Genomic DNA, 70,181 nt, shown 5'->3' on the forward strand with positions numbered 1-70,181 from the left:
AATTATGTGAGTATTATTCATTTATTTTTCAAATAAACAAATAACATTATATAAAAAAGGAAATAAAATAAATCCAAATGACAAAATTAATTTGTTAGTAAAAATGAACCCTTTATTACTAATTGAATTATGTTAGTTTTTTTCCCTACGGGATTAATAATGCCTTATTCAAAAAATCAATAAGTTGATTTATAAATCGTGCATCGCACGGGCACTATGCTAGTATTATACTAAAAGACAAGCAAATCAATGTGAGGCTGACACATGTCACTCTATGATTTGCTTGTCGTATAATGGTTAAAAAAAATTAAAGAAACCTTAGAACAATAATTTTGGTTCAAATTTATTATATAAATCATTTTGATTCAGAATTTTTGTTAATAAAATTTGATAGAATCTAAATTATTTGGAAATAAGTTCATTTATGAAAACTTATATTTAATGAATTTTGCTAATATGTTAACAATTTTTTTAAAATGATTGATTCAAATATAACCTATATTTATAATTTTATTATAACTATAATACAGAGTATCTTGCCTCAAAAAAAAAAAATATACGGAGTATCTTTTTTCATAGTATATATAATTAATTTTGAAATAATAATATTTGTCATCAACTTTGCCACTATATGTAATATTTTTCTTAATTTAACCACACTTATTCACGTTCAACAATATTTTACCTTTTTCACTTTTACCTTTTAATTGATAATTACTCTATTTCATTATATTCCTATTTTTACTTTATTTTAGGGTTACTTCTGGGCTAATGCATAATAAGTATTATCCGGAGTCAAAAAATGATTCTTTTTTTTTTTTAATAAATAGACATGATGAGTACAATGTACTAGGGTTGTACTTGACTGAATCTACTCTAAAATTTATATGAACATACTAATTAATGTTCAACATTTTTTTAAAAAAAAAATACTATCCCTGCTTCTTATTACTTGCAACAAAGAGGTATAATATATGGGATATAAAAATATTTTTTAGTTGCAACTAATAAAAAAGGGAGTTAGTATTAGTTTTTAAAAGTCAAACTTAAATTTTTGTGTACAGTAAAACCTATATAAAACCTTTATAGTAGGAAAAAATATTTTATTATGGTGTTTATAATTAATTTATTTGACTCTTTTACTAGACTAAAACCTACAATTAGGAAAAATTAAAAGTAAATTAGAAATGAGAATATTGTAAAATTTTATTTTATAATTGACGGGAATGTAAAATATTATTTGCATTGTCATTTCTTAATCCCTTGGTCATTATGTGAGTCTATATTTGTGTGTATGTTCATTGTCATTTTCGAGGTAACGCAAAACGGGTATTATGCCGGGTTTAAAAATAGAAATTTAATTGAAAAAAAACATGATGAATAGTATGTACTAGGGTTGGCTAGGTATTTGAGTGAACATATTCTAAAATTTATATAAATCATACTAATGTTCAACATATTTGGTTTTTAATATTACCCCTGTTTCTTTTGCTTGCAAGTTGTAACAAGGGTGCATTATTTATGGGATATAAAAAATTTCTTATTAGTTGCAACTAATAAAAAAAATAGAGTTAGTTTCAAACTTAAATTTTTTGTTGTAAGTAAAACCTACATAAAACCTTTATTCATAGGAAAAAATTATTTTATCATGATATTTTTTATTAGTTTGCCTTTGTCACTGGATTGAAACCCACAATTTGGAAAAATTAAAAATAAATTAGAAATGAGAATAACTTAAAATTTTATTTTACTTGTTTAAGGGATCGTAAAATATTACTACAATGATGAATGTTTGTTTGTATATACAGTATTTACATTGTCATTTTCTAATTTATCCATTGATCATTATTGTGAGTCTTTATAATGTTTAATTTGTTAATTTTAGTGATTCTGTCATTAATCATTAAATTAAATTATAAATTAATATGTTGATTTGTAAAACGTGCATCGCACGGGAACTATGCTAGTTGATTGCTAGACATTAGCAAGATCCTAGATAAACATTAGCAAGATCGAGAAACACATAAAATACTAAAACAATATATTAGAAATATAGAACTTACCTCAGTATGCTCAACACGCGGTAAGCCAGGCCATGCTCTGCTGGTGTCGAGCCGGGCGGTACTGGAGTCGTGCCAAGCTGAGTCTGGCTTGTCTCGGGCTGAGTCTGGCTCGCCTCGGGCTGAGTCTGGCTCGTGTCAGAAACCCGGAGTGGAGGTGTGCCTCGTAGCAGCGACAGACGGGGATGAGTCGACCGGAGACTCAAAGTGGGGAGGGACGGTAGTCCTAAAGCAGTAAAACCGCGAGACCGCTGTACATGGACAAGAGGTGCCCGCGGCTGCTCAGGTGGTGGTGACTCCGACCGCTGGTCTGGGAGTAGAGGAGTCTCTACATCTAAGTTAATTAAAATAATAATATTAGAAAATTATTTTTTTATTTAAATAAATTGATTGTGGCTTGGTTGGTATAGAGAAATGTTATGAATTGCAAGTTGCATATGGAAATCATTTTGCAATGGCTATCATTTGGGTAATTTTATGTGTACTTTAACATGTGAACTAGTAATTTTATTTTGTACTTTAGCATTGTTAAACGGATTGGTTATCATTTGGGTCATTATTTGTTTAGCAAAGATCAATCAAATAAAATTGGGCCATCAATAATATAATTGAAAAGCTAGTAAATTACTAAATTCACTTCAGAAATGAAATGCATGTCAGCTATCATCATTATTCACTAGCACATATTACGTAGTTACATACTTCCATACTACATAGAAACATTCAAAAAACTACACTCAACGCATAATATATTCAATACCACATAGACGCCGCAAATAGAAAAAATAGGATGAAATTACGAATTGACGTACCATCGGTGCGATCCATCGAAAGAAGGCGAAACGAACACCGGTACTCAAGAATAACTGTAAAACATATGTAGAAAATCAAGCCCGGAAATTCAAGAATCGAGATGAATCGACAAAGAAAAAATTACGAAGTTTACCGGACGAAGTGGAAAGTCGTAAATTCGATCGAGAGCAAATAATGCTCTGAAATTGTCAATGTAGCAGGTAGAAACGAGTTGCAGGAAAGCACCGAAGTGAATGACAAAGATTATCGCGAAAGCTTGATCGAAAGAGGCGAGAGAAATCTGAAAATAAGCAAAAAAAAAAAAAACGGCATAAACAATGCAATATTACTAGAAATATGATGAACAAAGATAAAAATTGAAGCTCAAATTCTGGAAAATATACCTGAAGAAACGAAATTGGATTATGAACAAACAAACGAAATTCTACCAAAGAATGGTTGAATTAAGCGACGTGATGCGAAATCAAAGAACGCAGATGTAGAAAGGAGTTGCAAGAGAGTATTGAAGAGAACGACGAAGAAAAGCGCAGAAGCTTGATCGATGTAACAATGGCGGAGGTTGAAGTCGGTGAGAATGAGGAGAGAGAAAAAATGCGAAATCAAAGAACGTAGCAGTAGAACTGAAGTTGCAACAAAGTAGTGAGGTGGACGATGAAGATTAGGGCAAAAGCTTGATCGAATGTAACAATGGCGGTAAGCTTTGAATTTGGTGAGATTGAGGAGAGAGAAAATGGGAGTGTTAGTTTGTTATTACAGAGGAGAGAGAAAGCGGGAAATTCAGTTTTCTGTAACCGTTTATACAGGTGGGCCCGGAGAAATGCCAAGTCAGCTTATTATTTTGAGTGATTCTAAAAACCCATTATTACGGTATTACCCTTAGAAAAATCTCCAATCAACAATTCCCCGATCAAATATAATATTAGGTTTCTTGAAAAAATCAAATATATTGGGTTTATTTAGAGTGATTATTTAGAGTTGCAAGAAAGTTAATAAAGTGTGGAAGACGAAAACGGAGGAGGTTATGTTGGAGGATTTCGGGTTTCGACAAAAATTGCAATGGAAAAGTAACAGGGTTGTGATTAACCATTATAAGGCGAAGTCGGGGGTTGATCAGTTGGAGAATCGGTTGAGCCGGAGTAAGAGGAAGTGATTACTGAAGAGGTATATTTTATTGGAAATATATTTGTTGTTTGAATTTTATTAGCGTTGTCATATGTTTGTGTTTAATGGTTATTTTCTTGGGATTTAAAATGGTTGAATTGTGTTCATTTTAAGTTCAATGTATTCATGATTTATATTTACTGGAGTAATTTGTCATCTTATATTGTTTGGTATTGCCCAACATTTTGCCTTCTTATTAAAATTTGAATTTGGTGCAAATGGGTGAAGACTTTTGAGGTTGAATATTTTTAAGTGTTCTTCTATCATACTTGTATCCTTGTTCTATTAAGCTAGGAACATTATATGTGCAAAGACAATCCACTTTATGTGTACAGAAATCTTTAGTTCTGGTGAAAGCCGATTAGCCATATTGATTACCATCTTCCAGTGAATTTGTTATTTCACTTTCATAAGACTATAAGCGATTTGGTTTATGTAGCTATTCTTGTATTGTATTGCTGATATCCTTACTCGAATCTCACTTGGAATTTTTCCTTAGTTTCTACATATGGATTTATGTGAATTGTGACCGCGTTCTATCTATGACTGTTGGATCCCAAAGGATACTTTGTGAGTATATTATAATCATGTGTTGTTGGGTTATTGACATATTCTGTGTTTAGTTCTGTGTTAGGTGTCGAAAGAAAATGGAATAACTGAATCATTTGATTTTTCTTTATTAAGAATGACAGATCCATCTTTTTTACATAATGAATAACTGGTTCACTTGAAAAGAGTTTGGTTTGTGGCTTCGTTTTACATGGTTTGTAGTTGTGGACTCGTGGTCCGGAGGATTAAAATGTATGGTTATATGATGATGGGGGATTTTGATCTGTGTGGTACTCTGGTAGTCTGGTGTCATTCAGTTGAAATGCATGTTATGTCTTCTCAACTCTTCTAAATTTCCCATCAATGTGAGGGTGTAAACTGTAAAGTTGCGGGAACCTCATGCAGGGAAAGGATTTCATAGACATCTGAGTATCTAGTTCATCACTGTGAAAAATTCTCATGTCTAATGTAGTCTCATGTAGTCCGATTTTTCATGTAGTGTTCTGAGCTTAGACTATACACTGTACAGATCAGAGTATCAGAACAGTGGGATTTCATACTCCTACTGTTCTGAGCTTAGACAAATGACAGGCCTCGAAAAGATGTGATTATTACACTTTTTTGAGGTTTATGCATGGACCTTGATCATCACGAGTAATTAGATATTCAGCTTTAGCCTGTCTTGGTTTTGACTAAACAAAGTGCCGTTGTAGTGAGCTACATAGATTTTTAACCTGTTCAAGTGTTTTCAAGCAGCAGATGAAGCACTTGCACTAGATTTGTGAGTCTACTTTGTTTTCACCTTGTTATTGGAAGTTAATTTGTGCCATGCTAAAATAAATGCATCGTTGTAGATTAATGATCCTTTGACAATTGGGTGAGTTTTATTAAAATAATCTCCTGCAAAAGTCATAAAAGGTTGTTAGATTGAAGCCATTAAAGGAGAGTGACATGATATAGGCAGGGAAAGACGATAATAATTTGGACAACCCTAGTATAGAATTAATGAATTGTATTATGAATTGTATTATAGGTGTAATGGAAAGTTAGTCCATGACTATAAAGGTGCTAGAAAAATATTTTCTAGTTTGGATAAGTTTTGGCTAAATAAGTTTTTAAGTACAAGAGTTGAATCATAAGCAAATACAATTGTATTATGACTTGGATGGAGCTTACATTTTGCTTTAGATGTATTCCTGCATCTTCCTTTTCAACTTACTCTTTGTTCTCGACTTCCATATCTTTTACTGCTGCCACAAGCCATGGTGTAGCTAGTTATGGAAAGAAAAGTCATGCTCGTGCCTGAAATTTGAGTATTTTATTGCGTTAAGTTGATTTGAGTTTCAATTTATGCCTGACGCTTGCATTTGTGACTCTTTTGGCTCTGCATACCAATGTCAGTGGTCTGCTAAGTATCATTGATGTAGTGTCTATTATCTTTTTTTTTTTTTTGACAAAGTCTATTATCATTAATGAATCGTAATGTTTGCAATTGATAAAATTTGTTTTCACACGTAGCTGAGGCTATGCCTGAGTGTGCTACTTCCAGGGTCGCTATGATTCTTATTGTCTGCAATTGATTAAATTATATGGCTGATTTTTTTCCCCTCTTGCCTCATGTATGTCTGAAATGAAAAGGCTCTATTCATAGTTATTTCGATGGTGTGTTACAGTTATTTCTTTTATACTATATGAATTCGCTAAATGACAGTTCTGGTGTATCTGATACAGGATTTGCTAGAGTTGTTGGAGAAGCTTAGAGAAGAACATCACTATTGCCTCTTTTGTGGATGTCAGGTGTGTGTCTAAATCACTGTGAGTCTGTGAGGCCTTTTCAATATTAATATTGTTACTCATATAGTTAAATAGCATAACTGTAAGTTGCATCATTTGATAGCTAACCCCTGAAATTTACCTTCCTTGATTTCAGTATGAATCCATGGACTGCCCTGGACTAAACGAAGATGACCATTGAAGTGATTTCTTGACAGCGTTGAGGGGCTAATCCATGGACTGGGCAATTATGGTTGTGACTGCAAATTCTTGTCTCGCGTCTCTTTATGCTGGTCAGCTCATTTTAATCCATGCAATGCTGCTTTCTTGCAGAAATTTCTGAAGACTCAATTCATTAGATTGGGTTTGCTTAAAATATGGGATTTCATAATGTCCTTGACTCTTGCTGTGGTTTAGGTGGTGAAACAGAAAGCATGGATGACGCGTGATGGTGTCTATGGTGATATGGTTGACATTATTGTGGCTAGACTGGATTGGGTGCCGGAATGCAGTCCATGTAGGCATATAAGTATAAAACCCCTCGTCGGATGTTGCCATTGTTGATAATTTAGTAGTGAGTTGGCTATTGATGCATACTCATTGTGTTGCTTGTAAAATAGGAATTGCTGAATTGTGCCTATTAATGTTGTAAACTGATACCACTTTTAACTTGTGATACAGAATTACAAACCAGAGTTACTAATATATTGAAAAAAACTGTGTTGAGAAAATTTCAATATATGAGTTGTTCTACTACTGTGGTGTGTATCTTCTATAATTAAGTGTATCATTCTGTTATACTACTTAAAAAAAAAACAAAAAAAAAAATTGTTTTTATAAAAATCGGTCATTGCAATTTTTTTTTAATCTTCTATGGTGACCTTTTAATCTTCACATGAATACCTATGCATAACACTAACAAACAACGCACTTTAAGAAAATTAACCTATAAGTAATGGCCTATGCATCAAAAGGGCTAGAAGCCTAACTAGTATATTTATATTAATAAATAACCATGATTAACTAATTTTAGTTTCATAAAGGCTACACATACAATTATTGTATGTGGTCCTACATACAACTCTAATTTGGCATGTTTCTATTAGCTAAAATAATAGGCACAACTTTCATTAAATTCAATTTATATTTGATTCCTAAATTGATATGTCAAATTTCTAATGGTGTTGTATGTAGGGACAACATACAATAGCTGTATGTGTATCAGCTCTCTTATGTCATAGTCCATTTTTTACAATTTTTATTAAGGGTTGCATTTACTTTTACTAAGTGTTCATTGACTCCGTAATTTTACTATCCAAGATTTGCAACAAATACTCTTTCAAAATAAAAATATATACAACTAAATTCTATTTTTAAAGTTACGTGCAATTTGGGAAGAAAACAAAAAAAAGTTTATAAAATTCAATCCAAATAAAAATTTTAACTAGTGCATTACACATTTACACGGATAAAATCTAGCTCATTACCAAATATGGAAATAAAAATAACATAAAACAAAATTTCTACCTAAAAATATCACATCGAAACAACGTAAAACCGTAAAACTATCTCACACAAAACTTTTACGCTTTTTTAAATTTTATTTGGGGTATGTTGCTGGTGTTATGTTGAGGTGGTTGCCAAATGCCAATAATTGTAACAATACATGACATCCACATCATGCTAATAAAATGGATTAGTGGTTGGTTAATAAAATTATGTAATTAAAATTAAATGGTGGTAAAAATAATAAAATGGTGTAGTAGCCAAACGGTTACCATTATTCTCAGAATCTACCCCTTTATAAATTTGCGGAGTACGAGAATTCCAGAAATTAAAGTAGCTTCATTATTCTTTCTCTCTCTTGAAGACCTTCGCACCTTTTCATCTTCGATCATCAATCGTAATCATTTCTAGGGTTTCTTTGTTTTTCTCTTCGATCGATCAATCAATCAATTAATCGAATTATTGTGAGTACTTTTCTCTTTTCTTTGATGTATATCTTTTATCGTTGATCATTATTCTTTTGATCATCTTTCTTTTGAACTATCTTTGTTTTGATTAACGATTGACTTTGAAATGATGAGTTCTTTTTTATTGTAATTTTTTTCTATTTTTATTGATTATTTTTGTTATTTTGATGTTTGTTTGATTGTATGAATGATTTTTTGTTGTTTGATCATTATTTCTGCCTTTTGTTGCTATTGATTGTCGATAAATCGTTGATTTTATCTTTATTTTGCGATTAACTGTGTTGATTTTGACTGGAAATGAGCTATTCTGCTGAGTTATTGGATTAATTTTATGCTGCCCTAATTTATTTTGGTGAGAAACAGATTAATTTTGGGAATTTAAAGCTAGGTTAAATTTGGTATGAGTATGTTAATATTTTTGTGGAGTAGCTAGTATATGCTTAATACTTGCTACCTAATGAATACAGAATACCTACTTTTTAGCTGGAATGGCACCATCATTCTGTTTTTGACAGTCTGGGGAATATTACTTGCTTAAAGAAAATATGGCCTGTGTGCTGACTTGTTTTGGTATTTGGTATCCACTGGAATGTTGTCGTGGCGGTTTAATGACTCGTAGCCTTTGTGCGTGATTATGTTTTGTTACGGGGCTCGTTTCAGAAGTTTACTGCTCTTTCTAATCCAAGAAACAAGCTGCTTAAGTTGATTTTTGTTGCTTTGGACATGATTAGAAATTGGAACTCTGTGAAAGTTGAAAGTACATTCTTATTGTATAGTGGCATTTAGTATTGCATTTTTAAGATATGATAAACGTTACTACATTGATGTTTAAGGGTGATATTTCATGTTGCGTTGATAATCTTGATATTGTGGAACGACTTGTATTTTGGATCAAAAGAAATGTGTCATAGGGATTTTATCTTGTCATGTTGACTATTCTGCTCTGTATTGTTGAATGGGTATAACAGATTTTAAAAGTCATAAAAAATTGCATATTTCTTTTCTGCAGAAATGGAAGTTTGAAATTTGTATTGTTAGTTAGTTATCAGCCAATAATTTCACATAATCAACCTTTTTTTTATGTGACGTGGGGGGGAGGGACCTATTATTTCCAGTGAACAGATTTGGCTCATCGTTGAGCATTAAGTGTAAGTGGTCTTGGTTGATGTGTTTTATTTGCTTTTATTGCAGCATTTTCCTGCAAGTCGCCATAATGAAATCAAGCACATCGTCTTTGAATCCAAACGCTGCTTCATATGTACCAATCTCCAAGAGAGAGCTAAATGAGCATAAAGACCCTAAGACCCTTCCGAATGCTGTTAGTGTAGTTGGTCTCCCTACTAAGGATGACAACAAGTTGAAGAATGCTGCTGATGGTGTATCTTGCGAATATTCTCAGGAAACAGACATCAAATTCATGGATGAAGAGTCTGAAATGGATCTAGCTTATCTACAAATGATGTTTCCTGGTGTTTCTGATCAGTCTGTTGCCGATGTCTATTATGTTAATAGCGGTGACCTAGATTCTGCAGTTGACATGCTGACCCATTTAGAGGTATTTCTCTTGTTTTTACTTGTATTATTATTACAGTTCTCTGTTACTTCATTATATAAATTTGAAAAAATTTGATTGCATTACAACAGATCAATACAAGCATTTCTCAGCCTATTAATAACTTTGGTCCCTGCCCTATCTATATACAGGCTGTTGATAATATTCCTGATTCTTTGAATATCAAACACCCCGAGGCACCTGCTTCTTCGAGTGAGTACTCATCTGCAAAGGGTGTAATTGCGACAGGTGAATCTAGCAGCTCTGCCCGTCCATCTGATTTAGCTGTTGCTACCTGATCGTTCTCTCTGCAAATCGATTTACAACAGCAAAACTTAGTTACATTGATATCTGTGAATAGAGTGGGTATATGTGTGATAATTTGTTTACTGGGAGAACACTGGTGCCCTTTATGTTTTTAGTTGTATAGCTTTTCTTCAAACAAGAACATATTTGTTCTTTAGGAGAGTCATTGCTAGTTGGTTTTACTGGTTTATTGGCTGTTTGTCTGAAAAAAATTGCAGCAAACTTTTCAACTTAGGTTAAATCTCAGCTTGTCCTTCAATGATAGTGATCTTTTCCGATTGTGTGGGCTTAGGAGCTCCACAGCAATTGGCAGAGATTGCTTTTTATCAAGAGTTTGAAATGTAGGAATGTCTGTGATGCTCATATCGAGTTACAAGATGTAGCAAGTGTTTCTTGGTCTCATAATTTGGAAGATCGATTTTGCAAGAACTGTATGATGTTTGCTTTCAGCTTTGGTACTGATTAGCAATTTGGCTCCTTGGCCGTCTTTGTAATTTGGTCAAATCCCAAGTGAAATTGGGGCATGTTCAAATATGCATTTCTTGCTTAACAGTGAAAAATCTTTTTCTATGAGTTTGAGTGTGGTAAACTTTCCTCTACATACATCATCCTTTTTTACTCACCTTTTTTTTTTTTTTTTTGGGTAGATTTTCTATCTATAAATACAAAACAAAAAAAATAAATAAATAAAAAAAGGGGTAAGCTTGATTCTAAAAATGGTGAATTTTCGGGTTTTCTATGGTGTATACAAATCAAAATGAACTATGACAATTTGACATTGTTGGGTCATTTTGTATAGTATCAGTCTGAAACCTAAGGAATTTTTTGTACTTAATCCAATTTGGTAAATATAAGTCGGTACAAAATGTACGACTGTATCATATATATAGCCGACGACTGTGTCATAAATTCATAAGTGGGTCTTAATATTATCGGACTATATATAACAGTATAGCACAATGGCCCATCATTTCTATGTATAAAATCTATAAATACATTTATGGACTAATCAAATCTATAAATACATTTATGGACTAATCAATTAATTACGCGAGTACGGAGTACAAAGCATAAAGCTTAAATATCTTTTGTTTGAAGTATAAAAACACAAGATTTGTATAAGATTGACGATTAAGATCTTACTTTTCATATCAAAGGTCACGTGTTTAATTCTTGTAACGAGATAATTGGATAACGTATAACATAACAATATATCATAACAACGTCCATTAGTATTATACAATGCTTGTATAGATAATTTAATTTATCCCCTATTGTTACTGACAAAAATAAATTATTGTCCTAACTTTCATCACATTTAAATAACCAACTGTATTATTCAGACATCCCATTCCTTGCTCATATGACTCCCGATTTCCTGTCTTTCCCACCCCATGCATATTTGCCTATAAAAGGAACCAAAAGTAGCTTCATATATTTGCATCCACAACAATCTCTTCTTCATATACACCCTTCATTGTTTTAGAGATAGAGATCGAGATCGAGCTAAGAGTTAAGTATGGCTTCGAAAACTTTACTTGTGCTATGCATTGTGGCTGTTGTTTTCGCGATTGCTTATGCTGGGGAAGCAGCCCGAGAGATGGCTGTGGACTCTAACAAAGCTGGTGAGTTTTTATGTATTTTGTTTACATGCTCGTCTATTCAATCTGTCAGTTTTTAATAATATAGTCACGTTGATAGTGTAATTTGAACTAGTAACGTGACAACTAAATCTTGACATATTGTGATATTTTTCACACAAATATCTTAAATTAAGCGGTTATTATATTCAAAATATATTCCTTTTTCTTATGCATTGGGCTTTGTTTATTTGTGAATTAGTAACGTGACAATTAAATCTTTTTTGTAACTTTATGTTGATGCTTTAAAAATGGTCCTGTAGCTCACAACAAGGCCAACGGCATAGAAGATGCCAAATACGGTTACCCTGGCCGAGGTGGATACCCTGGCCAGGGCGGTGGAGGATACCCTGGCCACGGCGGTGGAGGATACCCTGGCCATGGTGGTGGAGGAGGATATCCTGGTCGCCGTGACAGCTGCCGATATGGTTGCTGCGGTCGTCGTGCCTACAACGGTGTCTGCCAAAGGTGCTGCCCTCATCCTGTCTAAGCTAGGATGCTGTTGATCCTCAAGATGAAGCCAAGCCACAGGACTAAAAACTTTAACTAGCTTTCAAGTGTACGTTCGTTACAAATAAAAAGCTTGATATGTAATGTAGTAATGTTATTACGTTGCCTAGCCAACTATCGTGTTAAATGTTCATGTAATCGGGCCGTTTTTAATTTTTATGTAATTGTTTTTAAAATTTTGCGATTTTTCCCTATATAAAAAAAAATTAGTGTATGTACCAAGGATCAAACTACAACAGTTAAACGGAAAGTCTTGGTGAAGACCTTCTCAGGCTAATTTATGAGCGGACCTAGATGAGACTGTTTCACACTAACGTATTGCATGACATCAATAATTGAAACTCGAAGCTTTAAAGAAATTAATGTGTAAGAAATCATCCCAATCTTACAAAATAGCAAATGCAGATGCAAAAACATACAAGTATCCAACCATCTTTGTATCAAGATAAGAAAAGTACAGAATGTATATAATCATACAGATGTATTAAGAAAAACATACAAGTATATAATATGCTTCTATTGTATCAGGAAAAAAGATCTTGTATTGATACAGAAGGCATAAGTAGTTGTGCAGTGACCCCCTTACATACAACTATACATTATACAACAATCTTGTTGAATCTCAGAAACAGTGGATAAATTGTCTTGAGAATAGGAAGTGTTCAAGTGTAGGCCTCCCCTGACGAAAAACTTCAACTTACTGTAAGAAGTGAATGTGATGTTCATTTCTGTTATATACTTCATATATATACAGTCAATAAGATCTACAATAGACTACAAATCGTATGCCATACTAGTGTTTCACCAACAAGGCATCCATCCTTCTCTTTCTTGCAGCAAGTTTTAGTTTCTCCAACGCGACTAATCCAACCTGCCGGACTCTTTCTCTTGACAAACCAATCCTGAAACAGAACATATGCCAAGTAAATTAGCAATTGAAATCAAGTTACGTATGGAATTGAGAAAATAGATGAGATATAGAAGTTGGGATTGAGCCTAAATAACATACTCCCTCCGACCCAGTTGATAGTTAACATAAGAGAGACACAAAGATTGAAGAATACAAAGCCTAAAACTCTGAATCGAGGAGGGAGAGTTAACATATTCCACCTCACCTTTTGCTAATTTCTTCCCAAGTCAGAGATTTTTCATCCAGGCCATAATAAAGACGTATTATAGCTTTCTCTCGTTGCCTGAGTGTGGTGTCTATAAGATTGCTTACGTCTTGCTGAAAAGAAGAGAAGTCATTTTGTTAATAACTATGAAAAATGGAAGTATACATCTCAATGATCTTATGAATAGATTTTAGAAGTCATTTTGTTAACTACAGATTGTTTTAGATAGCTTTCTGAACTCCTGATTAGTGATTACCATCATTCCATCAAATAAACTGTTCAAAATGTAAATAAACTGGAAGAATTCTCATTGATGAACAGGTCAAATAAACTGTTCAAAATGTAAATAAGTGTTAAGCATTTGCTCTTCATTCTCAAATTTAGTTAACCAAGCCACAGTTATCCTTTGCCTTTATCATTTCTTTTTTAAGTAGATGAAATGATGAGTTAGAACAAAGGAAATTAGGAAAGCTAGTAAGTCAAACCCAAAGTTTAGGATTGATCAATTAGAGGTGATGCCATTAAGACTATTGTAAACATAAGAAGGACAAATAGGTCTTTCAGAAACAACACACATTGTCAGATTTGATGTCAATACCTTGAGTGTCCATTCATCTACACCGTGCCACGGGTTATTCTCGAGACGATTATCCGCAATATACTGACAGCCAAGGAAAACAATTTGTTAAGATGACTGCAATATATCAATCAAGAAAAAGTAAAAACTGACTTCTCTAAGGATCAAACTCTTCAACTAAATTTTAATATTCAATAAAAAAAATAAAAGCAGTCTTAATTGGTAAAAATCAATTTTCATGTGTGACAATGAGTAATTATATGTAACAAGACTAACAGCTAACAAAAACACTAGTGAATAAGTGAAAATTCAGATTTAAATAAAATTCGGTTTATTGGGGGAAAAAATCAATTGAATATATTGTGGTCTAAACAAAGAGAATGACTGCATCGTTTATCTGAATATACTTACACTATGATAAGTCTCTCCTGGGAGTCCATTCAAAGAAGGGAAGGCTTCCCTGTCCAGTGACAAGACAGATCTGACAGCCTGCGCCAATTATAAATTTATAAGTAACAATAAGAACAAGGACAAGAAAAATACCACATTACATTCTGAACTTTTTAATCACAGCAAACCGATTTTTACTAACCTCTGTAGCATTCTGAACTTTTTTATGAGTTAAGTTTAAAGATTCGGCAATTCTCTGCAAAAAGTTCAGAAAGTTAGCACAATGTATAACAGAAAATAAAAACTCAATGAGTAACAAGTGTTCTTTGCAAAAAAATGAGTTTAAAATGGTTACTAGTTAAAATTAGTAAACATAAGGGATTCTTTTCAAGTTGTATTCTTCTAATTATAAACAGAAGTATCCTGGGAACAAGTGCTGATATATACCGAAACTACAAAAAATATTCCAAACATTCTTCATCACATAAAAGGAGAAGAACTTACATCAATTGATGGTTCTATCCCTTTCTCTTCAAGTTTATTTTTTGCACTGCGAATTAAGCTTAGTCTTTCATGGAGATGAGTAGGTAACCTCAAAGTTCTTGAATTTTCCACCAGTGCTCTGGAAACACCCTGAAAAAGAAGTCAAACCTTAGAGTTAAACCAAGAGGCGAATATAAACATAGCCAGTAAATCCTGCAGAAGAAATGAAAGATAGATAGTACAGCTTCTTTGATTAACTATATCTTGAAGTCGGTATTAAAGTGATTATAGAGGTATTCAAGTGTATAATATACAATTGAATTCATCAGAATTCTGTATTACTTCTGTACAAGTAGTTAAATAGATATATGTATTCCAGGATAAACAGGAAAAATCAACACGTGTACTAAATTATCCTCCATCAACTTCCATCACAAAAAACAGATTATCTTATTCTCCGAAGAACAGCATAATAAGGGTTGGAGAACTACATAGCAACTAACATGAGTAATCCACTTACTTGACGTATCCACCAGTAAACATATGTTGAAATTTTGAACCCTTTGGAGGGATCAAACTTCTCAATTCCACGGAGTAGTCCAATCAATCCACCCTAAATTGAATTTTTGATCAATATCAAATGACTGCCGATGATGTACTAAATGAAGCATTAGATAAGACAAAATCCTGATCTAAGTTCATGAGAGAAACTCACCTGTACAAGGTCAGCCATGTCAGCACCCATGTTCTCATACTTTTGAGCAATTGACATGACCAAGCGTACATTGCTCATAGCCAATTTTTCTCTGGCCAGCGAACACTCAATTAGTTTGGATCTTACTTCAGCACGGTTCATCCTTAAGGAATTCGCAAGTTGCTCATCAGAAGGTTCACACCCTAGTTTCTCTTTCAATCTGAAAGACAGTTGAAAGATTACCATATAAATTTCAAAATTCAGTGGAAAAGTTGCAGCATAGATGACATGAAAAAACTACTGTTGCAAGCAGCAACAATGACCCCCTAGCTAATTGCTAATATAGACTGTTCTGAAAATAACTAAGGATACAATTTTTTATCATAACATTCATTGACATTTATATTTATCTCAAACTGAGACATGAACAACATTCAAGAAATAATAGTTACAAACAGTACACTTCAAAAGGAAATGCCAAGCTTTTTCCAGCCTAGCTAAATGTGAGTTGGAACAATGAGCAATGTATTTAGCCATCTCAAGAAATATATTGTGAATAGTTTGTAAAACTATAGTCCATAAAAAATCGTACAACTAGTGGTAGAAACATTAGCTACCTTGCTTTATGCTCCTCCAAGGATCGACCAGCTTCAATCTTTCGAGATAAATTCACAACTTGGGAATGAGTCAGCAATACATCATTTGTCATACCTCTCACATACCCTATCGAACGATTTTGGAGAAGCTCAGGGCTTACAGTAGTCACTAGAGGCTTCTCTTTCTTGCTTTCTTTTGTGGATATCTTCTTTCCCTGACTTCTCTTCCTAGCATTTATCCTTCGTACTCGAGCTGGGGTTCCTGATGATGTGACACGTGATTCCTTAGAATTATTCTCCCTAAGCACATCATTCATACCAGTGCGTTCAAAGGATAACTCCAACTGCTTTTCAAGCATAGACTTTTGAAGCAAAAGGAGAGCTTCCAGTGGAGTTTCAGGATCCAAAGTCTCCTCTTCTACAGGAGAAGATCTTGAAATCCATGGTTCGGTAATTGGAGGAATTGTAGCACCATCTACACATTCTTTAAGAGCCTTGACTGATGATCCTCGGTGATTAAAATTAGCTTTTGCAACAATCACATTCTTTGAGGAAGAAATCTGATGCGGTTCCCCAGTAGTATAAGAGAGCCTTTCGGTGAGATCAGAATAATAGAAAGAGGAGCTCAAAAGCCCTTTGCCAGCACTAAGCCCAACGACAGCAGCCGTGGCCATCTTAAGCCTGAACATGCAACACCATCAGAACATGGACTGCACAACTCAAAAGCTCAAGTGAATCACTTTGTTCCAAGGGATTTCCCCTACAATGTGCCCCAGGTCTCTTCGTTAGCCTTCTCTTCATATTTATTATTCCTCCACTTTTTACTTTCTAATGTGGGGAGGGGTAGAGAGTGATACAGAATAGAATAGTACAACATGCAGCAACAACACCACAATCACAACCGCAATGCATAGACAAAATCACAGCCAATATAACCAATTCAGGTAGAGTGCAAATCTGAAAGAACACAGTTTAACTATCCTTTTAAAAAAAAACATGAAAACTTAGCACTAATCCCATCAACAATACTGCTTCCTCAATCATACAAATTGTTTTCTCCCAAATTATGACTCCTACACTTGAAAGTTAATTAACTAGTAGATTTTTCTGCCTGTAATAGTGTAGTACCTTGTATTCTTGTAATGCCTATAAGGTTAATTACACTTTCTTGAATTGGAACAGAATCAGCAGCAAATTTCATAATTTTATTTTCCCACAATCAATTTCTAATGATCAATCCATATGTTTACAACAGATTTGGCCAATTCAACCTTGATCCTAACTCGAAAATTTTCGGGGTTTTTGGGTTTAGTAACTTTTTTTTTCATTTCGAGTTAATAGTCTTCTACTTTCAGGTGAATTTTACTCATCCTAGAGTGGATTTTTGACATCAAATTGGATTAATAAACAAAGAAACAACTTTAGGCTCTATTCAAATAAAATTATGCAAGAATATAACTTAAACAAATACTTCTGAAAACTACCAAAACTATTAAACACCCATCAAGAATTTAAACAACACATTTCAGAATCAACCCAGAATTTCCAATAAACCAAATTCGAATTAATGCAGCAAATTTTCAATTTTTCTTTAATGGGTACTTCAAAATCAACCAACAAATCAAATATACATATTGCAATTGAAAAACCAATAAACATTAAATTGTAACCAGCAAAAAAATAACAAAAAAACAACAAATTTAAAAGGGTAAATAAATTATCATATGATCACTTAAACTTTTACCTTGTATTTGAGAGTGTATCAAGATTCAGTTAATTGGAAGCTTAACAAAATTCAATCACAGTGTGTCCACAGTTTAGAGATAGAAGAGAGAGAGTGTATGTAAGAGTAATGGTTTGATAACGGTTTATTGAGCATAAGAAGAAGATTGAGATTATTTTATGTGTGTTTTTTGTTGTATTTTCTCTTTATTTTCTGTGGTTGAGGTTGTCCACGTTTATGGGGTATCAAAGGTTTGTGTGGGGGATAAAATGAGTTTATCAACTTAATACACAAATGTACCTTCTAGTGTGCGACTGGAATGGAAAATGTTGTTTTATTTTTAATTTTAAAGTAATTTTAAAGTGTCTGAGAAAATTATAGTAATTACTTCATGGATGCGGTTAAGATAGTTTGAAACTTATCTCTTTTATAATTTACCTTGGGTTAAGGATTTTGATATCGATAGGGCAAAAAAGAGAAATTAATGTCCCAACTGTAACATGAATTAGATTGATGGTTTTTGGCACACTACTTCTCTAATTTGCCCTATGCAATAGTGTTATTCGCGATTTAAATGAAAATTTTAAACTCTGTGTACTATATAGCAAAGAACTATAGTTAAAACAAGTATGTGTTAATGCCACGGCATTAAAGATGCCCTAGCAACTTAGCTATAGTATATCCACTAATTACGACAATTGCAATATTGTGAAATCATGAAAGAGCGTAGCAAGAAAACATGTATATGTTATATCAAGCAATTAATGCCCCATTGATATCGTCTACGAAGTATATATTACGTATTGTTTTGATTATTAACTATAAAATTTTATAATGTTTGAATCGATTTATTACACTAGTAGAAAGATAAAGCTTTAAAAATATATATATATATATATATATATATATATACACGTACGAAAAGTAAAATAATTGAAAGAACAAAGAGAGTAACTAATTCCTTATATAAACAATTACTCCATATTATTTTAGATTTTAGTAACATGATCAAGAAACAATAGAATTGACAAATATAATTAGAGGATTTAGAGCTAAGTGGTAAAAAAGTAAATAAAATAAAATAAATAAAAAGGTTACTTAGAAATTAATTAAGATGTTTTCTTCAAAAAAAAAAAAAAAAAAGAGAAACTAATTAAGATGTTAATATGAAATGAGGAAAATCTAGATAAATGTAAGTGGCACAAGCTTATTGGCTAAACAAGATATCGGCTCCTGTGTTTGAGTGGTGCATAGCCCGCCAATTTGCACCCATCAACTTCTCTTCTGCCTAGTCACTAATTACAAAAAAAAAAAATATGAAAAAAAATGATATAAAGCCCAAAATCCAAATGGATTAATGAATTCATGATCCGGCAAAATATATCAAAGCCCATTACATATCGTTGCCAATTAGCCATTTTAAACAATAAAAATCTATAATTTATTAATAAACAATAAATTTATGCCCATTTATACTCTCGCTAATTCGATAAGTACATGTTTTGATTTTTGACACGCTACACTTTAACTATCTATTTATCATAGGTTATGACAATTTTTTTCTCAATATCAAAGTACCTTATCATAAAAGAAGAATTAAGAAATTAAATAATGCATTTCCGAAGTTTGAACCACCTGTTTTCCCCTGAACTAGATGGAACTTATAAGTTCAACTTCAAGGCAAAAATGTGTGACACAATATTTATGTGAATTGTGAGATATTTGAATTCATTTATTCGCTACTTTTTACATTTGAGACTTTTCAATAAAAGTGTTTCATACATTTATTTACGGGGTACTTTTTATAGAAGTTACTACATAGCTCATTTATTAGCATGTGGATTTGTTTGTTTTAAAATAACATGTGTTGTTGAGGGAAAAAAATACATTACTCGGTTAAAATAAAATATTATAAATTTAATTGAAAATCTAAGAAGAATATGGGACTTTCTTAGTAAGACAATCACACTCGCAATCCAAGTGTTTTGACACTAGATCGTGTGGCGCTACCTTGTCTTTTGATGACAAAAGCGCAAACTTGCGGAACGGGCTTTTGAGCACAAAACAATACAAATGAGCGTCTGAATCCCAATCAAGGGGCATTCTCGTCTTTTGGCGATAGAGTTTGGGAGTACTAATATGCATGCGACGATTAATAAAAATATAAAAGCGAGGTAACACACACAATAGAGGGGCAAGTGATTATGAGAGGATATACTAATTTATTTAAGGTGATATGCTGACATGAAACCATGATTGACAGCAGACGGACTGAAAATTTTAAAAATAAATTAGGCTTTGTAAATGCGAAAGGTGTTGATAGCAGGGGAAAAGCTGGAGGCTTGTGCATCTATTGGAGGGACGGTGTTGATTTCTCTTTAGTCTCATACTCAGATCACCAAATTTGTGGTGATGGGGGTCGAAAGTGGCGGTTCATTGGCATGTATGGATGGGCGGATAAGGCCTTGAAAGAGAACACTTGGACTCTTATTAGGGAGCTCTATCTAGACTCCCCGGTTCCCGTACTTTTGGGAGGTGATTTCAATGAAATCCTCAGTTCTGCAGAGAAGAGTGGGGGTGTGCCTCGTGAACAAAGAGCAATGGACGGTTTTCGAAATGCTCTTGATGATTGTAGTCTTAGAGATCTTGGTCATGATGGAGATTGGGTTACTTGGGAAAGAGGGTTGACAAAGGAAACTATTGTGCGTGAACGTCTTGATAGATTTGTGGCTTGCTCAAGGTGGGTGTCTTGGTTCAATCAAGCGTCAGTGAAGCATCTTACCAAGTATAAATCCGATCATGTGGCAATTTGTCTTGACAATGAAGGTAGTACAAAGAAGAAAGCACACCGTAAGAAGAAAGCCTTTAGGTTCGAGTCATGTTGGTTACTCAATGAAGGAATTGAAGAAGTGATAAAGAATGCATGGGAGGGGTCTGCTCTCGTTGAATTGCCTCAAAAAATCGCTCTTGTTGCGAATGATTTATCCAGGTGGAGTAAACGAGAATTTGAGAACCTGGGCAAAAAGATTTCGGATGCTGATGATGCTTTGAAACAAGCTCGGAATAATAGCGGTCCTTATCCGAATTTCTCAGAGTGTTCCCGTCTTGAGGCTATTCTTAATAATTTGCATGAGAAGAATGAGGCTTATTGGTATCTTCGTGCGAGGGTTGCTGAAATCAAAGATGGGGACCGAAATACGAAGTATTTTCATCATAAAGTTTCTCAAAGAAAGAGGAAAAACTACATCTGCGGGCTCAATGATGAGAATGGGGTTTACAAATCTGGGAAATCAGAAATTGAGAACATTGTTCGAAATTTTTTTGATACTCTCTTCACGGCTGGGCAAATCGATGAGGCTTTGATGACTGAAGTATTGGAGAGTGTCCCGTGCTTGATTTCAGAAGGTATGAACAATTCTCTTTGTCGGTCTTTCCCAAAAGATGAAATTTATACTGCTTTGTCTCAAATGAGTCCATGTAAGGCTCCGGGGCCAGATGGATTTCATGCTATTTTTTATCAGAAATATTGGCACATTGTTGGTGATGATGTTACAAATTTTATTAATGGCATTATTTCTGGTAGAATTTCCCCGAGTGTGATTAATCGTACGAATGTGGCCCTTATTCCCAAGGTCAAAGATCCTACATGTGTCTCTCAATTCAGACCTATCTTCCTTTGCAATGTGCTTTATAAGTTGGCCTCCAAGGCTATGGCGAACAGATTAAAACCCCTTCTTCAAAATATTGTCACTGAGAACCAGAGTGCTTTCGTTCCGAAGAGGTTGATGACGGACAACGCCCTAATTGCTCTTGAATTGTTCCATTCTATGAAGAAGAAGTCAAAGGGGAGGAGGGGCACGATCTCTATGAAGCTTGATATGAGCAAGGCCTATGACAGGGTTGAGTGGGAGTTCCTTCGCCGGCTTATGACTAAGTTGGGGTTTGCAGGTGCTTGGGTCGATACGGTAATGGCATTTGTGTCTACTGTTCAATATTCTTTCTTAATAAATGAGGAGCCGTCAGATACTATTATTCCTTCAAGGGGGCTGCGTCAAGGAGATCCGATCTCCCCATACCTGTTCATCTTGGTTGCGGATAGATGTTCTTTCTATAATGCTACATTTGGCTTCGGAGAGAAAGGAGATTCATGGAGTAAAGGCTAGCAGAAACGACCCTAAGATTACTCATCTTTTCTTTGCAGATGATAGTCTTCTCTTTACTAGAGCCACCCGACAGGAATGTTCAATCATTGTTAATATTCTTAACAAATATGAAGCAACTTCCGGGCAAAAAATTAATCTTGAAAAGTCGGAGGTCTCTTTTAGTAAAGGTGTATCGCTTCCGTCAAGGGTCTCCTTTAGCTCTATTCTTGGGATGGAAATGGTTGAAGGTCACACCAAATACTTAGGTCTACCTACGGAGGTGGGTAGATATAAAAAAGCAGTTTTTGCCTTTGTCAAAGATCGTATATGGAAGAAAATTCAAGGGTGGAAGGAAAAGCTTCTTTCAAGAGCCGACAAGGAGGTTTTGTTGAAATCGGTCATCCAAGCAATTCCGACTTACATAATGGGAGCTTACAAATTTCCTATCTCTCTCATCCATGAAATCCACTCTATGATGGCCCGCTTTTGGTGGGGATCAAATTTGAAAGAAAAGAAAATGCATTGGAAGAGTTGGGATTTTCTTTGCCACCCTAATTCTTAGGGGGTATGGGTTTCCGAGATTTAGGGGTCTTTTATGATGCCTTACTTGGGAAGCAAATTTGGAGATTGGCGCAAAATGAATCCTCGTTATTTGGCAGGGTGTTCAAAGCAAAATACTATCCGCATACTACGATTTTTGAGTCAGCTCTTGGCCCAAATTCGAGCTACTCATGGCGTAGTATTTGGGCGTCTAAAGCTCTTGTCTTGGATGGTGTAGCTTGGAGAGTTGGAAATGGGAAAAGCATCAAGATTTAGGATGACCCTTGGATACTAAAGGATGGGAATCGATTTGTTTCGAGTGATAGATTACCAGATGAGGATATTCAATTTGTAGCTGATTTGATTAATGAGCGTGATAAATGTTGGGATTTGGACAAGAGAGACCGTGTCTTTAATGACAGTGACAAAGAGGTGGTGTTGGCTATCCCTATTAGCGAGCGCTTACCTGAGGATTCATTGATATGGTCTTGGTCGAAGCACGGTTCTTATGAGGTCAGCTCTGCCTATCACTTGGGTAAATCATACAGCACCGATTCCTTTGATTATTGTTGGCTCGAAATTTGGAAAGCCAAGGTTACACCGAAAGTCAGACATTTCCTATATATGGAAATGCTGTTCGGACTCTCTCCCTACAAAAGGGACCCTTGCTTATCGGCACTTAACGGCTGACCCTCGTTGTCCATGGTGTGGTACAAACGAGTCAGTCACTCATGCCATCATTGCTTGCCCCTCCTCTGCCCAGCTCTGGGTTCGGAGTGGTTGTGCAGCTGCTCTTTGCTATGGTGAAATTGAGAGTTTTATTTGCTGAAATCTTGACGTTTTGGGCAAAGGAGTTGAGTGAAGATATTTATCAACGCTCCCTTTTTCTAGCGTGGTTCATCTGGTACAGACAAAACAATTGGGTGTTTGATCAGGAAAGCGAGCCTGAGGACTTGATACTCAACAGATTGAGTAAAATGGTGTTTGATTTTGGTCTGTATTCTGAGAAAATATATGGGTCACGCAAGAGCCCCGAGCAAGCTGGACGAGTTGTGTGGTCGCCACCTCCTGCTGATGTTGTAAAAATCAATGTGGATGCTTCGGTCAGTGAAGAAGGATGGATTGGAATGGGGGCTGTGGCTAGGAACAGTGAGGGGAAGGTCCTATTTGCTGCAGTGCGTCGGGTTAAGGCTCATTGGGACCCCTTGATTGCTGAATGTAGAGCTGCGATCTTTGGTGTTAAGAAGGCAAAAGAATATGGTCTTGATAGTGTGATCATCGAATCGGACTCCCAGATTCTAGTGACCAGAATGCAAAAGAACTAGTTCTCTTTGAGTTTAGTTGACAGTGTGTTAGTTGATTTGGTTTCTATTAGTAGTTGTTTTACTTTTCTCAATTGGTCTCATGTCAAAAGGGATGGGAATTATGTAGCCCATCACTTAGCTAAGTTAGTGCCGTTCGGTGATGAACAATGTTGAGAAAATCACGCCCCTAGCGAGATTTCCCCGTATGTATTTGCGGATGCTATTTTAATTTAATTAAGCACTAACTTTTCCTTAAAAAAAAAAAAAAAAAAAAAAAAAAGGTGATATGCTGACATCATATGAAAGTTTTGTGGTAGTGGCGTTCAAGTTAGTTGTTACACGATGACCTGGCATAACTACCTAATTTTTAAATATTTTCCCGAAAATTGTGCATCATCATCTTCCTCATGACATTAAAATTATGAAAAAAAATTAAAAACATGCTAAATTTTCCTTCTACTATTTCCTCCTGTAATTTCCCTGAAATTTTAAAGTTCCTGTTACTTATTTTTGTAATTTACTCTTCAAAAAGATTAAAACTTTGAATACAGGATTTATTCAAAGTTTAAAATTTGTGCAGAAAATTGAAATATTTCTTGGTTTTTATGAGGAAAAGAACTAATTAAAATGGGGGTGGATTATTACAATGTGTTACAGGTTGATAAAAATGCAACAGATGATGATTTAAAAAAGGCATACCGAAAATTGGCAATGAAATGGCATCCTGATAAAAATCCCATTAATAAGAAAGAAGCTGAGGCCAAATTCAAGCAAATTTCTGAAGCTTATGAGGTAATTAATTTTTGTAATTTAATCCTTAATTTTTTTTATTAACCCTTTTTATGATTGGAAATTGGGTCCTTAGGTAAAAATTTTGATTTAAGTTAGGTAATTATGCAAATATAATTTAAGGTATTAAAGAAATATTTGATCTTGATTATGAAAACATTGTTCAACATTTATGTATTTGCATTTATGAAGAATTCTTGTGTAAGTAATTGTGGAGATCAAATTGAGTTCTTTTAAGTTTTACCCTTTTGTTTTTTTATGATTTTAAAGGTACGTCTGTAACCTTGAGACGAATCTAACAAGATCTCACTTAATATTCTTCTACGAACATTGTGTTTTGTATACATGGTTATCTTTAGAGGAATAACACTAGGTTGTTTCAGGTTCTGAGTGATGAACAAAAGCGACAATTCTATGACCAACACGGCGAAGAAGGGCTAAAGGACATGCCACCCCCGGGCTCTGGGGGTGGATCTCCCTACGGAAGCAGCAAAACTGGGTTCAATCCTAGAAGTGCAGAGGATATTTTTGCTGAATTTTTCGGTACAAGTCCTTTCGAGTTTGGATCATCACCAAGTACTGGTGGAAGAGCCAGAAAAAGATATTCATATGGTGAAGGTGGAGCATTTAGTGGGACTGAGAATATGCATCGAACATATAGTGAAGGCGGTACAACAACTGTGTTGCCTAAGAAACCGCCTCCTATTGAAAATAAGCTGCCCTGCACCCTAGAAGAGTTGTATACCGGATCAACCCGAAAGATGAAGATCTCTAGGACAGTAATCGACGCTAATGGGTATGGTACATTTCCCATTTTGTGCAACTTTTACTTGCGTTGTTGTTATATACTTCCTCCGTTCACTTTTAGTTACGACAACAGTAATTAGACTGTTGCGACTAAAAAGTTATATAGGCAGAGTTTAACAAGTAGTTGATTCTTTTTTGTTTGCCTTGTTTTCGAGTGATATGCCTTTCCTAGAGAAATCTGCCTATAATTACAACTTATAACAGTTATACATGCTATTAGTTTGCAAGATTCAATATCTATTTTCGATATGCATTTGACTTTTTTTTTACTATAGTCTCTTACCATTCCATATGTTTTCGAGTATATTACTTTAGGTCTTGTTCTCTTCAACTAATGGTTATGAATTAAAGAGATCGTTATTGATTAAAACTGATTTTTATACTAACATATTCATTTGTCTGTTGGAACCAAAATCAGAGGTCAAGTACCCGAAACAGAAATACTGACAATCGAAGTAAAGCCTGGTTGGAAAAAGGGGACAAAGATCACATTTCCTGATAAGGGAAATGAAAAGCCAAACCAGCTTCCAGCAGATCTAGTTTTTGTCATCGATGAGAAACCACACGACGTGTACATTAGAGACAACAACGATTTGATCATGACTCAGAAGGTGACTTTGGCAGAGGCCATTGGAGGGACTATGGTGAAGATTACTACATTAGATGGTCGTAACCTCTCCATACCAGTTAAAGACATGATCACGCCGGACTATGAGCTCGTAATTTCTAAGGAAGGGATGCCTATACCGAAAGATCCTAAAAATGTAGGTGATATGAGAATCAAGTTTGAGATCAAGTTCCCTACTAAATTGACTTCAGAACAGAAAAAGGCCTTAAAACGCGCTTTTAACAACTAATGATCAATCTTGTTGTATAATTTTGTAACATCTTTATAAATCACACCTTTTCTGTAATCTGAAAGTTCTACTACTCATACTGTCTATTTTTTACCCATCTCTTCATGGCTATCGATTTTTCAAGGAAACCAAGGGAGAAATTTTGTAGAATCTACATTCTAGGAGCTATGTTAGTTGAAAGTAGAACCAATATTGCATCATAATAACTCAAATTATATATGTATATATAGTGTTGTTTTTCCAATTTATTGCATATTTGCATCTAATTTCATAAATACGAAGTATGTGGTTTTTTCATGTTTAAGTAGCTACCCCTGTATTTAAAAGGGTAAATTATTAGCCTAATGATAATTTGCCAATTTCACCCAATGCTTGTTTGAACACAATTACCTTGTTATTTGTAAACCTTGTATCATGTATAGCTAATGGGCTGATGTTAAGCCCTGATCTTTACCCTTAGGTTGTATAAATATATTATTATCCTCTCTAATATAAGACACAAAAAATCTTTATCTCTAATTATCTCCTCTAATTTGACATGGTAACAGAGCCAAAATCAATATAAACCCTAAAACTCTAAAAAAAAACATTCAAAACCGTAATCCATTATTCATGTATCATTTTATGGCCCTTAAAACCGTAATACATTATTCATGACCATTTTCTTGTTGCATTTTTATCAACGAGATTAATCATAGAGAATACGCGCGTAATATTAGCATATAGTTTTGATACAAAGCCAATGCAACTACTATTATGAGCAACAAAACAACACCAAACTAGGACATTTGCTTTACTCTTGGAAACAAGGGTTGTAAAAGACAAATTGAAGAAAGTGATTACCACTGTTTTAACATAGTGATTTTTAAAAGAAAAGGTTTAACGCATTTTACAGATATAATGAACTTCTAAAAGCACTTGCATACATGTAGAAGTGATGCATGAGTTGTACAGATTGGGTTTGATTTGTTCATGTCATATTTTGGTGATGAATCAATTGGTTCCAATTGAGTTATTTTTAAAAAAAATTAATAATTTCAAGTACAGCTCAAATATTAACCTAAATAAATCATGTAATCAAAAAGAGATTCAAATTCACAAGGTTTATATTTTTGAGTAATGATTCTAACGAGAAAGGCTAATATATAAAGGATCTTGCTAACGAACGTCCCTGGGGTGTTGGATAAGCATTTAGAATACTGCCTAAAATGGTATTAATTTGGGAAAGCATGACAAAATCACGCGTCGATCGACGTAATTAATGTTCTTTTTAATTTAATATTTCTACTTTTAGCTAGCTTATCCAACGCCCCCGAGACGTTCGTTAGCTTTTGCAGGTTGGTTTTCAAAATTTATAATGGCCCTATTACTACGAAATAATAGATAATCGTATATTTCATAAAGATCATAATTTATCCTTCAAAATGGTACTAAAATAGATTAACCACTAAACTAGAGCCAATTTATGTCAAATTTGTCAATAATATCGGTACAAAAGGGAACAGAGGGAGTATTCATTTAATGTGGCTATTTTGTTCCTTATGGCTCTTGTAGATCAAGTAGCGTCTAGCTCCGAAAGAAAGCTAAAAGTACATGAAAAAAAATAAAACCTTAGTTGTACAACCCACTAACAGGACATACAAAGATGAACCTATGTCTACATTTACGTCTAAGTCTATAGACGTGCAAGACTTCTAAAACTAGTACAAAAAGAAAATAAAACCTTATTATTTACAAGTCGAAATAAAACTCAAAAACCCTTGTTATTAGAACCATTATTGGTTCTCCAATCCCTGGCTAGGTGACCAGAACCAGGCGCCCCATTAAACTGTCCACTAGGTAAGCTTCCTATATTGTTAGCACCGTAAGGCCACCATGCTCCCTGCTGCTGCACACTCATAGGTGGCTGAAGAGGTTGGATAGGCTGTACAACTGGAGGCCAAGGCGGCCGCTGAAATGTCTGATAATGTGCCATATGTGGGGCCAATGCAGGATTTTGGATAGGTTGGGGTGCTGGTACTAGTGGTACTGGGTGAGATGCTTGTGGTTGCCATTCAGGTATATCATCGTCATCATCATTCCAGGGTTCTGTGGGTATTCCACCACCACTACCACTACTCGTACCATTTTGTCCATATTTCTGAATCAATTCTCTCATTTGGTCAACCTGCCGAGCCGGGGCCCGAAGAAGATTATGATGCCGAGAAACTGTCCCATGACTTGGGACAGCATTCGGTTTAGGGTGTGGTGAGGGCAGGTTAGGCCCCTTAGAGAAGTTAAACTCTGGTAAATCATCATCCTCCCGGTGACCAGGAGGGCCAAATCCAGGAGGCACATCATCATCATCTTCATCGGGTTGGGGGGGTTTAGAGAGAATAAGGAGAGAGGGGGCACTTCTAGGGGCAAAACCAACATTAGTCCTGTTCCTATCATCATTTACAGCATTTTGGCCTCCAGTGTGATTTTTAGTCATTTGTTTCTGATGAGACAAGGAGTTCGGTGAAATCACAGGTGGTGTTATTTGAACTTTTCGCCATACAACAATTCCAATTAGGCCATCATCGACATCATTTAATTTTTCAGTGTAACTCTTAGGAAGATGATTGATTATCATATCAACTGTTTTTGTGCGTGGGGGACACAGGTAGAGCTCCACTCCTGGAGCAGGCTCTGCAAATCCCAATCGCTCATCCGCTATGTAAGAATCAACCAACTGCAAGAAATACAGAGTAGGTGAGTATATAAAATTAAAGTTGTTATGGCCTTGTTGGACAAACTATCCTAAGAGAAGAGGGAGGGAGTGGCAATTAGCAAAGGAGACCCACAGCCTGAGTTAAGAAAATGCTGGGAGTCAAAAGGATGGCAGAAAATATTAGTACCTCAACAAGATCGGAGCGTTCACTATCCATAGCACCTTCCTTAAATACAAAATGCGACACCTAGCAAATAAAAAGAAAACATGACATTATTACCATCAAACAGTTTTTGACAGATTATACAGCACAGGTTATATTTGGGTAAACAACACCAAAGATTACAAAAGTGCAGTTTCAGTTATTTCAACATAAGCCTTTGGAGAGCTGTCTACAAGAGTTGATATTGACGCCCACCCCCCCCCCCCCCCCCCCCCACACACCACCAAAAAAAAAAACAAAGCCCTCCAAATAAATAAGGAATATATAATTAATAAAGGGGGCTGGAAAGTTGGTGGTTTTAACAGAAAGGTCACACAAACATCTACTTCTAGAAGCAATTGTCTTAGTCAGGCATACAAGACATTGAAACTATCTGGAATCAACTTTTCTGAAAGAGAAATGCCTATACACCACATAATTTTGAGCAAAAGCTCATGACAAAAAAACTGTTTCTTTGAAGCCAAAGACCTAAAGACTCAGGTCAAACGAAGGAATAATGAGACAGCATGAAATCAGCGCAAGTATAATAAACTTAACCAGGCATCTCTAGCAAACAGCATTAAACCTCGGCAATCTAAGAGCAGGAGCAAATCCCTAAAGAATTTGCTACAAGCCTAATACACGCTCTGCTTTTATTTTGATAAACACATTTCTGTTTATCTTGCTTTTGCAGTGAAAGAAAACTTAATATACAGATATTAAAAGACATGTCAAGCAAAAAAAAGGCAAAGTTGCCTAAGAAAAAGAGCTTGGAATATACCATAATTGCCCGGCTCCTGGACATCGGAAGCGCTTGCAAGAACTTATCAAATGCATCAAGCCTAACCCGACCCTTGATGTCAAAGAAACCTGCCCACTCTTTAGTATTGGCTTTTTCACCACTGCAACCATATAAGAATAACTAGGATCAGTTAAATCACAACTTAGAAATTTTTTCAGCGTTAACCACACATTCATGAGAAAAACAGGTACTGGAAAATATGGGATGGAACATTGGAGAGGGGGGGCGGGGGGTAGGTTAAACAGCTTAGGCAACTAATTATTATTATTAGCTAAGCAAAAGACAATGACAATGACATCATCAAGTACAAAAGAACAACCTTCTACCCAAATTCTAGTTGAGTTTAATGTATTAGACTAAGATAAGCCATAGTATGTGCAGCTTCATTCCCAGCCCCATTGTTGGTTCAAGCTCCTCACCGCACATTCCCGGAAGACAAGATGTCAAAAAGAAACCAAACATAAAGTACACTTGGATCTACCAACAACATCAGTTCAGATGTAATTGTAATCACATGACTGCCATCTTGCAGGACAGCCATACAGATGTGCAGTGACAAAACTCAAACAGAGGCTTAATAAAGCAGAGAATCTAGACATGTAGAGATAATCAGTGTTTCTTAAAGCAACTAACCCATGTAGCATATCCTTTAAATATATGGTTTGGCAGGACATAAATCAGGCAAAAAACTTGTAATAGCTACATTTACTGGTTAAAAAGCTCATTTTAGAATTGGCAAATTAATCAGTGCAAAGAACCATGCAAAGTATTTAGTATTAAAAAATCTTTACCATATTCATCTCCAAAAAGGACAGTTGCACTATTAAATGGTTTCATATAAAAAAAAAAAAATAATAATAATAATAATACTATCATGAGTATCATCAATCATCCAAATTATGGATGAAAAAAATAGAATTGGATGCAATACAACTAAGATTGAGACACCAATAAGAAAGAAAAAAACATCTGAACAGAATGAGAAGCCAACCTTTTGTACAAGGCAACAAAGTTGGCCATGGAGGATATATTAAGCTGGAGTTGTCCCTCCCAAACACTTTCTTGCTTGGGAAGATGAACAGGATTCTTAACTAATTCCTTCTGACTGTCAGATAATTTCTTATTGGCTTCTGTAAGTTTGCTTTCCTCTCTAACTTGTTCCGTTTTCTGAGAGTTCGTCACAGGTTGTTTCAAAGGCTCTTCGGGCGACCTGGATTCAAAGCCCACCTCCGAGGTTTCCTTATCCACCTCAAGGGTGGATGTCCTAGAATCAACTGGTAAATTCTCAAATGGTGGCTCTTTATTAAGTGACTCCATGAATTCATCCAAGGATACAATAGGAGGAAGATCTTTCATATCATCAACCATTAGTCCTTGCATATCAGCACCATCATTAGGTATAGTAAACTCACACTGATCATACTGTTCTACCTTGGTTGGTGCAACTTTAGGAGGGCGTGCATCAGACCCAATGGTCTTTGAACGCTTTTGAGAAGACGCACTAATTTCAGGTGAAATTTCCTCAGAAGCACTGTTATCAGGGTCGAAGTCCACTTGGTATTCACCTTTGTGAGTTTTCTTCACCAAGCGCCTCATATTAACATCAGAATCAGGAAGGACTTTCATCTGATCAAGCTCTTCTGCTTTCGCAATTCGCCACTCTGAAAGTTCTTTCGAAGCTAGCTCCTCTGCTGTCATTGAACATAGACGATCAGGAGGTATATCACCTGACATAACCCTTTCTCGCAGCTCAGGATTATTACGATCTTTCAAGTTGAACAACAGTGATCTTCCCTTCTCTTTATATTTCTTATTTACACCACCAAATAATTTGAAAAGCTCTGTTTCGATTTCAAAGGCAAGAGAATCTGGAGACTGAATTGTTTTCTCCTTAACATTAAAATTTACATCCTCACGCATCGCATCAGACGTCACAATATTGTCAACTTCATTAAAGTTTGATATATGCGAAGTATCTGAAACCCATGAAAGACCATTCCCCTGCAAAAGATCATCTTTGAAAAACAGGCCATCACTAAACAGTGAATCATCACCAGCTAACATGGGATCAGAATGAAATTCTGTTCCCATAAAGCTCCATGCCTGATTGTCATCACTACATGTTCCTTTTAAATGGATTCCCAGTGATACTTTCTTGTCATCATTGCACCCATCAGTAAGAATGCCAGAGGTACTAGAATCTTCACCCTTGAGCTCCATGTTAGCAGCTCCAGCACTTGATTCACAAACTAAAGGTTTATGCTCTTTTAAGCCCTCCTGAGTATTTGCTTCAACCTCAATTTCTGTCTTCATCTTTCCATCTGAGGTAACCAGGGCCAGCGCAGAAGCTAAAGATTCCCTCAGCTTGGCCCTAACAGAATCATATGACTCTCCCTGGCTTTTTGGAGAGACTTCTGGCTGTGAATTTTTTTTTTGAAACAGTTGACTGAGACTTATTCACAAAAGAATCCAAGTGCATCACTTTTTTACCAGAAGCACTAATCTTTGATGTGTTTGGCATAGGTTTTTTATTTATAGCAGAAGACACACTATGACCTTTAGCATTTGACCCCAGTGGAGCAGCTCTCTTGTTAGAAGCAATCTTTTGTAAATCCCAATTATCAGGTATTGGTTCAGTTGTCGCCTTCCGCTTACTTGGAACTAACAATTCTGATTGGCCTGAATTAGGGTGCATACCCATATTAGTTGGCACATACTCAAATTGCTCATGCATATTACCAGATGTTGATGTTATTTTGCTGTTCAAAGGTTCAACTGCTCCCTCTAATGATTCTGAAATTGAGGAATCAGCTCTGCTCATAATTGAATTCAAACGACTCATCTGACTATCAGGCAACGTTGGTAGAGATAACTGCCCTGAGACGAGAGTATTCAACATATTGGGCTAGCATATAAACAGATGTGCAATTTGTGCTTCACAACAGTAAATCCAAGTTTGCCACTGGAATGATGAAGGGCAGTCTGCAAAGACAAAAACATAATACTTATCAGAACTATGTATATTTGTAAGTTACATAAAGAAAAAAATAATCAAATCAACAAAACAGCTAAAATAGAAATAGTTCTACAAAGAGCTTGGTCACAGGCATCATTTGGGTGGACAACAGAAATTGAACCCATGCAAGATGCATCCATAATGTAATTCATTGATGAACTTTGCTAAATCTGTTCCCTCCCAATTTACTTATAAATGAACTATTCATGATTAGTTCTTTCCTTGCATGTGTTTAAATCTTAATTATATTCATAAAATATTTAGGCTGAAACTGGGATCTGAAGCAGTAAACCAAGTACCTACTATAGAGCAAGCAGCTAAAGTGCAAACACATGAAAACTATAAGCATTAACAGACAAGACATACAGATACTTTGAGAAAGAAAATCTACTTATAAATAAAACTAAAAGCCCGTACAATCACACTAGTCGATACATTTGTTGATAAGATTACCTGTTTGGCTGTTTAAAATATTGCGAGTAGAGCACATAATGCATGAAGCTTGTCATCTAGTTAATCCCCACCTTTAGTAAAAGCACAATGTCTAGAGATCTTAATAAATAGGATTAATGGGCATTGTGCTTGTGCCTACAGAAGGGCACAAAGCCACAAACTTCATATGCTGAATTACTTAACTTCTCACCAAAAAAAAAAAAAAAAAAAAAAAAAAAAAAAAAAAAAAAAAAGAAATACACCCCTACCTAGAACACTGGGTACAGTGCTTTCTTAAAAATATACTTCCTCCGTTTTCTTTTACTTGCAACACACTATAAAAGGAAAGTTACTTTAGGGAAAAACTATACTATTTCCCTTATTTAAAGCACATGGCCCACTAAATTACACTCCTAACAACCACTCATCCCATTTTAAAGTGTATTATATCATGTGAACCCCACACTTCTTAAATACCGTGAAAAAGTGTGTGTTGCATCTAAAAGAAAACGGAGGAAGTATATGATATATCTTAAGTTTCTAAATGAGGCACGCTAATTTTTCAAGACCATGGAATATTGTCAGGACCTGTTTTATTTACAACAGTCAGTAAGCTAAAATTGCTTCAAATCTTCAATCATAACTACAAAGGTGAGAGCTAAGAAACAAAGTCATATAAGCTAAATAGCTAGAAATCATTCAAAAATATGTAATGTTTTGGTGAGGAGGAAAAAGGTCAATGTACTAAAAAGTATAGGGGGGGGGAATCGGGTAATCTAACACAATGGTGTATTTTATCAAAGGTGTGGATAATGTTATATCACACATACAGAGATACCGCTGCATATTCCATTTATTTGGAAGAAAATGGCGATTCTTCACACTATTAAAGGAGTTACAATTCATTATAAAAGGAAATTACAAAAGGAAAAAAAAATAGATTAAGGATCTAAGCATCCCACCTCAAAATACCTGATTTAAGGACACATGAACGAGACAACATTCTTAAATCAAGTCAAGCTTAATACCAATACCTTAAAACCCAAATTTGAATTTGCTCCAATTCTAGAAAAAAAAAAAGTACCAGTCACCGTAACAAGTACCTTTCATTCACGATTATAACTTCAAATACCCTAATTCACTGAAGAGCACAAATACCTTGATAATCAAATTCTAAATATATTTCAATTCCAGAAAAAGACATATACCAATAACTTTAACAATTGTAATTTTGCTTCTAGACATAACTTCAAATACCCTAATTCACTGAAGAACACCAATACCTTGAAATGGCAATTCTTCATACTTTATGTACTTCTGTTCACATAAACATCAAATACCAAGATTTATTTAATTACAAGCTATAACTTCAAATGTTAAAACACCCTAATTCACTGAAGAACACCAATGTCTTAAAACCTCAATCTACCAATGTTTCAATTCCAGAAAACAGCAATTAACAATCACCCCAAAAAATTGCGAGCTATATATTCAACTACCAAACCTCAAAAACCCTAATTTCAGCAAACAAGCAATCGCCTTTTCTTCCAATTAGGCTACAAAACATTGAAAAAACCATCCCCTCGATAAATAAAACCATATTCAAATTCAAAATTACAGCACAACAACCTCACAAAACATAATTAAAAATAAAAACCCAAATCAAAATACCGTCATCCGGTCAAATTAAGGACCAATAAATAATACTTCGCATTTCATAAATTGCATTATTCAATCCCGAAAAACCCTAATAATCGAAAAGTATTCTGAAATAAAACCGAAATATAGCTGAAATCGAATCGAATCAACAAAATAATCAAATTTAAACTAAAAATCGAAAAATTATCATTGAAAAGCAATAAAATTGAAAGCGAATTGATGGATAAATTAGGTTTAAATGCTTACCGATAGAATGATTTTTCCCAAAGTGAAGTCGAAGAAGAAGAAGGAGAATGAAATTTGGGGAAAAGGAGAGAGAAAGTGAGAGAAGAAGCTAGAACCCTAAAAAATGAGAGATAAGAAAGAAAGAGAAAGCTTTTACTGTTGAGATTTTTGTTCCAGGAGTTTACAATTTGTGTTAATTTCTGACCTTTTAATTTTTCATGAAAAATCAATTTATTATTGTCTTTGTATTATTACAAGCTCTAGCTTTATATTTTTGATAAAAAAAAAAGTGGTCGTGTTTGGTGAATAGATTAAAGCTGAAAGCTGAATCTTATTATATTAGCTAATTTTGACTAGCTGATTATATTAATTGATTTGACTAACTTATTTTATTAGCTAATTGTATAAAAGTGTCAGGTAAATAGCTTATAGCTTAAAGTTGTTTAAATATGTAAAATGACTAATAAGCTAATTGTGGGATAGGTAGTTTAGGTAGGATTTTAAATTAAATAGGGTTATAAGTGTCATTTTACCATATATTAATGAATAAGCTAATTGAAAAGGCTTCCATTAAGAGCTTATTTAGTAGAATAAGATCTTTAAATAAGTTTCCCACCAAACACCTTGAATTAGCTTATTTAATATTGTAGTCAATAAGCTAATGTTAGTCAAAAAAACTAATTTTGCTCAAATAAGTTGTTTACCAAACACATCCCTTGTAAAATACGATTTTGACAAGCTGTTTATATAAAGTATTGGACAGTATTAATTCAAACGAAGATATAACTACGTATAAAAAATAAATAAATAAATAAACTACTAATGATTCATGTTAAAGAACTTTAAAAGACATTAAATCAACAACGTGAGTCAAAGTAAGTGTGTAAATAATCTATCTATAACTAATACTTCCTCCGTTCTATTAATATTGCAACAATGGACTTTTTGCACTATTCATCACTCTTGTTTGACCATGTAATATGAGTTATACGTTAAGCAAAATATAGTCAAGTGGGATCTTGCTGGATTCGTCTCATAAAATATTTTCACAATATCAACTTTTTATAATTTTTACTCTTACACAATTATAGATATTTAGCATATAAAAGGTGTTTCAGGATGCGTAATTTCCTCCTTGTTGCAATATTAACAGAACGGAGGAAGTACTAAAGTAGCAACCGCTGATGTCATCGTTATTCAAAATTGTACACGTGGCGCTATTTCATGAAAAAATTTCCCGCTCAAATATTTTTATTTTTTTTAAAACTAAATGCTAATTAATTAAAAACAGATTGTAGCTATTTTTTAGATAATTAATTTAAAATAAGTACCTATTACTTTGGTGATTTATGTTGATAATAGGTTGTTAGAATCTTTATAGGAGTTGTTAGCATTATTGAGGTCAATTAATTGAACTTATGAACGTTTTAAACTCAAAAAAAAAATTACGAAAATTCAAATATAAATTACTGGTAAACCCGTGCATCGCACAGATGCTAACCTAGTAGAGTATAAAAGTAATGTTACGACAATATATATATACTATATGTATAAGTAAAAATGTTGGTGGAATTGTATTCTAAAAATACAAGACATTGTTTTTGTAAAAACCACCTATCATAGCCTTATAGAACCCTCATTGAATTCTTATTACGAGTAAAAGCTGATGTGTGATGAATCTACAAAATCACGAGGTGGAATAATTTTTCCACATATTGCTAAAAATTTGTAAAACTTCCAAAAGAAAATCGATGACATCAAGGTACGTTATGCACTAAAGCAAGAATATTACGATAAAATTTAGAATATTTATAAATTTTTAGTGATAGGTGGGAGGAAACTAATATTCCAAGAAGATATATATACATATTCCTATAATTCTTGTTTTTTTTGTTTTAAGAAAAATCTTGGGTTTTAAAGAATGAGAATAAATTTCCTCAACTTGAAAATAATTATTCTAATTAAATTACAAAAGCATTTCTATGTATAAGAATAGGTGCAATGAGGTTCTTTAACTCTCCAACTAGCTCTTGAAGGGGAGAGAAATTCAACCAAAAGGAAGAACCAACAACCTAGGGGGGAAGGGAGAAAGAGAGAAATTTGATAACTTATTTTTGCATCAATAAAAGAGTTTTTGGGTTAAGTAACTCTTCATGAAAAGATACTTTAAAAAAAGAATCTTGGCCAAGAATAAATTTAAACTCAATTTATTGTCATGTGTTCATGCCTCCTTGCTCGGCTAAGGCCAACCTAACAAGGACACCAATCATAACAGGTCCCTAATTAAATGAGGCCTTACATTTTTGTTAAACGTGTAAATGTGATATCATCAAAACACATAACATCCTTTTTCAAAAGCTATGTTTGGCCACGATATCTAAAATGGAGCTGAAACTGATAAATTAGCTGAAATTAGTAAGGTAATTGAAATTGATAAGTTGCTGAAATTAATAAGGTATTAGATTTCATTAGATGTTTGGTAGAACCTTTTTTTTAGGTAGCATAAATTACTTTTAAATAATAATATATATTTTACAATAAAAAGAATTTAAAGGGATAACTACAAAATTATGAACCTTAATTTGAGATGGTACTCTAATTAACATCTCAATAAAGTCTTATAATTTGATTTAAGATGCTTATCAAACAGTTCTAGCTTAGTCATTTAAGTGCCTTAAAATTTCACTATCTTATCATTTAAGGTACCTGAAATGTGTTATCAGACATGGCCTAAAATTTCAAACCCCACATGTTAAGAGGCACATTGTATATATTGACAAATAGAGCCAACTTCTCACTTTCTTTTATGTTTCTTTTTTTTTTTTTTTCCTCTACTTTCTTAAGTTTAATTTTATGTAATTTGCTGATGGTATTTACTGATTTAGTGTGCAAGTTTCTTAATTTCAAATATTATTTAATTTGCTCACTGGAATTAAATGACAAAGCTTTTTCAATATGAGTATTTCGTATGTTTCATGATTGCCTTATCTTGTGAAAAGCTATTGGCTAATAAATCTATTTCCACCAAGCGAGGTCAATCTAGTGATTAGAAGAAAAAAAAAAAGTCTTATAACATTCAAATTGGAGGTCCAATACCCACTAAGGGCACTTTGAAAGTTGGACTCCCCTTAACCCCTTGAACTCAAAGTTTCTAGCCCAGTTACTCAAGTTAGGTTAAACTATAAGAGATTCCAAACCGGTAGAGTAATTCTTCTTATTACATTTTAGATAATAATCTATATCTTCCATTTCTTATTTTACTCGGTTTACACTCAAATTTTGAAGAAAATCTATAAACTTACAACACCAAAAATAAAGACTTTATATACATTTCTCCATTGTAGTTTTTCCATAGATTTTCCTCCGAATAACATACACAATCTTAGAGATCCGGAGTTTTCTGCACTTCTAATTTTCCAAACACATTGTAATTTTAAAGATAGCATTATACAATAATGAAATTGTGAACCAAATAGCTTTAGAACATGGCCAATCATCACCAACAAAACAGAAAAGGTGTGTATATCTTACAAAAGGTAGACTTTTTCAACTTTTTTCTTCAGTTTATGAACCAACTCTAGCTATCAACACTGGTCTAATTAAGACATTATGATACATGACAGCAATGGAAGTGAAACCGCATGATAAAACCTCCAAATGATGGGGTGCTTCTTCGAATCATGCCAGAGAATGGCTCTAATACTTGAATATAATATAGTCTTGGCGCTGATGTTGCAGAAACATAGGGTGGTTTGGTCATATCACAAGCCAATGCCTCCTCAACTGCTAACTACCCTACTCTCAGCTCGTCGTAGGCTGGCTGTTGCCCCAGCAAGTGAACTGAGCAAAGACTCACCCACTTCGTTCTTACAAAGGGGGCAAAGTGCATTAATCTTGAGCCATTTATCCACACACTCCTTATGAAACAAGTGTGTACATGGCAACTCCCTAAGTTCATCATTGTTTGCATATTTCGCCAAGCATATGCAACAAACCTGAAAGAAGAGAGGACAAAGTCATATAACTGGATCTGGACAATCACCAAACCAGGCATCACAAAACAAGAATAAGATCTAGACCCATTTCTAGTGTCATTGTGAGGCAATTTAAGCTTTGAACTGCTATATACAGAGCAAGCAATTTAGCACCCAAGAATAGATATAATTTAATCATGATTCAGATATTTAGCTTCATCAATTAAAAGGAACTTAGGAAGTAGCTAACTACATCTTATGTATCATAGAAAGGTCGTACTTGGCTAATGGCTAACATAATTCTTCTTTTGGCGTAGATGGCAGTACAACCAATAAATAGAGGAACGGACAAAGATATTGTTAGATACTGGGGCTTATAAGTTAAACATGCAGACTGTTTTGTTTTAGTCCATCTAACTAGATCGATTTTAGCTCAAGGTGCAGCGAGCCACTTATGGCTTGCACATATCAACTCCTTGTACTATATTTCAAACCTGTCTACATAATTAGACAAGCAATCACATGAAAACTGATACTATGCAAAACTATTGGCAATTAGAATTTACACTTCCAGTTCATTAAAAGCAAGAGATTGTAACAAGTTGAATAAGCCAGTAGCTAAGTATCTAGTCTAGACAATTGAATAGAGCATTCCAATAATAAAATTTCTACAGTAGTCATTATATAGCAGTATAGCTCTTCATTGTCATGAAAACTTTCTCCTGTTCCTGAAATGCATCTTTGTAATCTTGAGATATTTTTTTCAAGATTTACAGCCACCTCATGGTTATTAACTCACGCAAAATTCAAACCGCTGGAGATCCATGTGCAATTTTTGGTTTCCATTGATCTATTTTCATGCTTTAAATGTCACTTAACTTCAATTTCTACAATAATATTATCAAAAATTGACTTCTAGCTTTACATAAAAATGCATTGTATGTTTACGGCCATTTAATTTAAAAGTTTCTACTTTCCTACTTTTCCTGACTTACCTTGGCAGGTACCCATTTCCTGTTTCTGTTTTCATGACATATAGTTCACAACTACTAAGAAAATAAAGCAACAGAATAACAAATTACAAAGTATCATGGCTGGTAAGGATTGGCCAGAAAGCACTTACAGCATCTTCTCCTGATATTACGCGTTCCTTCTCTGTTCCTGCAGCTACTACCCCAGCCTCATTACCACCGTCATTGTGTCTGTTTTTCTTTAACTTATATTTGTAGATTGGAAGAGCATTAATTGACTCCGTTGTTGCTCCTCGGGTTTGGTTTAAATCTTCCCTAAAGCCTAGTACAGATATTATACATGGAAGACAGCAGCAAATTGTTGCACAGAGAATAAATGGCATAGCATATCCTATGCAGCTGAAGATGAGGAACACTATACATAACCTGATAAGAGTGAAACTTTCTGAGTTAGTAACTCAGGCAAAGCGGAGAAAATCTACGAAGATCAACCGCAAACACGACCATTTACCTGTACAAGTTGGGAGCTTCAGTAGAAGAAGCATGACCCCCAAAGATCCACACATTACCAACCACGAACCAGATTGCAAAGAAGCAGTCTAGGGCCATCTTAAAGTACTCAATTGAGACCTTTAGCCTGTAGCACAAGGAAGTTCACATAAATTTCTTTTGCTCCTCTAAAATATCATTTGCAACCAAAAATAAAAGCACCAGGAAAAAACAAAAATCAACTAAGTAATTATGTTATTAGTAAAGACTAAAGAGTACAAAGAATCAATCAAGCTTCGGGACCCAACCTCTCAGAATACTTGCAGAAGTCCAAATTGTTATCTTGTTACATTAGCAAATTTTACAGTAAATAAATTTAGGGTGCCTAAAATGAAATCAATTCACCATAGAGCACATAAGTAAAAAGAATGAATACTTCCTCAGTTCCAAAATAGTAGCATGTGTATGACTTTTGTAGTCAAACCTTGTTGACTTCAAAAATTGTTTTCTATCATATCTTAGGAAAAGCATGAAATACACAACGCAGACATACTTCTACAAAAATCAAGCAAAACAATCTTCTTTAACACTAGTTTTGTATTTTAAAGTAATAGTTATTTCAGTCCAGGTTTTCTAATTTAGAGCACAGTTTGTGAAGATAGGACAGGTAAGCAATTCATTTGGCATGCTCGAGTATTATACTTGAGTGTTTGCATATACAAGTGTACAATTTTATTAACAAATGCCGTACATGATATTAAGCAAATTAATGGACTAGCTACAGAAGGCCTTAGTCCTGAACAAATTTGGCACAAAAGGCCACAGAGAAGCATGGCACAGAAAACCCAGGTCTATGAAGCTTTATTAAGCTATATAGTCTATATTAGTCAGTCGAAAAAAAAATTAAAATTTTTTAAAATAAAAAGCTAATAAATTGCATCATCACACCAGTTTTTTATGAACATTTGGGATCTTCAAGGCTCCAATTTCTGTTTTTGTGCAACTAGAGGTTGAACTTTTAAAACAGATTTGTTATCGCAACACTTTTACTTTTAACACTATTAAAACATGCAGCAATGATGGTTTGGAAAGTGATGCTGCTATACTTATCAGTTATCAATAACAAATTTATTTAAAAAGTGAAGTTACATGGGCAAAAGATCTAAATTTTGGGTGGTAAATTAGAGTTTTCAGATCACAAACCAATTGTCAAGTGGAAGTTATCCGACTTTCATTCTAGCTCTCTAAGAAGAAGCTTAATTGGCAAATAATGGCCAACATCTTGACCTCATGCAACAATTTGCCCTATACAGGGAGCACAACAAGGAGGTCAAGTGTTTACAGTGGAAAACATATAAACCATGTGTGTCTCACAGAAAACAGCCACCTTGCAACTTACAAGGATTACAGTGGGCATTTATTGTCATTAAGATCACTTTCTGGTGTGTTTCAAAAAGGCTTCTTTGCTGTGGTCACAGCAGCAAGGCAACACTTTTGGTACCAGCCACAGCTTCCAAAAACAAGATTTGTAACAGTTCAAGTTCCAAAGAATTCAATTGCAAAGAAGGGGCCACATCAGGATTTCCACATACCTCAGAAGAAAACTGAACTACTGAAGTAATATGTTATTACAAAACCTCTTAAGTCTTACCTATACAATCTCAACCCCTCTTAATAAATGATAACTGGTTTTTTAATCACCTTAATGCTTTAATTTTTAGCGATGCTCAAGGAAAAAAGATGATTGCTTAGTTGCTTGATTAAAGCCCTTAGGGCCTTAAAATTGAAAAATAAGTGCCAGGACCAAATTAATGTGATTATGTGAAGTCTAACTGGCATTACCCAAGAGTGTAGGAGAGCATCCCTTTGAAGTAGATGGTCCATCTCCATATCAATTTACTCCTTTACCAATACCCCCCCCCCCCAAAAAAAAAAAACAACAACAAAAAACCGTTTGCTATTATCCAAGTCATATTTCTTAATACAGAGAAGTCAACGCACAAAAAGCAGGCACCGAGCTAAATTTACAAGCTGAATCCATGTACATGAATTGTAACATAAAACATGAGAAATTTAACAGTTCAATATAAAAATACTACTCTGTGTATGGCATTAGTACAGTAGTGCATGATCTGATAGTTTTCGAACGTACATAAAATTCAAACATTGTCCACAATAGGGGCCCACATGTAGGAAGCAAGATCAAAAGGCAAAGAGCCAGCATAATGAATAAATGAATAGATAGTCAGCAAAATAAATACTAGGACAATAATTGATCAGTAATGTATAAAGCATATCAGCAATGGAAAAGAGCATTATAGATCTTCAAACATAGGACCAGTGTCAAAATTCCAATCATTACCTGGCATTTCCCATTGCGACACTTAAAGCACTTGCACTTCTGTTGGAATTACTGGTATGGTTATCATCTTCTATAACTTGTGTAGTAAGAGAAGATGAATGTCCAACAGCTGGATTACCATTAGAAGAAGGTTGTCTGGATAGCGAAACATCTTGTTCGGAAGATTGGTTACGATGAAGATAACGCCAGTAGAGAAGAGGGAGAGTTGCAACACACCCTGTAGCATAACCCACAATCCAAGCAAATAATGGAGTTCGTGGATGCTCGTGCCTCGACAAAGATAATACTATGATAGAAGCCACAATCTGACCTAAGGTGAGAGCTAGTTCAATAGATATCCACAACCCTGAATTTAGTGGGCTTCTGCGCCTTCGGCTATGACCATTCCCTCTTCTGCTTGATGAATTCCTGGAGGTTGAAATGTTGGAAAGAGGAAGTGAAAGCTGAGAAACGGAAGCCCTGGCACTACTTGAAGGCCTGTCTTCAGGTTGAGTAGAGTCCAACTCATTAGAAATTCTATCATGAGCAGAACCAGAAGAAGCTGCCTCTAAACTCCTCCTTATGTCAATCACATGCTCATTCTCATTTCTTCTTTCTGGTTGCTCCATCAATAACGGGTATTTATCAGATTGGCTATTACATTGATAATCTGCAAACCGCAGGTCCATTCAAGACAACCTATAGAAACGGGAGGAATGAATGCATGGAGATTCGATTTAAGACCGTAGAAATCAAAATGTTCACTAATGAGCCTGCCTAATGCGATAACTTGATACCACCAATAACAAGCTATTGACTAGTCTAAAAGGTACACTGAATCTTAACCCTGGTCCTTCTGTTAATAGAATCAACAAACAACACTGTCAGACACTAAGACTTAAAATTTCTGTTCTCTTTCAAATGTAGAAATTTGTTCAATACATGCAATGGAAGCCTCTATAAAAACCTCAAAAATTTTAAACAAATTAAAGAACTAATAATCCAAGAAATTATACATTTTCACCCAGTTCAGCTTGCTAGTTCTCAAAATGCAACCCTGTTTCTTATCTTTACACTAAATCAGAACCCAAGGCAGTACAATTACAAGCAACAGATACTAAAATACTCAAATTCCCCCACGAATCCGCAACCATGTACAAACCAAGTAAAAGGCACAATGAAGAGCTCAAGTTTGCTCCAATTACCCAGTTTTACAAGAATTTAAGGGTCACAACACATGATATACAAAACTTAAAACAATTAAAGAGTGAAAATAACCCCTAAAATTTCAGCAAAATCATCAAATGTTAAGCCCAGATTATTACACCAACCCAGAAATTTTCCAAAATTGTATTTCAGCAAAATCACAAACAAGAAGAAAACCCCACAAAATAGATTAAAATCAAAAACTACCCATCACAGTAAAATTAATCAAAATCACTTAAAATTCTCCCAAAAAAAACCTAAATTCAAACTTTGACTAATAATCAGTACTAACCCAAAATGAGTCAAACAAAATCAACACACTGATTAGATTCAAAATCCCTAAAAATACAATCAAACCCCAGAAAAATTAACAGATTTAACTTAAATTTCAGAACTAAAATTGACCCAATTCATATCTCAATACAGTATAATTAAATTTTCAAAGCAGCTTAACAAACACAAATCTATCCACCTATCATTATTATCATTACTATTATTTTAGCTCAACAAAATCAAAGAAAAACTTACCATAAAAATGCTGATAACAAAAAATTAATGAGGATAATAATTTTGCAGTGATTTTTTATGGGGTTTTAAACACCGGGGTTTGATTTATTTATTTTTTTTTTTCTTCTTATTTTTAATTTTTTTGGGAGTTTACAAGATTTACGCAAATTCAACAAATGGCAAAAATAAAAATAAAAATAAAAAGGAAAAAAGTAAAAATAGCGTCAGCAAAATTATTCTTTGTGCTTACCTATTTTGCTTGGCCGCGTCGATTTGGAATATACTTGGACTAACTTTGTGTGTCAGTCAGCAAGAGATGCACATTAATTTCTTTGATTTTTCAAACATTATCTTTTCTTTTGCTTTTTTTTTTTAATAATGAAAATAAAGTTTATATAGTAATAAGGTGATGAAAATTGAAGAAAAAAATCTTAATCTTATTGATTTTTAAAAAGAGGTGGAAGAAAGAAATTTCAGTGAAGTTTCTGCTCTAAATCGTTTTCCTTCTTACTGTTTTCTTTTGGAAGATACTTCCTTTTTCTTTTGAATATTCGTTCACGTGCTTGAATAGGTTTGTTAATACATAATTTAATTTATTTACGTATATTTATGAATAATTATTTAGGATAGTAAATGAACAATTGAGATAATTCATTGTATCTCAAGTGATTATGTATTTTCTTATACTACGAAATTTTAGTTATATACGAAGTATAATTTAGCTTTTGCATGATTTAGAGAAGTTTAAGGGCGTGTTTCGCATTAGCTTTTTAGTAGCTCCCCTACTTAACAAAAAAAATATGAGTTTTGGCAATATTGTGGTTGCGATAGTTTTTAGTGGGAGCGGTAACTTTTACTCCCTCTGTTTTTTTATTATTATTTATTTGCATCATTTTGACCGGCACAATTGCCGAAACGCAACTTTGACCATTAATATCTTTAATTGGTAATTAGTAAAAATTATAACAAAATTATATTATGAAACTAGACATTATGACGAATCTACTGATATATTATATAATAACAATTATTTATTTTATAAAGGTGAAAAAATTAAGTCAATCATGGTATGTGTATAGTGTAAAAATCAAAATGATGCATTTAAAAAAAACGGAGGGAGTATCAAAAGTTTAAAATATTAGCATTTGAAGGTAGAGATAGTTGTTGAAATTTTTATCTATACTCTTTTTATATGTAGCAACTGGTTAACCATTACTTTGTCAATCACTCATACCTAAATTATCTATCTTCATATTTATCAGCTACCTACACAATTAATAGTTACTTTCACAATTATATTTTGTCGAACAAGTCCTAAGTAGGTGAAAATTGGATAAATAAAGCACAACCTTAAAAGATTTTGTCAAATCGTACTACTCTATTAAAAGTTGCTAGATTTCAAATGTGAATACTCCCTTCTTTAATACGGGAGAAGTACTCTCTTTGGCCCGTCTTTAGTGATCTATTTGGGTTTTTTCACGAGAATTATTAAAGTTGTACATTCTTTAAAACTAATTATTGGGAGTACAAATATGCATGTGAGATTAGAGAGAGATAGATAGAAAGAAAATGTAGTTGGTAGTGTTAAAGAGAGGAAGAGAGAAAGTGTTGTGAAATGATGTTAAGAGTACAAAAGAAAATTATGATAACTCATCAAAAAGAGTGTAATATTGTCAAAAAAGTACACACTTAAAACAGAAATAGATCACTACTCCCTCTGTTTCTAAATACTTGCTCCACTTTCAATTTTAACCGTTTCTAATACTTACTTCATTTCCTTATGTGGAAAGTTTTTACTATATTTAATTTATCTTTATCACCTAGTGGACCCAACATAATCATATTTTATTAATTTCATATTATTTCTCCTCTAATTCTCTCAACTACTTTTGCTTTTTACAGTTTTTCATTCTTCCATCTACCCCACTAGTCCACTACCTCTATAATTTATTACTTTCTCCTAAAACTCTGCGCATAAAAAAATGGAGCAAGTATTTTAAAACGGGGGGAATAAATTTTGACTACCAAAAATAGAATACAGGCCACTAAATAAGGGACAGAGGGAGTAGTAATTAAAGCAAATTAAATTTTTAATGTTTTTTTAGTAGAAAAATGGAAGGCTTTTTGACTTGTTTATTCATTAATCAATCGCGCACATGAAATGATGTAATAATAAGAATTTTTTCAGTTTTATACTCCCTCTGTCCCCGATTGATAGTCATTTTTGCTAAAAAAAAAAATCACGGGAATTAAGGAGAAATAAAGAAAGTACATTGAAAAAGTAAATTTACATTGGGTATGCAAAAAAATAGAGAGAGAAAAAATTAAAGTACATGGAAAAGTTTAATTTACATGGGAAAGTTAAATTTGCACAAATATATTTGCAAACGTTAAAGAATTTTGGTAAAAAAAAAAATATTAATGGTACTTGAACAAAGCAAATGTGACTAACATTTTGAGTCACAAAAAATGACAAAAGTAACTATCAATCAGGGACAAAGGGAGTATTTGTTAACTTTTTTCTTTCAAAAAAAAAAAAAGATTTGTCAAATTTTTTTATTTTAATAACCTGGATTTGAGTAATCTAATACTCCATTTGTTCCTATTAGTTTTGACTATATTTTTTACTAATATAAATTAGTTAGATGCTATTGTTCATTATGTTGTTAGATTAACGCCTGTTCTCATTGACTGAACTCAGTTAAACTGAACTGAACTCAGCTGAACTAAACTGAACTAAACTGAACTGAATTGAAGTGAACTGAACTGAACTGAAATGAATATTTTATAAGAGAAGAAAATTAGGAGCTGAACTGAACTGAGCTGAACTGAACTGAGCTGAATTGAACTGAGCTGAACTGAACTGAACTGAAATGAATTTCAACGTAAGAGAACAGGCCCTTAGTCTTGATGCATGTTTTTAAGTATTTCTCCCTCCATTTTTAAATATTTGGTCCATTTTGTCCTACTTTGACTAATGTTTGTGATTTATACATAAGAAAAAAATATAGTCTCGTGAGTACTAGTTGGAAACGTCTCAATGAATAGATTATTAATTTTCAATTGTTAGAATTTATACTTATTGATAGTTAAAGATATTATTGATCAAAAATTTTAGCATATGCATACATGCCCAAGAGAAATGGAGGAAGTATTTAAAACAGAGGGAGTAACTAGTTATTAGCCTGAATGATGCCCCAAATTACTATAAAACTAGATTAGCCCCATGCACTAACAATGAATTAAAGTATCTTTAACGTAAATTGAGAGGACCACACAACTACTCATTCAAAAAAAAATTTGTAAAAAAAAAATATTCATTAATGATTAGGAGAAGATAAATCTAAAATCTTTCAAAGTAAAAGATCCAAAAGAATTATTAAATGAGAATCACCCTAGGAGAGTATGAGTTTAATGGAAAGAAAGGAGTAACATATTTTAAAAATCAACAATTAACTTAAAACCAATAAAAATTATTAAGAATTCATGTAGTCCGCAATTAGACTCGGTTCATTCAAATTTCCTACGAAAATAAGGGCAATGTTTCTTTGAGTTTTAATAAAATAATAGATATTTTATGATTGTTAATTTGTTATTCATATATAATTGTATTTATTTATAGTCAAACATGTGAATTGACACGTGTGTCAGCCTGAATATTGCAAATATTTAGGAAATTGAGAGTAGTTTTAAGACTCGGGCGATGTTTTAGATAATTGCATGATGAACATTTATAAATTAATGAAGATAGGATTTCTTGGAATGCGGGGAAGATAAGGGAGTGTTTTGACTGGAATAGTGCAAAATCAATTCTGTCGATGGAGCTGCCATATGCAAGGGACTAAAAGAAGATGATTTCCTGTACTAGAATCACCATTCATCGGGGTGATACACAGTCAAGATAGGGTACGACTACCTCTCAAAGGAATTGATGCTAGAAAGATACTCCTTCTCCACTACGGATCAAACTTTCATGTAGCTGGTGTTGAGATTGAATATTCAGTTGAAATGGAAGCTCTTCTTATGGAAACTCTTTCATGACGATATTGCAGTTAAGGTTAACTTAGCTAGCAGAGGAATACAGGTTAGTGAAAGTTGTGACTTTTGCGGGATGGAAAGGGAAGATAGCCAAAATCTCTTTCGATTTCTTATTCTGATAAAGGAATTCCGGGAGAATGGCTCCCTGACAATTTTCCCTGATTCTCCTGGATCCAACTCTTTGAGGACATGGATTAAGAGCTATATCCCGCTCTTTTATAGCGAGAATGGTAAGCATAGCACTCGTAGCGTCCGATTTATTGCGACATTATGGAACTTATGGGAGACTAGGAATGCAAGATGCTTCAATGGTGCTAGTGGAATCGCTAGCTTATTTGCGTAATTCAAAAACTTAGCGATGAAGGACCATGAGGTTTTCAAGCAACATAGTAGCCACCACGAGGTTGACTCGGTGATAACAACAGACGACCCAATCATCCCCTAGGTTTCAACCATGTGCAACTAGGAAAAGAAAAGTTAGGCTATGACAATTTCATTGTATAAGTGGATGGTTCTTCGCATAAGAATTCTACTAGAGCAAGGGTTAGTTGGGCAATCACAAGAATAATCAAGACTACACAATAGATGAGGGCGGAAAACACGGAGCAACATCATCAGCTATTCAATGTGAAGCTTGAGCTTGCTTGGAAGCTATGAAATGGGCCCAAGGAAAAGCAAAACAGGGGACCATAATCCTATCAGATTCTATCTCCCTTCTCAACTATCTACACACTAACTATGGTAAGGACATCACGATAACTTATACGGAGTATGTTAAAAGAGATAAAGGAAGTGGGTCCTAAATTTCAAAGGTGCGCAATCTTGAAGGTCCCAAGATAACAGGTACAAAGGGCAAACGATATTGCAAGAAGATGTCATTTTTCCAAGTCTAATTATGCGTAGTTTCTTTGTGTTGTACCATTTGCTATTGTCAAAAAAAAATGTCACAATCTTATTCCCTTTTAATTTAAGTTTCTTTTTGTCCCTATTTCGCATTTTGCCCCCTTTTTTTAATGCACGCATTAATTTTAAAATTCTCTAAAAATTATTAATAAGTTTTTCTTTGTAAACTACACATTGTGATTTGTGACAAGAGAAAAATTAACAAGATCCCACGCACATAGCTATACCCTTGTGCTGTTATATAAAAAAGTGATATTTTTATTCCTTAGCCCCTATAGCGTATTAGCTCTCTTCATCGCGGATGGCTCAATCACGCCCGGTGCCATATTTGATCGAATATTAGATTATTATGTTTACACAAAAAAATTTAGTTAGTTTCTCGATGTAAGTTTTCGTTTAGTTGCTTTTGTAAAAAATAAATAAATAATTACGATCACACACAGCTATATCATGTTTACAAACATGAAGATATGATCTTACAAGAGTAATCCTTGAATCTAACAACCTTTATTTGGTCTATCGTCTCTTCGATGATTCGATTCATTATTTGACACAATTCCATTCTTGATTGTGAAGATGTCATGTACTTTGTATGTTTATAGCTTCTTTTAGTTATATTGTTTTATTGGTCTCATGTAAGAAGGGACAACAATTTTGTTGATCACCATCACCCAACTAGATTAGTGTCCTTTAGGGATTAACAAATTAGAGAAAATCATAGTCAATGTGAGATTTCTCCTTATCTTAAATTAATATAGAAGTTATCTTTGCCTAAATTTTTTTTATAAAAATTAAAGATTCCAAACAAGAACAACTTAAATAATAGAAATATAAATAATTTAATAATTTCATTTATTTAATTAAACTTTTCTTCAAAAAAAAAAAAGAACTAGTTTATGTAGTGTTTATAATATAAGGATTACCTTTTGAATTCCTATCTTAATAAACCTTAACATCAATAAGTTTAGGTCAAGATGTTGGATCTTTAAATTAAAAATAACTAGCCTTCACGGTTTATGTATAGGTATAATATATAAATAATTTTTTTAAAATATATTTATATTGGCAAATGAATAGTTTATAAAGGAGAAGAAGAGGTAAAAATTGAATGCAATTATAATTGAAATTAATCTGGAGGAAAGTGAACCAAACAACATTCAATAATTTGTACATGTATTGAATTAAAGTTTTTTTTCATATGAAAAAGGGATTAAAAAACAAGATTAAATGAAATGACATGTGGCATTGGAGAAAAAAAATTAAATGTACATGTGGCATTATAGGGATGATGGTTTTTGTTTTTAAATACTAAGGGTTTGTTTTCTTACGTTGAAATTCAGTTCAGTTCAGCTCAGCTCAGCTCAGCTCAGTTCAGTTCAGTTCAGTTCAGTTCAGCTCCTAATTTCCTTCTCTTATAAAATATTCAGTTCAGCTCAGTTCAATTCAGCTCCTAATTTCCTTCTCTTATAAAATATTCAGTTCAGTTCAGTTCAGTTCAGCTGAGTTCAACCAATGAGAACATGCCATAAGTATAGATTTTCGACATAATCATCTTGATAAAAATTGATCATTTTCCAAAAACATATAGGAAAATTCTTTAAAATCACAACAAAAAAATGTCCCAGCAAATTTCAAAAAATAAATCCATATATACAGAACTGCAACTTTTGTTGTTTCTCAAAGATAAATAGATACCAAAAGATACTTCTAAAGTTATAAATAAAAGGTCTTTTGATTTTTCTTTTTGGAAAGAAAATAGTAATGTGTGATGTATCAGCACTGTGATAATTTTAAAAAACGAATGGTTTTATAATCAGTTGGGTATTAAAAGAAATTAAAGGATTCCTGGTGACCAACTATGAGGAACTTACCAAATGACTATCATACAAAGTGTTGCGGTTCTCACTCTTCCTTTACTAACAGTTTTTTTTACACAACAACCTAATTCTCTTGTCCTTTATCTTTAATTTCAATCATATATTTTTGTCTTTTTTTATAACATAATACCCAATGAGACAATAGGTAATGTTGATCTTAAGTTTTGATGATGACTCAAGGAACCTAAGCAAACCCATAAGGGCTTTAACTTTTGTCTATTAGTTTTGACGTACTTGACAAATTCTTATATGCAACGAAGTTCTAGAGTCAGAACGGAGCATGGAACAAGGTCTAAGGATGAGCTATGGATGAGCATAGAAGACAATCAGAAGCCAAGTTCCTTGAGTGAGGAACTGAAGCTTCAGAGTCGAAGCTTCACTGTGTTCCAAGGAGTCTATTGTTTATTATTTATTTTAGGCTTCTTGTATATATGTTAAGTACATTGTTAATTAATAGGATTTAAGTGGATTGAATTTCAGTTTATAAAGATTTTATTTTTCCTTTCTTTAACAAGATTTAATTTTATTTCGGAAAAATATCTTTTAAGTAAAAATATCTTATTTATTAAAAGATTTTCTGTTCTGATTTTATCCTAATATTTTGGGAAATCTGACTTGGTAAAACTATTTTTTAAAACAGCTTTTACTTGGTAAAGGAGGTTGAGAAAATAAAGGAATCACTTCCTTATTGTATGCTTCAGCTTGCTGCCCAAGCGTCCACGAACTGCACTTCCTTATTTCATGGAAGTTGTGGTATAGTGGGAGCTAAGGCAAACGTAAGGTTTTCAACTGCTTTCCTCCTGTATAAATAGGTTTAGTTTTCTGTTTTGAAAAACACACTTGAGCATTACGATTCTTAGCTTTTCTAAAAGAGTAAAAAATCCACTTAAGTCCTTGAGTGTCTTTGTACTTAGCATCTTAGAAGTTTTAATCTTGAGTTGTATTGGGGTAGAGTTTGGGTAAACTCTAGAGTGTGAAATTGCTTTGAGTGAAGCAAGGAGAAAGAGAGAGATTTGAGAGCTCAACTGATTGAGGGATCAGTTGAGGGGGAACTTAAGTTTGTAGAGGAACTTGAGTTTAGAAGTCTTAATTTGTAATAGGTTGTTTGCCCTATTATTATTAAGAGTTGTGATTAAAATCCCTTGTGGTCGTGGTTTTTCTTCTTGATTAGGGCCAAGAAGTTTTCCACGTAAAATCTCTCTTGCACTTTAAAGTTTTTGTTTAAGTTTCTTTAAAAATTCCGCAAAAATTACCCTATTTCCTCAACAATACAATTCACCCCCCCTCTTGCATTGTTCATTCGAGTCAACAGGTAAAATGTCTCTCAATTAGGCATTAAGACTTCCTTGTACGGTTGTACCCAAATTAGTAGAGTAAATTTATAAACTTTAAGTACAAAATGGAATCAAGCAAACTTCATTCATGTACCCAAAGTGAAGTTTTGTAACAAACCTAAGAAAAATTTTCTCCCTGACATTAAATTCATTCAAATACTTTTTTTTAAGGGCAATCAAATACAACTATAATTACAAAGTACGAGACCTATATTTAATGCGAGTAAATGAGTAATAATGTTTCTTTGATTGCCCAATTAGGGACTCTTGTTACGACTTTTTTTCGAGGTCACACCGATCTCGTATGATATTCATACAATTGCATGTATATTTAAATAAAAATTGACACTGAAAGCAGGATAGTGAGAAAAAAATCATTGAATGAAAAATATTGTAATAAATTAAAAAAATTTACAATTATAGTAAAACTCTCTTATAACAAGGAGCTAAAATGATTTTAATGGTGACAATTAAGACAATTATTAGATTCATTCAAGGAATCACCATTGATAATAAAAATTCCTCCTCCCCCGTTGCAATGTAAGGTAGTTAATGATTTAAGTTAATGAAATGTGGTGAATCGATATGAGTGAGGTGACCTATCAACTTATATGTAGCTACGATTAAGCCTAATGAGGGAGTAGAGGCGAGTTGGCTTGTTGATGTTGCAAAAACGAATTGTATGCTCAATATCCCTACCTAATATAAAGTTTGAGATGGCTCTTATGAATAGTATTTGAACAATTATATCTTTTAAATTATTTATTTACCGTCACTAATGATAATTTATTTTTTTTTTAAAAAAAACTATTTAGAATAATAGTGTGCGGCCATATACACATAGAAAAAAAAAATTAGATGACTCTTAATAATAATAATAATGTTTGCACACTTATACGACCCTTAGCTTTAATTGTCTATTTACCCTCACTAATGTTAATTGCCCGTTTACCACATTTATTTTTTACAAATCAACTTAGATTAATTGAAGTTAAATTGCAACTTAAAACAAACTTAATTTACCTAGAATAAGTTTAATCCAATGATGACTAATATCCAAAATAACCAAAAATTTGGATTCAATGTGAAATTTAATGCATGATCTGTACTTTTTTCTACTTTATACCCTCACTTTTTTAACGTTATTCATTGTACTTCTTAATTTACCCTTAAATTTTGCACATGATTTGTACTTTTTTCTACTTTATATCTTTCTAACTTTTGTCTATGATTGTACTTTTCATTTTTATTAAAGTATTTTATCCACATTCTCCTCCTATTTTTTAAATAATGTGAAAAAACACAAACAAGAACTATATTATGAAACGAAGTGAGTACCATTGAAACCCAAAAAACATTTTAAACACCATATGTTAAAGAACCTAATTTTATGTTCCCTATTTCCCAAATAATTTTTTTTTGTTGTTGTTATAATAACTAATCTCCAAAATTAACTATATCAAATTTAATTTTGTCCAAACAATTAAAAAAAATTGTTACAAAATCCAGAGCAATTTCTGAGAAAATTGCATCTATCCACCATTATTTTTCTGATCGTATTTTGTTCTCATTAATCGAGACACACCCCACATCACCTCCTCAAAACAAAGAGGAGAGAGAAAATCAAACAAAAAAGAGGAACATAGAAAGAGAGAGAGAAATACACCTCTTACTTTCCTCAAATTATTCATCCCCAAAAAAATTTATAAATTATTCTCAAAAAAATTCATTCTTTGTTTGATTTAATCAGGTTAAATTTTCATTTAGGATCCAAACAAAAACCCAGCTACTACACCACCTTCTTCCTTTTTGAAAAGAAAAAAAAAAAAAACTGATTTTTTTAACAATTTTTTGTGTTTTTTGAAAGCTACTCTTCAACAAAACCACCATTAAAGATTACCCTTTTTCTTCAATTTGAGCTCCATTGATGGATCTTTATTAACTACTCAAGCTCTTAGGTTCGATTTTCAGATTCTGGGTAACGCTGATCTTTCTCTCTTTTTTCTTAATTTGGTTGTATTTCTAAATTTGGAGCTCAAATTTTTGTGGGTCTTTTTTTTTAATAATTGTTTTTCGAATTGGGGATTTTCTAATTGTTGTGATTGTGAAATTGAACCCTAATTTTTTGAATTTGAAACGAAAAAAAAAGAGGGAGATTAAGGTGGGTTAGGGTAGCTTTAATTCAAATTTCTTTCATTCAGATCTGACTTTTTCTTTACCATATTTTTCACCTTTTTGTTGATTAATTTGGTTGAATTCTGGTAATTTTAGCAACTTCTAGCTTTATTGTTGTATGTTCTGATGTTATAAAGATCTGATTTGTTCATGGTTTAGCACTGTATTTCTGTACAATTTTTATATTTTCTTTTTAAATTTTGGGTTTTTTGTGTGTGTTGTTTAGTATGTTTGATTTGTAGTCTTTAATGGGGATCTATGATCTTGGGGGTTCTTTATGGGATGTGGGTTTGAAGTGTTTTGATTGAATTTTACATGAAATTCAGTTGAAAAGTTCATCATGTTAAAGCAAATTCTTAGCAAGATTCCTAGGAAATCCTTCAAATCTGATAATGGGGATCTTATGTTGAACACCAATATGAATGGTTCTGGCAATGGCACTGCTCGGGCACAGAACGGCAATGCTGCTCCGGGCAAAGCGAATGCCACGAAGCGCACGTCGTCGGCTGTGTTCCCGACTAGTGTGGTTGCGGGGATTGAGCCCCTTGTGTCTTTCAAGGATGTTCCGAATTCGGAGAAGATGAACTTGTTCCTAAGTAAGTTGAATCTTTGCTGTGTGACTTTCGACTTCTATGACCCTAGTAAGAACACTTCAGAGAAGGACATTAAGCGGCAAACACTGATTGAACTCGTTGATTTTGTTGCCTCGGGACCGCCTTCTAAGTTCCCCGAGCCTGCTATCTTTGCTATGAGTAGAATGTGTTCTGTTAATCTGTTTCGGGTCTTCCCACCGAATTATAGGTCTGGTGGAGGTGGTGCTGAGAATGATGATGATGAACCCATGTTTGATCCTTCTTGGACACACCTGCAGATTGTGTATGATTTGTTGCTCAAGTTTATTACTTCGCCATCGCTTGATGCAAAAGTAGCAAAGAAATACATAGACCACTCATTCATAGTGAAGCTGCTTGATCTCTTCGATTCCGAGGATCCTAGGGAAAGAGAATGTCTAAAGACTATCCTGCATAGGGTATATGGTAAATTTATGGTCCATAGACCATATATTCGGAAGGCAATGAGCAATATATTCTACCGGTTTGTGTTTGAGACCGAGAAACATAATGGTATTGCAGAACTGTTGGAAATCTTTGGGAGTGTTATTAGTGGGTTTGCCTTGCCCTTGAAAGAGGAGCACAAGATATTTTTGTGGAGAGCTTTGATTCCTCTGCATAAACCAAAATCTTTAGGTGTCTACTTTCAGCAGCTGTCTTACTGCATTACACAGTTCATAGATAAGGAGCCGAAGCTAACGAGCACCGTGATTAAAGGTTTGTTGAAGTACTGGCCAATTACAAACAGCCAGAAGGAAGTGATGTTCTTGGGTGAGTTGGAAGAAATATTAGAATCTACCAACATGCTTGAATTTCAAAAGGTCATGATCCCATTGTTTTCGCGGATTGCGTGTTGTATCAACAGCTATCACTTTCAGGTAGCATATTTACATCCTTAGCTTATTTTATTTGTGCACTTTGAAGCATAGCTATAGGATATGTTAGATATTTCTCCCAAATTGATTTTCCTTCCCCTCCACCTCCTCCCTTTAATATTCAGTATCTTTGAAATTTGTTTTGCTAAGTAAGGAACTATGGAATATGTGTGTTTGATTCTGTTTTCTGTCGGATGTGTGACCTGCTGGGGGCAGCTGCAGATAGCAATCGAAAGGGCATGTATATGTGGTTAAAGAGTTGTATAAGTTAACATCAAAGTTTTCCCAAACCCCTTCTTTTCTGCTGTTTGGTGATTTCAACTTTTTATGGACTAGAGAGGTCTTCTTTACATTAAGTATATAATTACTTTGATTAATATAACTGTGGTATCCTGTCCAGGAAGAAAAAATCGAGACTTAAGAATTTCGGCTATGGTTACTGTAAGAAGTTGCATTGATTTGCTTTTGCTTCTTTCAAGCTGCTTAGGTTATTTGCTGTCTGTGTTTGCTAATATGCCATACTCCCTCCCCCCCCCCCCCCCCCCAAGCCCTTCCAATTTTTTGACTGAGCTAATTGTTCTATGATGCAGCTTGCATAATCAATTTAGTATGGCATTTTATTCAACTACAAGACTTAAGAATTTTGATCCAACTTCACTGACAGTCTGACATATCCAATTTACAACCAGTATACTATCGTGCTTCAATTAGTTGAGAAATTTTAATGTGATGCTATAAATTCATTGAACTCGGAAATAATGCTGGATAAAATCATAAAAAGAAAAGTATGTTGAAGGATAGCCTCCCTACCCTACCAAAGTGCTTATCCTTCTAGATCTGCAGTGGTTTGTCCTGTCTTAGATTTGGTCTCATCTATTGGAAGTATGCTTTACATTCAAAGAATATGCTCTTATTCACTGTTAATCCCATGTTTCCCTTTTGGAAGAAACTCAAAGCTGTCAAAGGCGTTTCATAAACAGATGACTAGATGAGAGCATTGTTCTGCTGGCCAATATGTCTCCTGCAACAGCTATTGTTATTCAGATTCATGGCTGCCATTCCTTTTTTCTGATTATATATAGTTTGATACAATGTATGAGTTATGGAGTTTTACTATGAAAAAGTATAAACAAGTTAGATATCTAATAGGCCATCTTTACAAATTTGGTCTTGGTAAGAAACGAGAGACTGATAGTCCGAGAGAGGGAAAAGTTAAGGACATCGCAGACTTTTCACACAGTGTTCAGTTGTTCACCTAGCCTACTGTATTATACCCTTATTAGTTTTTATTATTTATTTGTGTAATATTGTGGTTCTGTGGGGTTCTTTTGAATATGACATTGGAAAGAGGAAATTACCAAGAATATAATGCTCCATCTTAATCACTTCAGGTGGCTGAAAGGGCACTGTTTCTATGGAACAATGATCAAATTCTCAACTTGATTGGACACAACCGTGGAGTGATCCTTCCTATAATCTTCCCAGCTCTGGAGAGGAATGCTCAAAACCACTGGAACCAAGCAGTGCTCAACCTAACCTTGAACGTCAGAAAAATCTTCCAGGAAATGGATGAGCCGCTCTTTATTGAGTGTCAGATGCAATATAGGGAGGATGAGGCAAAACTGTCCTTGATTGCAGAACAACGGAAAGTGAATTGGGAGCGCCTAGAGGATGCTGCTACCCGTCTACAGCCGATAACAGGAAATATTGCTGTTATGGTAACAACATCTGCGCCTTCAGTTGCCTGTTAGTATGTCGTAAACTTAAATCTGTACTTTGTAGTTTGGTTCTCTTTCTACTTGTTTTTGACCCCATGCTTTCTTCATATGGGGTTGGGAGTGTTGTCTAGTTTGGGGGGAGAACCAGAAGGAATGTATGAGAGGTGTAAAGGCCTAATTTCGCTTGGGCATTTTTTTTTATACGGATTGTCGAGTGAATAGGTCTGTTGTTGTAACTTGTTTTTGATCTTCTTGTGATGCTTCTTTCGCTTTGATGTCATCTTCTGTAACTGATTGGCTAATTGGGTTTTGCTCCCCTGTCAAGTTAGTAGTAAGAAAGGGTTTGCCCATTTCCTAGCAATTGTAAAAAGCCTCTTTTGTTTCCATGAAATTTACATGATGGGTGAACCTCTCTCTATTCCTATTTCTTTTCAGCCAAGGTGGATGAATTTCGAACCTAGATTTCGGATATCATTGCCTAGAAAACATGTTTAATTGGTGATACAGATCACACAAAACTTGTCTCTTGTTTAACTCAACTAAGGTGAAAATGCAAAATAAGTTGATCTTCTATTACTTAACTTTACAGGAGTAACAATAGTAGTGGTTGTTTGGTTGAATATAAATTTAAATTTTTTTACGAAGTACTTAAACTTTGTAGATCGACTGCATATGCAGTTATACACAACATCGACATCGAAATATTTTTTGTAAATTACAAAATGTACCATTATAATTCAAAGCCAATATGGATCTTGGGATTATATTGAAATAGACAAAAAATGTTATCCATCTATCTCACAAACACAAACACAAAAGGCTAAACTTGTATAGATAATGTTCAGAAAGTAAAATGTATTGTATGTTCATAATTTACAGCCTCAATCTGTCTTCTTTTTATAATTTATTTTACCTATGTAATCTGGAAGATTTTATCTTTTTTTTTAATGATCAATTTTGCGCACAACTATATAAAAGCAAAAGTATCTCCTTAAATTTGATGAACTGATAGTTTTACTTTTCTTCTTTTTGACAAATTTACCACTCACCCATCTTTTTTCTTTCTTTGGCATATATATACATCACAATTATCAAAACATATGCATAGTAATATAGTATGGAGTATATGTCTATTACCTTAACACTCCATTATAATCTTTTTCTATCCCCAATATCACATAATTTTAAAAAATAAAATAAAAACTGTAACAATACATAATCTAAGAATGATGAATTGAATAAGTAATTGCTGGAACTTATTCCTTTTTTTTTTTTGGGGGGGGGGGGTGCAATGCTAGAACTTATTCTAATTCTTTTATTGTTTATTTTATCCGTTTTTTAATACTTCCTCTGTTCTTTTTTACTTGACCCACTTTGACTTTTACACTATTCACTACCACTCATTTGACCGTGGTTTGTGAATAATATGTAAGGAATAACATATTCATGTTGGATCATTTTGAGTTCGTCTCAATAAGTACTATCATAATATATAACTTTTATATTTTTTTTAATTATGGAGAATTAAAGTTATTGACCGCTAAAGTTTTGCATTGTCAATCGTAATAAAAGAAACAGGTCAAGTAAAAAAGAACAGAGGAAGTACTATTCTTGCCAAGTTATATCTTGGTAGAGCTAATTTACTTTCAAATAATAAGTTTTAAAAACTCGTCTGCGATTTCTATTTATTTATTTTTTAAAAAAAACTTAGCTTCCCGTAAAATTGGCATTGATAGCAAGTTTGATTGAGCAAACAAACTAAACTAAGGCAACATTAATGCTTTTCTACCCTTAATTATCTTTAATTTTTCCATCTATCTTTTGTTATCACCATTGTTACTAAAATGCCGATTTAAATCTTAGAATCTTGATTTAACGATTCATATATGTCATATGATTCAATTTACAATTCTGCCCGACTTTACATATTTTTCTTAACTAGCGAAATCCTTACAAGTTTAAAACATGTTTATATATATTTTTTAAAATATATATTGTCAAGTAATGATTGCTTGCTTTCCTCAAAAAAAAAAAGTAATGATTGCTTAATGGGTAAATAATTATTATCTATCATAATTAGGTTTCAAACTTATAATTTCAATATATTTAATTAATTTTTAGATTTGACGTCTTGATTATGCATGTCGGTAAGATTCTACGATTTGATTTTACGACGATTTATGATAGTCCCTTCCGATTCAAAGTAGAATTCCAATTTTGATAACTTTAGTTATCACTCTACATAATCTGCCATTCTTATTTGTGTGGTAAGGGATGATAGTTTGAATATGTAAGAATCAACATTTTGATTTTTACACATTATCAATGCATAATTTTAACTATTATGCTCTCTATTTCTATTACTACGTATTTATGTTATAATTTACTGTTGGGATAGGCAATCCAAGTCCCAATAGAAGGAAAAAAAGACTTCCTTATAAGCATACCTCAAGTCCTTAATTAAGATGCATGAGGTCTTTTGAAAGTAACCCAAAAACAATCCGTGTGGGCTAGGCCAAAGCAAACAATATCACACTGATGCGGAATTGAAGTGTGAGTGCGGCCCAACAAGGTGGACGACCTAGGTCCAATAAGTGGTATCGAAGTCGATGGTTCGGCTAGGGACAAACACAATATCCAATGTGACTTGGTGAGTGTGGGCTAAGCCCAAAGCGGACAATATCATACTAGTGTGGAGTTGTGGTGTGAGTGCGGCCCAACAAGATGAATAACCAGGACCCAACATTTATGGTTTCCATTACACATCTTTGACTTTGAATATATTCAGTAAGATATGAATAAAAATTTTAAACAATAATAATATTTGAAACTGTGTTTCAAGTTAAATCTAACAAATTTTCACATGATATAATTATATGGTCAAAGTTTTTATAAGTTGACTATAAAAGTCACACGTAAAGAATAAAAAAAATAGGGAATAATTTTTGTAAGGAAAATAGTTTCATACCATTAAACCATGGATATCAACATGAAATTTTCTTCACTCTTTTAATTTCATTTTTCTATTACCGCCTACCAAACAACCCATTAGATACATAGGTGTTAGAACAAGCTTTGACAATAAAGGTTAATTTTTGACTTAGTTGGCAATAATGAATGGAGCATCATTCTAATGACTGCTTTGTTTATTGTAGCCACATAATATAAAACCTTAATAAGAAATAGGGTAGGCAATGATAGGCGTGAGGGCTACAAGTGACTAAGTGAGGCCTTGAAGTTGCAAAAGTCATGTGACAAAGATGGATAAATTTTTTTTGGCTGAGACATTGAGAGTGGAGTGGTTGAGTGGATCAAAATTGTGAAGAGGGAAGATTTTATGATGAGGAAGGAATGGACAAAAATGAGAAAAGTCTTGAGAAATACGAGGGAGTGCGAGAGATTATATTATATGAAAAAAAAATAAAAAAAAAATAAATGAACGCATTTATACAAAAAATTGCATGGGTATATTTAGTTAAAATTTTACAAGCTTTATATTTACCTACGCAATAAATAGAAATAGAATAGGTCAAAAGAAATGTTGTGAGCGTTTATGAACTTATGAAAAGAGGTGCACTTGCGTTCATCTTTATTATTTCATACCAGAAAGGGAATTCGGAGAATAAGAGAGAGAGAACCAATTAAATTATCAAACTTTTATTAAACTAAGGAGTGTTGGAAGTGTACGAGATTCATTCCAAGTGATAAAATTGTAGAAAGCCATAAAGAACAAATGATGTAAACATGATTTGATTTTAAGTTAATACCATACTTATGATTTCAATCAACTAAAATAGTTGACATCTACATCTTTTAGCGATATAGTGAACTGGCAAAATTAGGGAATATGTCTAAATAACCAACCAAAGTAAGAACTATTATTCCTGGTTTAATGTAGTAGGAGAATGAGAGATTGAGTGGTTGAGATTCTTAAGAAACATTAGAGGAAGGGGGGCTGATTATTGCCACAAAGTTGTTGAGCTTTCAATATTCAGTTCAGCACTTGGCTCCCAATATTCAAAAGTGTGCCTGAACAATAATTTATTTTTGCTGAAAAACTGTTCCAAAGCTTAAAGCTGCTCATTGTGCAATCCAGGTCAAGCAGCAAAATTACAGTGTCACAATGGCTTGCATAGCTTAACCAAGGCGGTTCAGGTGCGCTAGGCCTATCGACTAGCCACTACTAATACACTACTCGACTATAACCTTCAAGTATGAACCTTTAAAATGGCGGTTTCTCATATAGTGCAAATTGGAACACATTCGGTTCAACAAGATAAAATACAATGTATATAAGTGATGCTTTATTTTAGAATATACTAATTTCAGGTTTAGTTACAGATGTTCACATTTATAGCAACCCCTAAGCAATTCTAGGGTGCTCCTGAAACCTAGAAGGTTAAAAAAAAAAAAAGAAGAAGAAATAAAAGAAGAAAGAAAAAAGACAGCTCCTGTAAGGGCATTTCCAAATATGTAAGTTAACGCCTTAGGTGCCTAAATTTAACAATAGTTCTGAGAGAGCCAGAACTGAATTTAACGACATTGGACGTTACAACAAAAATGAAAGAATTTGAACATGAAGAGAAGGGATGGAAAAAGCTGGAGAGATGGCTGTGGTTAGGGAGATCAGCCGTTCTCAAGATGTCAACGAATAATTATCTTAACTCAGCTTGTACAAGATTGGATCGCAGCTACACTTTGAACTTCAGAAAAGGGACTGAACTGATTCAGGAGATAACAGATTTGCCACACAATTGAACTGCAACCATAAAATTTTTCTGTTAGAAGATATAGGTTGAAGGTATCATGTAATGATAGATTAACTGTGAGGTTATGACATGCACCGTTTCATAAGTAGGCCTATTAATACGCTTACTTGAACCAAATTGAGAAGCACCCAACCCACTAAAAGTTTTATTTGAAAATTTCAAATCTAGTTAATCCCTATAATCAAGTTTAACAGAAAGATCACAAAAATGCACCTCATTTGAGAGCTCAAACAGACCCAACCAATAAAAGACCAACAAAACATCAATGAAAAATTTCCCCACCAAACTGCTTGAGCACGTAGAAAAGTAACAAAAATGCTCTTGAGGTTGAAACACAGAAATTTAGATCAATTGTCCCAAATCTGATCTAACCAAACTGTTTGAGCACGTAGAAAAGTAATAAAATAAATCAATAAAAACTTTGATATGTGAATTACCTTTTCATGTCTGTACTTCTCACGAATTGCGTTCAGCGTGCAATTAATGGTGTTTAATTGCAGATCTTGCATGGCAGTTACTGTAACTTTGAGCTCCGTGGACTTATAGCTAGTATAGTGCTCTAAAGTTGGATTCTACAAAAGATAATGCACAGGTTACACAGAAAGTTAGCAGGGTAAATGATATCTATCAAAAACAAACTAGGAAAGACAAGGAAATAAATCACTAACCCATGGATGATCAGATTGATCAAGTGTCCATCTGGCAAGGAATACTGCAGATGCAGCAATGAGTGAGGGGAGGAATCTGAGAAAGCTGTATTCTACAAGAGTCAATTCGGCTAGGTAATTTGCCAAGTACTCTAAGTCTGCCAAACGATCCTACAAATTTGAAAATGGATTTTGTTAGTTTTAGCTTCTGAGCAATTGCACTTGCACAAATGAATAATGATGAAAAATGATGACAGCTTTAGTCGACGCAATATTATACTACTAGCTTAATCTTCAGTCATGTATACAGGTTATGATAAATTACTGCCCATGATTAAGATGTACCTTATACGTAGCTTGAGCTGCATGGATATATCTCCTGTAGAAGTAGGCATGGATAATTATTAATTATAATTTTCAACAGGTCAAGATAATATAAAGAGATGATGTAAGGAAGACGTACAAACCTCAAAAATGTTTTTATGGTGGGAACAGACAGTTGAAAGCAGAGAAAGTTCAGAACTTTCCTCTCCATATTCAATACCTATAAATCAAACTTCAATTAAGAAATCTTGATATTTCAAAAGGAACATAAACAAACCATTCACTTGCAAATAGAATGTGTAGTGTGTAAAAAATAAAAATAAAAAAAAGTAGAAAATTTATCTTAATTTATCATTAGAAATCAGACTTCAAATATCAGAATTGAATTCAGCAGTGACGCTCATGTATATAAAGGAGAAAAACTAACCTCTTCTCTAGCATAAGTGTTTGCTGTGATGTAGCAAAATTCTTCAACTTGTGGGGCATTCATTTCTTCGTACTTTCTGCATTTATCAACATAAGAATTAGCACAATATAGAATTAATTAGCTAGTTTTAGACGAAGGCAGTAATTATTTTTTTATTTTATTATCAAAGTCTAAGATGTAGTATATTCCTTAAGCATGCACAAATAACCACTTACGAGGCAATCAACATGCAGGTTACTCCAAGCAACTGCAATTTTTGCTTTTCAATGTAAATCCCAGAAAGATAACGATCAATGAGATTCACAGTCAGGTAAAGAGTGTCAGGGACCAATTTGTACTCTTCAGAGACCTAAGATAAATCACAAACAAAAGATTAGAACAATTAAGGTGTGCACGAGAAAATTCAAACATGCAAAATAAAATGCAAATCCCCAAAATTTAACAAAGTTACTGACAGGAAGTTTTTTCATAGTCTTCAATTGATAAGTGCACATGATACTAGTTAAAACAATAATATGACTTGTGACTTTATGAGTGATATGAAACTCCCTTTGTCAGAAACTCACAATAAACATTCTTCATACAAGATTAGTATTTTTATGCCTAAAGAGTGTAGTGAATTTATAATACTTCTAAATAGATATCAAATGCTGAACTGCAATCAACTGATAGGCATAGAAGGAAATTGACGATAAGTAGATAATTGTACATTAATTAACATGTAGAACATCTCAAGAAGAAGAAAAAGAAAGAAGGAACATTTAAAGGATGGCATAATGGACGTGGAGTTAAGATCAGCAAAAGGCGCAAACTCATAAGAAAAACTCGGCTTAATCCCTGATTCACCTATTGAGAAACTTGAGCAGTTGAGCATTGTTTACTACACGATAAAAATAATAAGCTTAATTCATTAGAAGGATAATTGGATAGTTAGATACATAGCCTAATTGTCAAAACATAAATTGATAATTCAAGCCTGGTTTATAGTGTGCAAGCGATATTTGTACTGCTCAGTCTCTCACATAATACTTCACATGTGTCATCTTATAGTCCTAGATAATGATTTTAATTTATTCAAGTTCACATATCGATGTTAACCAAAAATAGCTTCTCAAGATGGTAGACACATACACTAACCTCCACAAGCCAATCAACAAGAATTCCTCTCATGCTTGGAGTGATATCATGTTGCACCTTCTCCATATAGTCAACTGAAAGCCTTTGATTAAGCTGCAGGATTGAAAAAAAAAAAAACATGACACGAATAAGAAACATTATATAGCGAGAAAGCAAATTCTACCAGACCAACTTAGATCAGACAAGAATCTGATTCTCAACAAAAGAGTCAAACATGGCAAGAAAATCTTCTTCTTCTATTAGACACACTACAATGACCATAACAATTTACAACAGCTTTAGAGCCGAAAACAGATTGGCTATATCAAAATGAGATCCCCACCCCTGTTACAAGCATGATACTTCAAATGCAAACATTTGTATAGATGCAAACATACCTCTGTAACACGTTTGTTCTCATATATATCTGAAACATAAAGGCTGCACATAAGAGGATCCTTTACATTCCAATCAATATCTATTACATTTGGATGCTTGGAGGTTCCAGGTTTGTCATGAAGTCTGTCCTCTGTGTCAAAAACCAAAAAGTGTCAGGCTTTCTACATTCGTTGTGAAAATGAAATTATGAAAGTAATTTACATAGTATGTGCAATAGTATACTTTATCATGGAGCCTGCATACTTTATGTACTTATTCTTTAACTAACATATCTTCAATGTGACACTAATAATTCTTCAATTACATGATCAATACTACCAAATTTTCTTTACTAAAATTCTCAAATAGAATCCATACTTTCTCCAAATAAAACATACCATGAAATGATGTTAATACAAATCACAAGCCATTAGTTCATAATTGATAGAAACCAATAATGCAACAAACTTCAAAGATGTGCAGATGGTTAAGAATCTAACTCTACGGATGAGGAAGCTACAGAAAAATTATGGTCTGAAATAAACATATGCAATGTACTGATCTTACAATGGACCGTTAAGCTACAACCAACATGGCATATCAGAGGATGCCCTTTCTAGAGTTGACAGATTTCTCAGGCTAGAGAATATATCATCCAAAAACTCAAGTCATATGCTTTGTGTTTTCTACTGCTTGTACTGAATAACCTTGAAGAAGAATACTCTAAATTCAGATAGCATCATATGCATCAGCAACTATATTTATTACAAAGAATACTAGCAAAGTGGCAAATAGAGAGCAGAATACAAACCTTCTTGAAGTGTCTGAGTAATTACAGGTCTCTCTCTTGTTTCACAGGGAGTAAGGTTGATTGGTAAGCCATGTTCCAATTTTGTTCGCTTATGATGTTCCCCATCTAAGTTTGAAGTATCACTAGCTATCATTTTCTTTGCCAGTGGAGCAACCTCTAGGGGTGCTACTGTCAATTTTGATATATCTTCAGCAATTCTGTCATTTGAATCACCATGATTATGAGCTGTTTCTGAGACAGCTGGGGTAACCTTAACACTCTTTCTGAAGGGAACTTTCTTCTCCGGCTTCTAGTTAATAAAAAAAGAGGAGAAATTTCAGGGCTATAGACACTATGGAGTAAATGTTCTTTCAAATAACTATGACCCAAAGAAGAACTATTGGTAATACGAATTTTACACGTATTAGGAAAGTTTAATTTAGTAGCTTCCACTTGCAATTAGTTGTATAAATTTCTTTATATGATATGAATAAGTAGGCATGAATACAATCATAGACTGATCAGTTAGAAAGAAATCACGAATTCTTGCCTGAAATTTCCCAGCAGTGAAGCAGCCCGTAAATGATTTGTCACAAAGCACATTAGTAACATCTGTAAGTGTGGCTCTTCTCTTCTTTTGAACACCGGAAGCTGGAGCTGCCGAATTGTTTTCATCCGATGCTAATCTCTTAGAATTCACTCTAAGAACTCTACTCTGTTCGGGCAATGGAGGTTTCTGGTTCAACCTTCCTGATGTACCAAGAGCTTTAGCCCGTGCTCTTGTTACACGAAGAGTAGGCTCTTCTACTTTGGTCGAGGATATATTTTCTTTGTTCATATCAACCTAGTAGAAGAGCACTGTATGCCTCAGTCTCAAATTCTGCACATAAAAACTCAATCAGCAACTCCATGCCACAAATGCTTGTAAAATAAAGTGCTCTATTAAAAGGGTGATAAAAGGATTCAGAATTTAACATATACACAATTAGAAGATGTCAACATATTGTCAGGAAAAAAATTCAAAAATTTTAAAGTGATCACAAGTTCACAACTAACTATAGAACAATGGCATTTGAAATGGGTGCTCAAAATAAGCATAGTCCTTAAATCTAAGTTCAAGTTCAGTAAATTTCGCAACCCCCTCCCACCTTGTTGACCTTAGTGCCCGAATCTGAGTTAGGTTCCATAATATCACAACCCTCTACTGTCTTGGTGGCCTTCATTTCTAAAAACAGAGATTATCAAGAATCCTTAAACCCCCTTGATATGGTTAACAAGGTTCTCAGTTCTCACTATGTTTTTAGGATCAATCAATGAACAATTGGTAGTGGAAACCCTAACCCGGTGGCTAACAAGTCAATCTCTACCCCCACCCTCACCCCTGCCCTCACCCCACTTAACAACAATGGCAGTAAAAGGGAATTAGCCATTCAACCTTCTCTTAATCCAAAACTAACATACACCATACTATGTCAATCCTTACATTCAAACTTTTCTTGCAAGGCAACATCCATGGAAAATGTGAATGTTCCTTGATAAGAGCTCATCATCTTGTCTTATCTCTCATTTATATCCACATTTCCTCAACTATCAGTCAAATCTATGGCTAAGATATGAGTTGAGTTACTAACACTCTTCGACCGTATATCAAACCCGAATAATCAAGAGTAATGGATATCAAGAGGCACAATCAAGTCCCATGTATTCCAGTCTTGTACAACCATGTTTTGTTAGCCAATGGAGCAAGTATATGAACAATACCACCATACAAATGTACCACAGAACAAATCCATTCGAAAACAACCACGAATCGGATGCTAAACATATGAAACCGGATGTAATCAGAAGTACAAAACTTTTCACTCAATGATCCATTGATTTCATTAAGCATCAGAGCAATTTTTTTATTTTATTTTTAAAAAAGTTGAAATCATCAAAGGCAAAAAAGGTTTTCAACATAAGTTAATTAAAAAAAAACCCAACAAAATCTGGGAATTTGCTAAAAACAAATTTTGTTGACTGAAAAGTTGAGGAACCTTAAAACCCTCAAAACCCTATTATCACTCACTAAAAAAATCAAACAAAAAAATTTCTTAATTAAAAAATCAGCTCAAACCCAATTCAAAATTCAAAATTGGGCAAACAAGGAACAAAATTCAGCCTGTTCATCCGATTATCAACGAAATAAAAACAATAATTTTCCCAAAAAAATGAAAAACAAAAACCCAGAAAAATCATTGCACTGGAATAAAAAGGGTAACAAGTAAGTAAAAAAAACATCAAAATCATAAAATTGAAGAAAAGGGTACACAAATTTTTCAAAAAAACCCATAAACAAACAGATCTACCACAAAATTTACGGAAATTTCACAAAAAATCAGCAGAAAACCCGGAAAATTTCTCCCAGTACATAACAAAAAACAACAATGTGGGTAATCTTAAAAATAAAAACCCAGACAAAAAAAAATGATAAAAATTACAGATTGAGTAAGTTATCTTACTTAAAGGAGAATGAGACACACAGAACAGAAGCTTGAAGAAAACCCCAGAAGAGTTTCAAAATTTACAGAGAAAATAAAAAGTGATGAAAGTTGAAAAAATAAAAAAAAAATAATAATTATTATTATTATGATTAGGGTTTAGAAGAATTGGATCATTCAAAAAGATTTGAAGAGAGAAAATAGGGGGAAGAGAGAGAAAGAGGAGAGAGAAAGTGATAAAAGTGGGTGGGTTGTATTTGATATTCAATAAAAAGGGTTGAAGGAAGGTTTGAAGGGGAAGAAGGAGAGAGAGAAAGTGAGTGAAGAGCGGGAGGAGCCACAGTTTAAACTTCCAAAGAATGAAAGAGATAAAGAAGAAAAATTATAAATAAAATAAAAAAGTAATTTTTCATTTTACTATTTTTGTTTTGTTATTTGTCTTTTGTACTTTTTTTTTTTTTTTCAAAAAATGAATTTAATTTTATTGTATTGTTGAATAAAAAAAAAAGTTTGATATTTGATGTTGTCGAGCGGGACTTGACAGATTCTTATAAAAGACGGTTTGTTGATGATGATGATGATAATGATGAAGATAATGATGAAGATTGATGAAATCGGTTTATCATATTGTGGGATTATGCAGGAAGGGTTATATGTGATAGTGTTGAGTTGTTGACCGTTGAGTGAGGCTTGACAAATTCTGGTAAAATTATAAAAGGTGGTCTGATGATGATGATTGATGAAATCGATTTATCGATATATGGAGAATGTGTAACAGATTAACAGATTGAGAGGTGTTGACTGCTGTATACTGCATTTCTGTTACAATTAGCAAATTCACGTAATAAA

At 33.8% G+C, this 70,181-nt stretch overlaps 8 protein-coding genes and 1 long non-coding RNA gene across 13 annotated transcripts; 5 read left to right on the forward strand and 4 right to left on the reverse strand.

Moving 5' to 3' along the window:
* Positions 1–3,810: 3,810 nt before the first annotated feature.
* On the forward strand, positions 3,811–7,112 carry LOC110722931. The gene is made up of 4 exons (XR_002511654.1): positions 3,811–4,034; positions 6,315–6,380; positions 6,514–6,649; positions 6,774–7,112. It is a non-coding gene; the product is annotated as an uncharacterized LOC110722931 (long non-coding RNA).
* Positions 7,113–8,121: 1,009 nt separating this feature from the next.
* On the forward strand, positions 8,122–10,760 carry LOC110723101 (polyadenylate-binding protein-interacting protein 6-like). The gene is made up of 3 exons (XM_021902396.1): positions 8,122–8,326; positions 9,521–9,884; positions 10,034–10,760. The coding sequence occupies exons 2-3, from the start codon at positions 9,543–9,545 to the stop codon at positions 10,178–10,180; spliced, it is 489 nt and encodes a 162-aa protein (XP_021758088.1). The 5' UTR covers positions 8,122–8,326; positions 9,521–9,542; the 3' UTR covers positions 10,181–10,760.
* An 873-nt stretch (positions 10,761–11,633) lies between these two features.
* Positions 11,634–12,522, forward strand: LOC110723103 (abscisic acid and environmental stress-inducible protein-like). The gene is made up of 2 exons (XM_021902401.1): positions 11,634–11,812; positions 12,091–12,522. Exons 1-2 carry the CDS (start codon positions 11,707–11,709, stop codon positions 12,315–12,317), a joined length of 333 nt encoding a protein of 110 aa, XP_021758093.1. The 5' UTR covers positions 11,634–11,706; the 3' UTR covers positions 12,318–12,522.
* Positions 12,523–12,743: 221 nt separating this feature from the next.
* Positions 12,744–18,284, reverse strand: LOC110723102 (RNA polymerase sigma factor sigA-like). Of its 3 annotated transcripts, none has more exons than XM_021902398.1 (11): positions 17,937–18,284; positions 16,214–16,873; positions 15,618–15,816; positions 15,423–15,515; positions 14,924–15,052; positions 14,622–14,675; positions 14,441–14,518; positions 14,051–14,113; positions 13,453–13,565; positions 13,132–13,239; positions 12,744–13,037 (listed from the first exon to the last, which is right to left on the reverse strand). In XM_021902398.1, exons 2-11 carry the CDS (start codon positions 16,864–16,866, stop codon positions 12,920–12,922), a joined length of 1,608 nt encoding a protein of 535 aa, XP_021758090.1. In that variant the 5' UTR covers positions 16,867–16,873; positions 17,937–18,284; the 3' UTR covers positions 12,744–12,919. The 3 variants fall into 3 exon arrangements, with proteins under 3 accessions (XP_021758090.1, XP_021758089.1, XP_021758091.1); XM_021902397.1 differs by having other exon boundaries at positions 16,214–16,952; positions 17,937–18,280; XM_021902399.1 differs by having other exon boundaries at positions 12,744–13,239; positions 16,214–16,952; positions 17,937–18,274.
* Positions 18,285–24,161: 5,877 nt separating this feature from the next.
* On the forward strand, positions 24,162–26,510 carry LOC110723104 (dnaJ homolog subfamily B member 4-like). Its single transcript, XM_021902402.1, has 3 exons — positions 24,162–24,693; positions 25,074–25,486; positions 25,916–26,510. Exons 1-3 carry the CDS (start codon positions 24,529–24,531, stop codon positions 26,352–26,354), a joined length of 1,017 nt encoding a protein of 338 aa, XP_021758094.1. The 5' UTR covers positions 24,162–24,528; the 3' UTR covers positions 26,355–26,510.
* A 1,292-nt stretch (positions 26,511–27,802) lies between these two features.
* On the reverse strand, positions 27,803–35,591 carry LOC110723105. The gene is made up of 5 exons (XM_021902403.1): positions 35,404–35,591; positions 31,042–33,032; positions 30,030–30,150; positions 29,234–29,293; positions 27,803–29,067 (listed from the first exon to the last, which is right to left on the reverse strand). The coding sequence occupies exons 2-5, from the start codon at positions 32,361–32,363 to the stop codon at positions 28,105–28,107; spliced, it is 2,466 nt and encodes an 821-aa protein (XP_021758095.1). The 5' UTR covers positions 32,364–33,032; positions 35,404–35,591; the 3' UTR covers positions 27,803–28,104.
* A 3,089-nt stretch (positions 35,592–38,680) lies between these two features.
* Positions 38,681–45,269, reverse strand: LOC110723106 (E3 ubiquitin-protein ligase At1g12760-like). Of its 2 annotated transcripts, none has more exons than XM_021902405.1 (5): positions 45,121–45,269; positions 43,179–44,013; positions 40,839–40,964; positions 40,480–40,753; positions 38,681–39,377 (listed from the first exon to the last, which is right to left on the reverse strand). In XM_021902405.1, the coding sequence occupies exons 2-5, from the start codon at positions 43,844–43,846 to the stop codon at positions 39,162–39,164; spliced, it is 1,284 nt and encodes a 427-aa protein (XP_021758097.1). In that variant the 5' UTR covers positions 43,847–44,013; positions 45,121–45,269; the 3' UTR covers positions 38,681–39,161. The 2 variants fall into 2 exon arrangements, with proteins under 2 accessions (XP_021758097.1, XP_021758096.1); XM_021902404.1 differs by lacking the exon at positions 45,121–45,269 and adding an exon at positions 44,892–45,079.
* Positions 45,270–54,559: 9,290 nt separating this feature from the next.
* Positions 54,560–58,825, forward strand: LOC110723107 (serine/threonine protein phosphatase 2A 57 kDa regulatory subunit B' kappa isoform-like). The gene is made up of 2 exons (XM_021902406.1): positions 54,560–56,686; positions 58,075–58,825. The coding sequence occupies exons 1-2, from the start codon at positions 55,538–55,540 to the stop codon at positions 58,432–58,434; spliced, it is 1,509 nt and encodes a 502-aa protein (XP_021758098.1). The 5' UTR covers positions 54,560–55,537; the 3' UTR covers positions 58,435–58,825.
* Positions 58,826–62,678: 3,853 nt separating this feature from the next.
* LOC110723108 (cyclin-A2-2-like) lies at positions 62,679–69,736 on the reverse strand. Of its 2 annotated transcripts, none has more exons than XM_021902407.1 (12): positions 69,354–69,736; positions 67,403–67,732; positions 66,874–67,162; positions 66,083–66,213; positions 65,700–65,798; positions 64,784–64,917; positions 64,569–64,644; positions 64,285–64,361; positions 64,163–64,196; positions 63,839–63,988; positions 63,608–63,742; positions 62,679–63,160 (listed from the first exon to the last, which is right to left on the reverse strand). In XM_021902407.1, the coding sequence occupies exons 2-12, from the start codon at positions 67,688–67,690 to the stop codon at positions 63,107–63,109; spliced, it is 1,467 nt and encodes a 488-aa protein (XP_021758099.1). In that variant the 5' UTR covers positions 67,691–67,732; positions 69,354–69,736; the 3' UTR covers positions 62,679–63,106. The 2 variants fall into 2 exon arrangements, with proteins under 2 accessions (XP_021758099.1, XP_021758100.1); XM_021902408.1 differs by having other exon boundaries at positions 65,706–65,798; positions 69,354–69,735.
* Positions 69,737–70,181: the final 445 nt, after the last annotated feature.

Source organism: Chenopodium quinoa, unplaced genomic scaffold, assembly GCF_001683475.1.
Source record: "Chenopodium quinoa cultivar QQ74 unplaced genomic scaffold, ASM168347v1, whole genome shotgun sequence".
NCBI lineage: Eukaryota > Viridiplantae > Streptophyta > Magnoliopsida > Caryophyllales > Amaranthaceae > Chenopodium > Chenopodium quinoa.

Coding starts and splice junctions, on each gene's coding strand:
- LOC110723102 (XM_021902397.1), bottom strand. CDS start 16,881: ATGTTCAGGCTTAAGATGGCCACGGCTGCTGTCGTTGGGCTTAGTGCT. Junction 15,053..15,422: donor TTTACTGGTGGATACGTCAA/GTAAGTGGATTA, acceptor CTTCTTTTTCAG/GGTGTTTCCAGAGCACTGGT. Junction 14,676..14,923: donor GGATAGAACCATCAATTGAT/GTAAGTTCTTCT, acceptor AACTTTTTGCAG/AGAATTGCCGAATCTTTAAA.
- LOC110723108 (XM_021902407.1), bottom strand. CDS start 67,690: ATGAACAAAGAAAATATATCCTCGACCAAAGTAGAAGAGCCTACTCTT. Junction 64,918..65,699: donor ATTGGCTTGTGGAGGTTAGT/GTATGTGTCTAC, acceptor GATTTATCTTAG/GTCTCTGAAGAGTACAAATT. Junction 63,743..63,838: donor ATCAATCTGATCATCCATGG/GTTAGTGATTTA, acceptor TATCTTTTGTAG/AATCCAACTTTAGAGCACTA.
- LOC110723107 (XM_021902406.1), top strand. CDS start 55,538: ATGTTAAAGCAAATTCTTAGCAAGATTCCTAGGAAATCCTTCAAATCT. Junction 56,687..58,074: donor TCAACAGCTATCACTTTCAG/GTAGCATATTTA, acceptor TAATCACTTCAG/GTGGCTGAAAGGGCACTGTT.
- LOC110723105 (XM_021902403.1), bottom strand. CDS start 32,363: ATGAAGACAGAAATTGAGGTTGAAGCAAATACTCAGGAGGGCTTAAAA. Junction 29,294..30,029: donor CCAGGAGCCGGGCAATTATG/GTATATTCCAAG, acceptor TTTATTTGCTAG/GTGTCGCATTTTGTATTTAA. Junction 29,068..29,233: donor AACGCTCCGATCTTGTTGAG/GTACTAATATTT, acceptor TATTTCTTGCAG/TTGGTTGATTCTTACATAGC.
- LOC110723106 (XM_021902405.1), bottom strand. CDS start 43,846: ATGGACCTGCGGTTTGCAGATTATCAATGTAATAGCCAATCTGATAAA. Junction 40,754..40,838: donor GAAGCTCCCAACTTGTACAG/GTAAATGGTCGT, acceptor CACTCTTATCAG/GTTATGTATAGTGTTCCTCA. Junction 39,378..40,479: donor TAATATCAGGAGAAGATGCT/GTAAGTGCTTTC, acceptor CTCTTCTTTCAG/GTTTGTTGCATATGCTTGGC.
- LOC110723101 (XM_021902396.1), top strand. CDS start 9,543: ATGAAATCAAGCACATCGTCTTTGAATCCAAACGCTGCTTCATATGTA. Junction 9,885..10,033: donor ACATGCTGACCCATTTAGAG/GTATTTCTCTTG, acceptor ATCTATATACAG/GCTGTTGATAATATTCCTGA.
- LOC110723104 (XM_021902402.1), top strand. CDS start 24,529: ATGGGGGTGGATTATTACAATGTGTTACAGGTTGATAAAAATGCAACA. Junction 24,694..25,073: donor AAATTTCTGAAGCTTATGAG/GTAATTAATTTT, acceptor AGGTTGTTTCAG/GTTCTGAGTGATGAACAAAA. Junction 25,487..25,915: donor ACAGTAATCGACGCTAATGG/GTATGGTACATT, acceptor AACCAAAATCAG/AGGTCAAGTACCCGAAACAG.
- LOC110723103 (XM_021902401.1), top strand. CDS start 11,707: ATGGCTTCGAAAACTTTACTTGTGCTATGCATTGTGGCTGTTGTTTTC. Junction 11,813..12,090: donor TGTGGACTCTAACAAAGCTG/GTGAGTTTTTAT, acceptor ATGGTCCTGTAG/CTCACAACAAGGCCAACGGC.